The sequence below is a fragment of the Oncorhynchus masou genome, unplaced genomic scaffold, assembly GCF_036934945.1.
Source record: "Oncorhynchus masou masou isolate Uvic2021 unplaced genomic scaffold, UVic_Omas_1.1 unplaced_scaffold_1715, whole genome shotgun sequence".
Classification (NCBI taxonomy): domain Eukaryota; kingdom Metazoa; phylum Chordata; class Actinopteri; order Salmoniformes; family Salmonidae; genus Oncorhynchus; species Oncorhynchus masou.
Window position 1 is genome coordinate 53,262 of NW_027007315.1, and position 65,230 is coordinate 118,491.

Genomic DNA, 65,230 nt, shown 5'->3' on the forward strand with positions numbered 1-65,230 from the left:
AGGAAGTGTATGGTCAAGCAGAAGCAGAGAGGAAGTGTATGGTCAAGCAGCAGCAGAGAGGAAGTGTATGGTCAAGCAGAAGCAGAGAGGAAGTGTATGGTCAAGCAGAAGCAGAGAGGAAGTGTATGGTCAAGCAGCAGCAGAGAGGAAGTGTATGGTCAAGCAGCAGCAGAGAGGAAGTGTATGGTCAAGCAGCAGCAGACAGGAAGTGTTATGGTCAAGTAGAAGCAGAGAGGAAGTGTTATGGTCAAGCAGCAGCAGAGAGGAAGTGTATGGTCAAGCAGCAGCAGAGAGGAAGTGTTATGGTCAAGCAGCAGCAGAGAGGAAGTGTTATGGTCAAGCAGCAGCAGAGAGGAAGTGTTATGGTCAAGCAGCAGCAGAGAGGAAGTGTTATGGTCAAGCAGCAGCAGAGAGGAAGTGTATGGTCAAGCAGCAGCAGAGAGGAAGTGTATGGTCAAGCAGCAGCAGAGAGGAAGTGTATGGTCAAGCAGCAGCAGAGAGGAAGTGTATGGTCAAGCAGCAGCAGAGAGGAAGTGTATTATGGTCAAGCAGCAGCAGAGGAAGTGTATGGTCAAGCAGCAGCAGAGAGGAAGTGTATGGTCAAGCAGCAGCAGAGAGGAAGTGTATGGTCAAGCAGCAGCAGAGAGGAAGTGTATGGTCAAGCAGCAGCAGAGAGGAAGTGTATGGTCAAGCAGCAGCAGAGAGGAAGTGTATGGTCAAGCAGCAGCAGAGAGGAAGTGTATGGTCAAGCAGCAGCAGAGAGGAAGTGTATGGTCAAGCAGCAGCAGAGAGGAAGTGTATGGTCAAGTAGAAGCAGAGAGGAAGTGTATGGTCAAGCAGAAGCAGAGAGGAAGTGTATGGTCAAGTAGAAGCAGAGAGGAAGTGTATGGTCAAGCAGCAGAGAGGAAGTGTATGGTCAAGCAGCAGAGAGGAAGTGTATGGTCAAGCAGCAGAGAGGAAGTGTATGGTCAAGCAGCAGAGAGGAAGTGTATGGTCAAGCAGCAGAGAGGAGGTGCTCTTAAATGCCTCAGGAATCCTTTTTCATTGTGTCCAAAGGTTCTAAGAAGAGGAAGTGGAGTGAGCAGGAGAAAAAGGCCGTGGGAAAAACATGGATTAAATTCATCCAGTCTGGAGCCACTCCAGGGAAAGCAGACTTCTGCATGTACCAAGGCAGCGATACAAACCCTCGGAGAGCACGGGATTTAGCATTGAACTGACAAAAATGCTGTTATAGAAACCATTTCCTTCGTAGGTGACGTCAGAGGTCACCATCTGATAGACGAGTTTCCCACTAGTAATACCAGCTGGAGGGCCATTCAAGTGGATTTTTCCCAGTCTTATGTAGTAAATTCCCACTTGGTAACAAATACACCATGACACTGCTTCCTTCATGATGTGTACTTGTGACTGTCATAAAGGAGGCTTGTCCGCAGCACGGTACATCTCCCTGGGTAATATGAAAGCCTTGCCCCCACTAAGCCATTCCTTCTAAATCATTTCCCAGTGTGCCTTGCCTTTTCTAGTGAATGACAACATAACCACTCATGACTATTTGTTAGTGACAGAGACATGGTTGTTGAATTTAGTCCTGTGGCCTTAAGGGGCTACGGGTTCCAAACTAGGAACACCGCTTGGTTGCTGTTGGTGTGTCTTTGTATTAGCAAACGCTAAAATCTTCAGGTGAATTACCCCAAAAAGGACTTCTGATCACGAAAATTGCGCATCAAAACTTCAAATTTACATATTATATGTCGACTAAACTGGTCAAACTAAGTGCAGAATCAAGCTTTAGGATGTTTTTAACGTACAAAACAATTGGCGATTAAATCAAACATAACGAACTCTCTTCAGGCAGGCTGGGAAAAAAAGACCCTTTTCACAGAGCGCGCACCTGAAAACTCGTGACACCTCAGTATTTTGCCCGCCAAGCAGTCAAAGCTCGTGCTATTTTCTCCGTTCCACATCTCATTGAAAGACGAGAGCGCGCTGAAGAAATAGAAACTGTTCCGAGATCCATAGCTGGTTGGGAAGGGTGGGGGCGATGACGTCAAAGTTCGAGCAACTTTCTTAGGAGAGAGAGAGAGAGTTTGGGAGAATGGCTGCCCTGTGAGTTCTGCTTTACATACAGACATAATTCGAACGGTTTTAGAAGCTTTAGAGTGTTTTCTATTCAATAATAATTATTATATGCATATATTAGCAATTTTTGACAGTTTTTTTTAAGTTTACTTTGTGCAAACAATTCATCTAAAGGGGGCTGTATTTCCCTTAGCCCCATCAGGTTTTAACCAAGTTCATTCCTAGGTGAATATTATCATCATAAAGCCTATCATCGTAAAGTCTTTGACAATGCATTACATCTCTGAAGGTACATTGTGTATTTTTATATTTGTGTACTCCAGGGAACTATACGAGCTTCAATGCCATACAACTCTCCTTCCGTGGCCTCCAATTGCTCTTAAATACAAGTAAAACTAAATGCCTGCACCTGCCCACCCGTCCAGCATCATTACTCTGGACGGTTCTGACGTAGAATACGTGGACAACTACAAATATCTAGGTGTCTGATTAGACTGTAAACTCTCCTTCCAGACCCACATCAAACATCTCCAATCCAAAATTAAATCTAGAATCGGCTTCCTATTTCGCAACAAAGCATCCTTCACTCATGCTGCCAAACATACCCTTGTAAAACTGACCATCCTACCAATCCTTGACTTCGGCGATGTCATTTACAAAATAGCCTCCAACACTCTACTCATCAAATTGGATGCAGTCTATCACAGTGCAATCCGTTTCAAATCAAATCAATCTCAAATCAAATCAATTTTTATTTGTCACATACACATGGTTAGCAGATGTTAATGCGAGTGTAGCAAAATGCTTGTGCTTCTAGTTCCGACAATGCAGTAATAACCAACAAGTAATCTAACTAACAATTCCTAAACTACTGTCTTATACACAGTGTAAGGGGATAAAGAATATGTACATAAGGATATACGAATGAGTGATGGTGCAGAGCAGCATAGGCAAGATACAGTAGATGGTATCGAGTACAGTATATACATGTGAGATGAGTATGTAAACAAAGTGGCATAGTTTAAAGTGGCTAGTGATACATGTATTACATAAGGATGCAGTCGATGATATAGAGTACAGTATATACGTATGCATATGAGATGAATAATGTAGGGTAAGTAACATTATATAAGGTAGCATTGTTTAAAGTGGCTAGTGATATATTTACATCATTTCCCATCAATTCCCATTATTAAAGTGGCTGGAGTTGAGTCAGTGTCAGTGTGTTGGCAGCAGCCACTCAATGTTAGTGGTGGCTGTTTAACAGTCTGATGGCCTTGAGATAGAAGCTGTTTTTCAGTCTCTCGGTCCCAGCTTTGATGCACCTGTACTGACCTCGCCTTCTGGATGATAGCGGGGTGAACAGGCAGTGGCTCGGGTGGTTGATGTCCTTGATGATCTTTATGGCCTTCCTGTAACATCGGGTGTTGTAGGTGTCCTGGAGGGCAGGTAGTTTGCCCCGGTGATGCGTTGTGCAGACCTCACTACCCTCTGGAGAGCCTTACGGTTGAGGGCGGAGCAGTTGCCGTACCAGGCGGTGATACAGCCCGCCAGGATGCTCTCGATTGTGCATCTGTAGAAGTTTGTGAGTGCTTTTGGTGACAAGCAGAATTTCTTCAGCCTCCTGAGGTTGAAGAGGCGCTGCTGCGCCTTCTTCACGATGCTGTCTGTGTGAGTGGACCAATTAATTTTGTCTGTGATGTGTATGCCGAGGAACTTAAAACTTGCTACTCTCTCCACTACTGTTCCATCGATGTGGATAGGGGGTGTTCCCTCTGCTGTTTCCTGAAGTCCACAATCATCTCCTTAGTTTTGTTGACGTTGAGTGTGAGGTTATTTTCCTGACACCACACTCTGAGGGCCCTCACCTCCTCCCTGTAGGCCGTCTCGTCGTTGTTGGTAATCAAGCCTACCACTGTTGTGTCGTCCGCAAACTTGATGATTGAGTTGGAGGCGTGCGTGGCCACGCAGTCGTGGGTGAACAGGGAGTACAGGAGAGGGCTCAGAACGCACCCTTGTGGGGCCCCAGTGTTGAGGATCAGCGGGGAGGAGATGTTGTTACCTACCCTCACCACCTGGGGGCGGCCGTCAGGAAGTCCAGTACCCAGTTGCACAGGGCGGGGTCGAGACCCAGGGTCTCGAGCTTGATGACGAGCTTGGAGGGTACTATGGTGTTGAATGCTGAGCTGTAGTCGATGAACAGCATTCTCACATAGGTATTCCTCTTGTCCAGATGGGTTAGGGCAGTGTGCAGTGTGGTTGAGATTGCATCGTCTGTGGACCTATTTGAGCGGTAAGCAAATTGGAGTGGGTCTAGGGTGTCAGGTAGGGTGGAGGTGATATGGTCCTTGACTAGTCTCTCAAAGCACTTCATGATGACGGAAGTGAGTGCTACGGGGCGGTAGTCGTTTAGCTCAGTTACCTTAGCTTTCTTGGGAACAGGAACAATGATGGCCCTCTTGAAGCATGTGGGAACAGCAGACTGGTATAGGTTTTGATTGAATATGTCCGTAAACACACCAGCCAGCTGGTCTGCGCATGCTCTGAGGGCGCGGCTGGGGATGCCGTCTGGGCCTGCAGCCTTGCGAGGGTTAACACGTTTAAATGTTTTACTCACATCGGCTGCAGTGAAGGAGAGACCGCATTTTTCCGTTGCAGGCAGTGTCAGTGGCACTGTATTGTCCTCAAAGCGGGCAAAAAAGTTATTTAGTCTGCCTGGGAGCAAGACATCCTGGTCCGTGACTGGGCTGGATTTCTTCCTGTAGTCCGTGATTGACTGTAGACCCTGCCACATGTCTCTTGTGTCTGAGCCGTTGAATTCGGATTCTACATTGTCTCTGTACTGACGCTTAGCTTGTTTGATAGCCTTACGGAGGGAATAGCTGCATTGTTTGTTTTCAGTCATGTTACCAGACACCTTGCCCTGATTGAAAGCAGTGGTTTGCGCTTTCAGTTTCACGCGAATGCTGCCATCAATCCACGGTTTCTGGTTAGGGAATGTTTTAATCGTTGCTATGGGAACGACATCTTCAACGCACGTTCTAATGAACTCGCACAACGAATCAGCGTATTCGTCAATGTTGTTATCTGACGCAATACGAAACATGTCCCAGTCCACGTGATGGAAGCAGTCTTGGAGTGTGGAGTCAGCTTGGTCGGACCAGCGTTGGACAGACCTCAGCGTGGGAGCTTCTTTTTTAGCTTTTGTCTGTAGGCAGGTATCAGCAAAATGGAGTCGTGGTCAGCTTTTCCGAAAGGGGGCGTGGCAGGGCCTTATATGCGTCGCGGAAGTTAGAGTAACAGTGATCCAAGGTTTTTCCGCCCCTGGTTGCGCAATCGATATGCTGATAAAATTTAGGGAGTCTTGTTTTCAGATTAGCCTTGTTAAAATCCCCAGCAACAATGAATGCAGCCTCCGGATAAATGGTTTCCAGTTTGCAAAGAGTTAAATAAAGTTCGTTCAGAGCCATCGATGTGTCTGCTTGGGGGGATATATACGGCTGTGATTATAATCGAAGAGAATTCTCTTGGTAGATAATGCGGTCTACATTTGATTGTGAGGAATTCTAAATCAGGTGAACAGAAGGATTTGAGTTCCTGTATGTTTCTTTCATCGCACCATGCCTCGTTAGCCATAAGGCATACACCCCCACACCTCTTCTTACCAGAAAGGTGTTTGTTTCTGTCGGTGCGATGCGTGGAGAAACCCGTTGGCTGCACCGCTTCGGATAGCGTCTCTCCAGTGAGCCATGTTTCCGTGAAGCACAGAACGTTACAGTCTCTGATGTCCCTCTGGAATGCTACCCTCGCTCGGATTTCATCGACCTTGTTGTCAAGAGACTGGACATTGGCAAGAAGAATGCTAGGAAGTGGGGCACGATGTGCCCGTCTCCGTAGTCTGACCAGAAGACCGCCACGTTTCCCTCTTTTTCGGAGTCGTTTTTTTTGGGTCGCTGCATGCGATCCATTCCGTTGTCCTGTTTGTAAGGCAGAACACAGGATCTGCGTCGCGAAAAACATATTCTTGGTCGTACTGATGGTGAGTTGACGCTGATCTTATATACAGTAGTTCTTCTCGACTGTATGTAATGAAACCTAAGATGACCTGGGGTACTAATGTAAGAAATAACACGTAAAAAAACACAAAACTGCATAGTTTCCTAGGAACGAAGCAAGGCGGCCATCTCTGTTGGCGCCGGAAGCCCCATATACTACCCACCACTGCGACCTGCACGCTCCGTGGGCCGGCCCTCGCTTCATACTCGTCGCCAAACCCACTGGCTCCATGTCATCTACAAGACCCTGCTAGGTAAAGTCCCCCCTTATTTCAGCTCGCTGGTCACCATAGCAGCACCCACCTGTAGCACGCGCTCCAGCAGGTATATCTCTCTGGTCACCCCTAAAACCAATTCTTTCTTTGACCGCTTCTCCTTCCAGTTCTCTGCTGCCAATGACTGGAACGAACTACAAAAATCTCTGAAACTGGAAACACTTATCTCCCTCACTAGCTTTAAGCACCAGCTGTCGGAGCAGCTCACAGATTACTGCACCTGTACATAGCCAATCTATAATTTAGCCCAAACAAATACCTCTCCCCTATTGTATGTATTTATTTAGCTCCTTTGCACCCCATTATTTTTATTTCTACTTCCACTGCAAATCTACCATTCCAGTGTTTTACTTGCTATATTGTATTTACTTTGCCACCATGGCCTTTTTTTGCCTTTACCTCCCTTATCTCACCTCATTTGCTCACATTGTATATAGACATATTTTTCTACTGTATTATTGACTGTATGTTTGTTTTACTCCATGTGTAACTCTGTGTTGTTATGTGTCGAACTGCTTTGCTTTATCTTGGCCAGGTCGCAGTTGATAATGAGAACTTGTTCTCAACCTGTCTACCAGTGTTTTCTCCACCTATTCCCAGATTAACCTGCCAAGACAACGTGCTGTAGGACGTTGGTACCCAGCCAGGCGCTAATGCATCTCTCTCCTCACTCAATGAATGATAAATGAATGAATGGGTGATAATTGCTCATCTTACTTCACAATGTAATTTAAATGAGGCCTAACTGAATGATAAGGAGGGGGAAGAGGTTGATTTCATTTAGAAAGACAATAGTGTATTGAGTTTGTTATGCCTATTTATCAGTAGCAAATCATTTGACAGCATGACTTGTGGGTTGATACCATTACTTTTACATTTTACTTTGTCATAATGCTAAACATATCCTTGACTCTATCGAAGTTGATGAGCGGGAAACATGCCAGTCAGCCTGCACAGCCGGCCCATTGAAACTACACCTAAACAATTTCACACATAAAAATATGTGTTTGCATTCTCAGCACCATGCACCCCACTGGATCTGGCATGAGAACCACATAAACGTCAATAAACAACTCCAGCCGCCAAGCATGCAGCAGGTCCTGCTCTCACTCTTCCCTAAGCACCACAGCTCCAAGCAGGCAGCAGGTCCTGCTCTCCCTCTTCCCCTAAGCACCACAGCTCCAAGCAGGCAGCAGGTCCTGCTCTCCCTCTTCCCCAAGCACCACAGCTCCAAGCAGGCAGCAGGTCCTGCTCTCCCTCTTCCCTAAGCACCACAGCTCCAAGCAGGCAGCAGGTCCTGCTCTCCCTCTTCCCTAAGCACCACAGCTCCAAGCAGGCAGCAGGTCCTGCTCTCCCTCTTCCCTAAGCACCACAGCTCCAAGCAGGCAGCAGGTCCTGCTCTCCCTCTTCCCTAAGCACCACAGCTCCAAGCAGGCAGCAGGTCCTGCTCTTCCTCTTCCCCAAGCACCACAGCTCCAAGCAGGCAGCAGGTCCTGCTCTCCCTCTTCCCCAAGCACCACAGCTCCAAGCAGGCAGCAGGTCCTGCTCTCCCTCTTCCCCAAGCACCACAGCTCCAAGCAGGCAGCAGGTCCTGCTCTCCCTCTTCTCTAAGCACCACAGCTCCAAGCAGGCAGCAGGCCCTGCTCTCCCAATGGCCCATGAAAACTGTGTGCAGGACACCCGATTTGTTTGTGGGGCCTGCTCGCACAAACCCCGAACCAAAGCATAAAGAGTAGACAGACTGATTCATGTGTAAAGGCACAGGTATAATTGGAGTCTCTCCACGGCCTCTTAGAGGATCTAGATACTTTTGCTCTTCTCTGTGGATTAAAACCAAATTATGATAAATGTAACATATTACATATTGGATCACTAAAAAATGCAAATTTTACATTACCATGTAGTTTACCAATAAAATGGTATGACGGAGATGTGGACATACTCGGTATACAAATCCCAAAAGAAAGAAATGATCTCACTCCATTACATTTTTATAGAAAGTTAGCAAAAATAGATAAGATCTTGCTCCCATGGAAAGAAAAATACCTGTCTATTTGTGGTGAAATCACCCTGATTAACTCTTTAGTCACATCACAGTTGACCTATTTGCTTATGGTTTAGCCTATACCTAGTGACCTGCTTTGTAAATTATATGAACATAAAATATTCAAAGCAGATCAAATTAAAGGGCCTATTTCTATAACGAATATGAATTCGTAGGGCAGAAATGATTAAATATTAAAGCATTAGACCTCTCACTAAAGGCATCAGTCATACAAAAGTCCAAACTGGTTCTCTAGTAGATTGGTAAGAACGTCTCATCCTATATTCAGGATGGGCCTTTCCCTTTATTCAGATGACACCTGCTCCCTTTATTCAGATGCACCTGCTCCCTTTATTCAGATGACACCTGCTCCCTTTATTCAGATGACACCTGCTCCCTTTATTCAGATGACACCTGCTCCCTTTATTCAGATGACACCTGCTCCCTTTATTCAGATGCACCTGCTCCTTTATTCAGATGCACCTGCTCCCTTTATTCAGATGCACCTGCTCCCTTTATTCAGATGACACCTGCTCCCTTTATTCAGATGCACCTGCTCCCTTTATTCAGATGCACCTGCTCCCTTTATTCAGATGCACCTGCTCCCTTTATTCAGATGCACCTGCTCCCTTTATTCAGATGACACCTGCTCCCTTTATTCAGATGCACCTGCTCCCTTTATTCAGATGACACCTGCTCCCTTTATTCAGATGACACCTGCTCCCTTTATTCAGATGCACCTGCTCCCTTTATTCAGATGACACCTGCTCCCTTTATTCAGATGCACCTGCTCCCTTTATTCAGATGCACCTGCTCCCTTTATTCAGATGACACCTGCTCCCTTTATTCAGATGCACCTGCTCCCTTTATTCAGATGACACCTGCTCCCTTTATTCAGATGACACCTGCTCCCTTTATTCAGATGACACCTGCTCCCTTTATTCAGATGACACCTGCTCCCTTTATTCAGATGACACCTGCTCCCTTTATTCAGATGACACCTGCTCCCTTTATTCAGATGACACCTGCTCCCTTTATTCAGATGACACCTGCTCCCTTTATTCAGATGACACCTGCTCCCTTTATTCAGATGACACCTGCTCCCTTTATTCAGATGACACCTGCTCCCTTTATTCAGATGACACCTGCTCCCTTTATTCAGATGACACCTAATAAAATAAAATATTCAAAGCAGATCAAATTAAAGGGCCTATTTCTATAACGAATATGAATTCGTAGGGCAGAAATGATTAAATATTAAAGCATTAGACCTCTCACTAAAGGCATCAGTCATACAAAAGTGAACCTTAAATCCAAACTGGTTCTCTAGTTAATTGGTAGGAATGTCTCATCCTATATCCAGGAAGGGCCTTTCCCCTTTATTCAGATGACACCTGCTCCCTTTATTCAGATGACACCTGCTCCCTTTCAGTTATTTGAAAAGGAAATCATCTCCAAAATAGCTTTATTTTTTAAACAAACCTTAGAAAGATGGTTGCAATTTCAGTTTAATCCACCTGAAAAGACAGAACAAATAATTCAACAAATATTGTGGTTAAATTCAAATATACTAATTGATTTAAAAAAAAACTGTATTTATCGAAGAAATGTTTAAAAAAGGTATACATTTAGTCAATGATATCATAAATAGGACTGGTGGAGTTATGTCACACATGCAGCTAACACAGACATATGGAAATGTCTGCTCTACCCAGAATTACAACCAATTAATTGCAGCATTACCACAAAAATGGAAGAGGCAAGTAGAAGGGGAAAAAGTAAGGAACTTGTATGTCAGCCCTGTTAAAGAATTGTTAAAGAAAAGTGTGATGAATAAAAACATATACCAATTTCATTTAAGGACGAAAAAACTGACAGCTGTGCCATATAAATAGCAAAATAGTTGGGAAGAGATTTGATGTACCCCATTCGATGTACCCATTCCATGTACCCATTTGCCGGATGCAAAACTTTGAATTTTTTCAATCTAAATTACTATACAAAATTCTTGCAACTAATATAATGTTATATATATGGGGGATACAATCTTCCCAGCTCTGCAGATTCTGCTGTGAGGAGGCAGAGTCATTAGATCATTTATTTTGGTATTGTCCATATGTAGCTCGTTTTTGGTCACAGGTCCAGGAATGGCTGAAGAATTGCAACATTTGCCTAGAACTAACACTACAGACAGCAATACTGGGTGATTTGAAAAGCCATAATCAATCAATAATATAATAATTATTTTAGCAAAAAATGTTGATTTTTAATTTACAATCTGTAGAAGCTATGAGAATAGGAAGGTTCAATTATTTTGTGAAGCATCACAGCACAGATTAAAAATATATGGCAAGTAGAAATCCGAAACGGATGATGTTGGGAGACAGATGGAAGGGGTTGAATGGAGCTGAAGGGTGGGACTAATAACAAGATAACCCATGTAAAGCATACGGGATCTGTAAAATGTAGATAGGTTCGGAACTTTTGTAAAATAGCACAGTTACAAATAGAAATCAAACTAGACATCAGAAATAGAGGAAGGACAAAGAACAAACAAGAGAGAACTATTGTAAAGTAGACTGTGTCTGTAGAGTGTGTATAAGATGTATGGATTGAAGGGAGAAGCAGAAGTGTTTATTAGTTTACTCCAATTGGGGGATCGGTCGTAGGGTTTGCGGGGAATAATAATGAAGGTATATTCTTTAAAAAAGTATGTCTGTCTACATAGGTATGTGTATGTATATATGTGTATATGTATGTCTATATAGGTATGTGTATGTATATATGTGTATATGTCTGTCTACATAGGTATGTGTATGTATATGTGTATATGTATGTCTACATAGGTATGTGTATATGTATGTCTATATAGGTATGTGTATGTATATATGTGTATATGTCTGTCTATATAGGTATGTGTATGTATATGTGTACATGTCTGTCTACATAGGTATGTGTATGTATATATGTGTATATGTCTGTCTATATAGGTATGTGTATGTATATATGTGTATATGTCTGTCTACATAGGTATTTGTATATATATATGTGTATATGTCTGTCTACATAGGTATGTGTATGTATATATGTGTATATGTCTGTCTACATAGGTATGTGTATGTATATATGTGTATATGTCTGTCTATATAGGTATGTGTATGTATATATGTGTATATGTATGTCTATATAGGTAGGTGTATGTATATATGTGTATATGTCTGTCTATATAGGTATGTGTATGTATATATGTGTACATGTCTGTCTATATAGGTATGTGTATATATATATGTGTATATGTCTGTCTACATAGGTATGTGTATGTATATATGTGTATATGTCTGTCTATATAGGTATGTGTATGTATATATGTGTATATGTCTGTCTATATAGGTATGTGTATGTATATATGTGTATATGTCTGTCTACATAGGTATGTGTATGTATATATGTGTATATGTCTGTCTACATAGGTATTTGTATATATATATGTCTATATAGGTATGTGTATGTATATATGTGTATATGTCTGTCTACATAGGTATGTGTATGTATATATGTGTATATGTCTGTCTATATAGGTATTTGTATATATATATATGTGTATATGTCTGTCTACATAGGTATGTGTATGTATATATGTGTATATGTCTGTCTACATAGGTATTTGTATATATATATGTCTATATAGGTATGTGTATGTATATATGTGTATATGTCTGTCTACATAGGTATGTGTATGTATATATGTGTATATGTCTGTCTACATAGGTATGTGTATGTATATATGTGTATATGTCTGTCTACATAGGTATTTGTATATATATATGTGTATATGTCTGTCTATATAGGTATGTGTATGTATATATGTGTATATGTCTGTCTACATAGGTATGTGTATGTATATATGTGTATATGTCTGTCTACATAGGTATGTGTATGTATATATGTGTATATGTCTGTCTATATAGGTATTTGTATATATATGTGTATATGTCTGTCTATATAGGTATGTGTATGTATATATGTGTATATGTCTGTCTATATAGGTATGTGTGTATATATATATATGTGTATATGTATGCATGCGTGTATGGGTATGTATATATGTGTATATGTATGCATGCGTGTATGGGTATGTATATATGTGTATATGTATGCATACGTGTATGGGTATGTATATATGTGTATATGTATGCATACGTGTATGGGTATGTATATATGTGTATATGTATGCATGCGTGTATGGGTATGTATATATGTGTATATGTATGCATGCGTGTATGGGTATGTATATATGTGTATATGTATGCATGCGTGTATGGGTATGTATATATGTGTATATGTATGCATGCGTGTATGGGTATGTATATATGTGTATATGTATGCATGCGTGTATGGGTATGTATATATGTGTATATGTATGCATGCGTGTATGGGTATGTATATATGTGTATATGTATGCATGCGTGTATGGGTATGTATATTTACCCCAAAGATATATGGGGGATTGGAAATGATGCAGACAATTACATTGATGGAAGCAACATTCTTTCCACAGTTTTATGCTGATCTACACCTTTAAAAAAAACGTTTAAAAAGAACAAAAAGTCACAGGTATAAGGACACTACAGCGTCTGACACAATCAACAAATGACTGTTTTTAGATCTTGTCTTGTCATGAATATATATATATATATATATATATATATATATATATATATATATATATATATATATATATATATATATATATATATATATATATATATATATATATATATATATATATATATATATATATATAATGCAGTTCATCCTTTACAACTGTTCATGCACTGGTGCTTTTGGAATACAGCAAATCATTTCACCTGGCTGGTTATATTATTATTATCTTATTATTATGGTTTTTTGTTTCAGTGTGAAGCTGGAACTGAACTTTATTCATTACTATAACACTATTACAAATCTAATCTACAAACATTCAGAAGAACAGGACACTATAATAGGACAGTTTCACAAGGTTAGTCACATACTCAGTTATGGGCACATTCAATTAACATTTTCACTTACAGTGTGTGTGTGTGTGTGTGTGTGTGTGTGTGTGTGTGTGTGTGTGTGTGTGTGTGTGTGTGTGTGTGTCCAGTGTGTGTGTGTGTGTGTGTGTGTGTGTGTGGGTGTGTGTGTGTGTGTCCAGTTTGTCCAGCGTGTGTTATTGTGTGTCCAGTGTGCGAGTGTGTGTGTCCATTGACACAGAGTTACCATGGTTATTATTTCCAGGAATAAACTGGTCCAAACTGGTGTGTGTGTGTTACTCCATGCATTTAAATTGTATTTACATGATCATATTGTGATCAAACATAAAACACATGATTAGAGTGAAACATCATGTCTTTTTTGGCCCCATGAACACCTGACACAGCGACACTGAGGAGTCAACATCATTAACCTTAAACCCTGGATAGAGGGGCTCAGTGAATGGGGTGTAGAATGTGTACAGGTGGGTCAGTGTGGCAGAGGAGACTCTGTAGAAGGACAGAGTGCCGGCAGGCCAGTCCAGATACACTCCTACTCTGTGGGAGCTGGAGGGGGGGACGGCTATGGTAGTGGGATTATTATTGTGCCTGGCAGTGTAACTGTTGTCAGAGCAGAACAGACTCCAGGACTTGTCATTGGATCCAATAACACAGTCATTACCCTCTCCTCTCCTGCTGATTCCTTTATATGTCACTCCAATGTCAGCCAATCCCCCACTCCTCTCTACCTCCCAGTAACAGCGCCCAGTCAGACTGTCTCTACACAGCACTTGCTGCCAGACCTCAAATCTCTCTGGGTGATCAGGATACGGTTGTGTCTCTCTGCTACGTGTCACCTTTCTGTTCTCCTCAGTCAGAGGGAGGAGTCTGTGTGCTGTGTTTGGGTCCAGTTTGAGATCACAGGCATCTGATGGATGAAACCAGACACAATATTAGAAATCATCATCATTCACATTAGAATGTTAACTCACCTTTCACTAATTCATTTAACGTAGATGTTTCTAGGTATCAAAAGGAGAAGTTAAGGTAACTTGAGACTTTTGATTGATCAAATGTTATACTGTATGGTAATATAAAACACACTTATTCCCATTAATTACACACACACACACACACACACACACACACACACACACACACACACACACACACACACACACACACACACACACACATGTCTAGCGTTACACGAACACACCACACACATACACAGACACACACATTGTCAAAGCAACTCTTTCTAAACTTTAGTGTCCCTGATTTCTGCTTCTGTAGAACTACAACTTATATTTAATACGACCAAGTAATGACGGTGGTCTTTGACTTTGACTTATTCTTAGTCAAATTCTTCACAGCAGTCAACACTCACATTTTCTAAGTCCAGGTTTCATTCTGTTCTCTCCACCATGTTCCACACTGTAGCGGAAAGCAGAAGAACAGACAGTCAATAACTGATACACGTGAACGCAAAGCACACACACACACACACACACACACACACACACACACACACACACACACACACACACACACACACACACACACACACACACACACACACACACACACACACACACACACACACTCACAACTATGCCAAAGTGGTGGTAATAATGTTTGTCTTAACTAGCCTGATAACTCAAACATGTCTGATATGAACATTGACATAAACCCTCTACACACTTGAGTTTCTCCAGTCTGCAGTTTGGATCCTCCAGTCCAGCAGAGAGCAGTCTGACTCCTGAGTCTCCTGGGTGATTGTAGCTCAGATCCAGCTCTCTCAGGTGTGAGGGGTTTGATTTCAGAGCTGAGACCAGAGAACAACAGCCTTCCTCTGTGACTAGACAGCCTGACAGCCTGCAAAGAGTCAAATCATATTAAAATCACAGTGCTATTCTTTGGTGGGGAAAATAGTGGCAGTAAATTTCTTCAACATAATAAGATATATCAGAGTCCAGATGGCTTAATTAATTAATGTATCATTTTTAGAAATTACAAAATGATCAAAGCATGGTTTGTAGAGAGAAAATATAAACTCCAAATATTTGAGTAGACTGACCAGACCAGTTTAAACACAGCATCAGTCAAAAGACAGACAGTGAGGTATCAGATTTAGATTGTACTGAGTATACAGTTCACACCATATCTAGTTTGACAGTGAGGTGTCAGATTTAGATTGTACTGAGTATACAGTCCATATCATATCTAGTTTAACAGAGAGGTGTCAGATTTAGATTGTACTGAGTATACAGTCCACATCATATCTAGTTTGACAGTGAGGTGTCAGATTTAGATTGTACTGAGTATACAGTTCACACCATATCTAGTTTGACAGTGAGGTGTCAGATTTAGATTGTACTGAGTATACAGTCCACATCATATCTAATTTGACAGTGAGGTGTCAGATTTAGATTGTACTGAGTATACAGTTCACACCATATCTAGTTTGACAGTGAGGTGTCAGATTTAGATTGTACTGAGTATACAGTTCACACCATATCTAGTTTGACAGTGAGGTGTCAGATTTAGATTGAATTGAGTATACAGTCCACACCATATATAAATTGACAGTGAAGATAACATTTTATATGTGGCTCTATACTCCGGCATTTTGGATTTGAGATCAAATGTTTTATTTGAAGTGACAGTATATAATGTCCTATTAATTTATATAATGTCACCTTTAATTTGAGGGCATTCTTTTATAAATGTCTGTTTCACGTTTAGAAAACTAAAAGCAATTCATCTATCTAGTCCCCCTATCTGAAGAGGTCATAAGTATTCTGACCAATTCACTTATAGTCTATTAAAATAGTCAAAAGATTTGTATTTGGTCTGATATTTTGTCGCAACAATGACCACAACAAGCTTGTGACTCTGCCATGATTAAGAAAGATCATGAATGAATCATTAATAATAAAGAGTGAGAGAGTTACAGAGGCAACAACCAAACATACTAACCTCTCACCATTAACCTCTAATTAAAGGTGACATTCTGTACAGTCACCTAATATTAAACTGTTTTCTCAAATCCAAAATACTGGAGGATAGCAGCAAATTTAAACCTGTAAGCTTCACTGTCCAAACACATGTGATGTGGACTATGTGTGTCTGTGTGATGAGGAATATGCGTGTCTGTGTGATGTGGACTATGTGTGTCTGTATGATGTGGAATATGTGTGTCTGTGTGATGAGGAATATGTGTGTCTGTATGATGTGGAATATGTGTGTCTGTATGATGTGGACTATGTGTGTCTGTATGATGTGGACTATGTGTCTGGTAAACACATGTGATGTGGACTATGTGTCTGGTAAACATCTATGAATTGGACTCTGTGTCTGGTAAACACATGTGATGTGGACTATGTGTCTGGTAAACACATGTGATGTGGACTATGTGTGTCTGTATGATGTGGACTATGTGTGTCTGTATGATGTGGACTATGTGTCTGGTAAACACATGTGATGTGGACTATGTGTTCCTGGTAAACACATGTGGATCTGGTGAACAGTTATCACTTGTTGACCAACTACAGGAATACTGACCTCAGAGTCTCCAGTTTACAGTGGGGATTCCCCAGTCCAGTAGAGAGCAGCTTCACTCCTGAATCCTTCAGGTCATTGTTACTCAGATCCAGCTCTCTCAGGTGTGAGGGGTTTGAGATGAGAGCTGAGACCAGAGAAGCACAGCCTTTGTCCGTGACTCCACAGCCTGACAGCCTGCAAAGAGTCAAATCATATTAAAATCACACTGATATTCTTTGGTGGTGAAAATAGTGTCAGGAAATTTCTTCAACATAATAAGATATATCAGAGTCCAGATGGCTTTCATATCTATTCATAAATGAATGTATCATTTTTAGAAATTACAAAATGATCAAAGTATGGCTTGTAGAGAGAAAAATCTGAAGTCCAAATATTTGAGTAGACTGACCAGACCAGTTTAAAAACAGCATCAGTCAGAAGACAGACAGTGAGGTGTCAGATTTAGATTGTACTGAGTATACAGTCCACACCATATATATATTGACAGTGTAATATATATATATATATATATATATATATTGACAGTCAAATGTGTTATTTAAAGTGGCAGTATTTATTTTTATTGTATCTTTATTTAACCAGGCAAGTCAGTTAAGCACAAATTCTTATTTTCAATGACGGCCTAGGAACAGTGGGTTAACTGCCTGTTCAGGGGCAGAACGACAGATTTGTACCTTGTCAGCTCGGGGATTTGAACTTGCAACCTTCCGGTTACTAGTCAAGCGTTAATGTCCTATTTATTTATATAACGTCACACAGTGGTGGGCCGTCAGGGCCAGCAAGACCTTCTCTGCTGGCCTAAACATCATCAGAATATATATATTTTTTAAATATATTTTCCCACAAATATGTATTAAATTATTCCCCAGAGTAAGAGTTACACTCTTCATTTCATAGCGTTCTTCTTGGTTGCACTGCTTCCAGCCCCAGGTTGAGATTTGGAGGGCTGGTCTTTATGTTAGATATTTTATCCAATCATATTCAGCCATCATGTGTTGCCAGGGGTCTAAAATCTGCCCTCAGGCCTTCAGAATCAACAGTGTGGGCGCTTGTAGCTTAAAGTGAATGGAAATTAAAATTTAGTGTCAACCAATCAGCTTTAGAGTTGGCTATTGTACGCCTGCTGGCTGGCTCCAGTGTTACACAGGAGCCAGCTAGCAGGCGTAGTGCTGCACCTCTTTTGATTGGATTACCAATATTGAGAGGCAGGTCCTATATGGGCAGGTCTCAGAACTAGGAAACTGAAATTGATAAACTAATTAATTTGCGTACTACTAAGCTGTTTTTTCAACCCACAATGGCGGAAGGAGAAGATATCGATTTGGTTGAGGATATAATTATAACGCCATTCTCAAGACAAACTTTTCAAGAAAAGTTAGACATTGTCAGGAGAGGTAGACGCCGACGCTACAAAGCCGACGCTACAAAGACAGGCTCTGAGAAGCACTGCAAACTGTACTGCTGGGAATGTCTATTATTTGCAAGTGATCGATTTGGTGTTTGGAGCCACACTGGCTTTGCAAACCTGAGTTGTCTAACCAAGGCAGCAACGAGACACCAAAGTACGGCTGGGACTTACAAACAATGGTGCTTTTGAAAACTTTTGGGGACACCGAGTGGATCTACAGCTCAACGAACAAGCGCGCAGGGCAACGAAGCTGCACAATGAAAATGTATTGTACTCTTCCCCTGCAATTCTCTGAATAAAAATGTACATTTCAAGGTGACGCAACGCCTGGTTATACTGCGTTTCTGTCTAAATGTATAGTGTCTAGAGCCATGGCATCATAATGATAGTAATAAGAGGTGGATTAATTTGGGTGGGACTGTGTAGGACTTCACTGAAGGCCCGGGCCCCAGAACCACGGCACGCTACTGATGTCACCTTTAATTTGAGGGCATTCTTTTATAAATGTCTGTTTCACGTTTAGAAAACTAAAAGCAAGTCATCTATCTAGTCCCCCTATCTGAAGAGGTCATAAGTATTCTGACCAATTCACTTATAGTCTATTAAAATAGTCAAAAGATTTGTATTTGGTCTGATATTCTGTCACAACAATGACCACAACAAGCTTGTGACTGCCATGATTAAGAAAGATCATGAATGAATCATTAATAATAAAGAGTGAGAGAGTTACAGAGGCAACAACCAAACATACTAACCTCTCACCATTAACCTCTAATTAAAGGTGACGTTCTGTACAGTCACCTAATATTAAACTGTTTTCTCAAATCCAAAATACTGGAGCATAGCAGCAAATTTAAACCTGTAAGCTTCACTGTCCAAACACATATGATGTGGACTATGTGTGTCTGTGTGATGAGGAATATGTGTGTCTGTGTGATGTGGACTATGTGTGTCTGTGTGATGTGGAATATGTGTGTCTGTATGATGTGGACTATGTGTCTGGTAAACACATGTGATGTGGACTATGTGTGTCTGTATGATGTGGACTATGTGTGTCTGTATGATGTGGACTATGTGTGTCTGTATGATGTGGACTATGTGTGTCTGTATGATGTGGACTATGTGTGTCTGTGTGATGTGGACTATGTGCCTGGTAAACACATGTGATGTGGACTATGTGTGTCTGTATGATGTGGAATATGTGTGTCTGTATGATGTGGACTATGTGTGTCTGTATGATGTGGACTATGTGTCTGGTAAACACATGTGATGTGGACTATGTGTCTGGTAAACATCTCTGAATTGGACTCTGTGTCTGGTAAACACATGTGATGTGGACTATGTGTCTGGTAAACACATGTGATGTGGACTATGTGTGTCTGTATGATGTGGACTATGTGTGTCTGTATGATGTGGACTATGTGTCTGGTAAACACATGTGATGTGGACTATGTGCCTGGTAAACACATGTGATGTGGACTATGTGTCTGGTAAACATATATGATGTGGACTATGTGTCTGGTAAACACATGTGATGTGGACTATGTGTTCCTGGTAAACACATGTGGATCTGGTGAACAGTTATCACTTGTTGACCAACTACAGGAATACTGACCTCAGAGTCTCCAGTTTACAGTGGGGATTCCCCAGTCCAGTAGAGAGCAGCTTCACTCCTGAATCCTTCAGGTCATTGTTACTCAGATCCAGCTCTCTCAGGTGTGAGGGGTTTGACTTCAGAGCTGAGACCAGAGAAGCACAGCCTTTGTCCGTGACTCCACAGCCTGACAGCCTGCAAAGAGTCAAATCATATTAAAATCACACTGATATTCTTTGGTGGTGAAAATAGTGTCAGGAAATTTCTTCAACATAATAAGATATATCAGAGTCCAGATGGCTTTCATATCTATTCATAAATGAATGTATCATTTTTAGAAATTACAAAATGATCAAAGTATGGCTTGTAGAGAGAAAAATCTGAAGTCCAAATATTTGAGTAGACTGACCAGACCAGTTTAAAAACAGCATCAGTCAAAAGACAGACAGTGAGGTGTCAGATTTAGATTGTACTGAGTATACAGTCCACACCATATATATATTGACAGTGTAATATATATATATATATATATATATATTGACAGTCAAATGTGTTATTTAAAGTGGCAGTATTTATTTTTATTGTATCTTTATTTATCTAGGCAAGTCAGTTAAGCACAAATTCTTATTTTCAATGACGGCCTAGGAACAGTGGGTTAACTGCCTGTTCAGGGGCAGAACGACAGATTTGTACCTTGTCAGCTCGGGGATTTGAACTTGCAACCTTCCGGTTACTAGTCAAGCGTTAATGTCCTATTTATTTATATAACGTCACACAGTGGTGGGCCGTCAGGGCCAGCAAGACCTTCTCTGCTGGCCTAAACATCATCAGAATATATATATTTTTTAAATATATTTTCCCACAAATATGTATTAAATTATTCCCCAGAGTAAGAGTTACACTCTTCATTTCATAGCGTTCCTCTTGGTTGCACTGCTTCCAGCCCCAGGTTGAGACTTGGAGGGCTGGTCTTTATGTTAGATATTTTATCCAATCATATTCAGCCATCATGTGTTGCCAGGGGTCTAAAATCTGCCCTCAGGCCTTCAGAATCAACAGTGCGGGCGCTTGTAGCTTAAAGTGAATGGAAATTAAAATTTAGTGTCAACCAATCAGCTTTAGAGTTGGCTATTGTACGCCTGCTGGCTGGCTCCAGTGTTACACAGGAGCCAGCTAGCAGGCGTAGTGCCTGCACGTCTTTTGATTGGATTACCAATATTGAGAGGCAGGTCCTATATGGGCAGGTCTCAGAACTAGGAAACTGAAATTGATAAACTAATTAATTTGCGTACTACTAAGCTGTTTTTTCAACCCACAATGGCAGAAGGAGAAGATATCGATTTGGTTGAGGATATAATTATAACGCCATTCTCAAGACAAACTTTTCAAGAAAAGTTAGACATTGTCAGGAGAGGTAGACGCCGACGCTACAAACCCGACGCTACAAAGACAGGCTCCGAGAAGCACTGCAAACTGTACTGCTGGGAATGTCTATTATTTGCAAGTGATCGATTTGGTGTTTGGAGCCACACTGGCTTTGCAAACCTGAGTTGTCTAACCAAGGCAGCAACGAGACACCAAAGTACGGCTGGGCACTTACAAACAATGGTGCTTTTGAAAACTTTTGGGGACACCCGAGTGGATCTACAGCTCAACGAACAAGCGCGCAGGGCAACGAAGCTGCACAATGAAAATGTATTGTACTCTTCCCCTGCAATTCTCTGAATAAAAATGTCAATTTCAAGGTGACACAACGCCTGGTTACACTGCGTTTCTGTCTAAATGTATAGTGTCTAGAGCCATGGCATCATAATGATGGTAATAAGAGGTGGATTAATTTGTATGGGACTGTGTAGGACTTCACTGAACGCCCAGGCCCCAGAACCACGGCACGCTACTGATGTCACCTTTAATTTGAGGGCATTCTTTTATACATGTCTGTTTCATGTTTAGAAAACTAAAAGCAATTCATCTATCTAGTCCCCCTATCTGAAGAGGTCATAAGTATTCTGACCAATTCACTTATAGTCTATTAAAATAGTCAAAAGATTTGTATTTGGTCTGATATTCTGTCGCAACAATGACCACAACAAGCTTGTGACTGCCATGATTAAGAAAGATCATGAATGAATCATTAATAATAAAGAGTGAGAGAGTTACAGAGGCAACAACCAAACATACTAACCTCTCACCATTAACCTCTAATTAAAGGTGACGTTCTGTACTGTCACCTAATATTAAACTGTTTTCTCAAATCCAAAATACTGGAGCATAGCAGCAAATTTAAACCTGTAAGCTTCACTGTCCAAACATGTGATGTGGACTATGTGTCTGGTAAACACATGTGATGTGGACTATGTGTCTGGTAAACACATGTGATGTGGACCATGTGTCTGGTAAACACATGTGGATCTGGTGAACAGTTATCACTTGTTGACCAACTACAGGAATTCTGACCTCAGAGTCTCCAGTTTACAGTGGGGATTTCCCAGTCCAGCAGAGAGGAGCTTCACTCCTGAATCCTTCAGGTCATTGTTACTCAAATCCAGCTCTCTCAGGTGTGAGGGTTTGACTTCAGAGCTGAGACCAGAGAAGCACAGCCTTTGTCCATGACTCCACAGCCCGACAGTCTGACAGAGAGATCATCATGATTTCACAAACACACTGTTCATTTAACACCAGCAGTGTAGAAGGACAATGGCATATGCATTTAGTTTATTCTCTCAAACAACATATAGATTCATCTTTAATCTCCTAGAAATATATGGTCACGTTGTTGTAATATTTGTGTTGTGGAGAAATGACCAGGCAGGAGACGGGAGTACAGTTAGTTTTCGTTTAGTCAAAACCCCTCGCGCTCTACAGTTCCCTCGTGCTCTACAGTTCCCTCGTGCTCTACAATTACCTCGCGCTCTCGCGCTCTACAGTTCCCTCGCGCTCTACAGTTCCCTCGCGCTCTACAGTTCCCTCGCGCTCTACAGTTCCCTCGCGCTCTACAGTTCCTCGCGCTCTACAGTTACCTCGCGCTCTACAGTTACCTCGCGCTCTACAGTTCCCTCGTGCTCTACAGTTACCTCGCGCTCTCGCGCTCTACAGTTCCCTCGCGCTCTACAGTTCCCTCGCGCTCTACAGTTCCCTCGCGCTCTACAGTTCCCTCACGCTCTACAGTTCCCTCACGCTCTACAGTTACCTCGCGCTCTACAGTTACCTCGCGCTCTACAGTTACCTCGCGCTCTACAGTTACCTCGCGCTCTACAGTTCCCTCGTGCTCTACAGTTACCTCGCGCTCGCGCTCTACAGTTCCCTCGCGCTCTACAGTTCCCTCGTGCTCTACAGTTCCCTCGCGCTCTACAGTTCCCTCACGCTCTACAGTTCCCTCACGCTCTACAGTTCCCTCGCGCTCTACAGTTCCCTCGCGCTCTACAGTTACCTCGCGCTCTACAGTTCCCTCGTGCTCTACAGTTACCTCGCGCTCTACAGTTACCTCGCGCTCTACAGTTCCCTCGTGCTCTACAGTTACCTCGCTCTACAGTTACCTCGCGCTCTACAGTTCCCTCGTGCTCTACAGTTACCTCGCTCTACAGTTACCTCGCGCTCTACAGTTCCCTCGCGCTCTACAGTTCCCTCGCGCTCTACAGTTCCCTCGCGCTCTACAGTTCCCTCGCGCTCTACAGTTCCCTCGCGCTCTACAGTTCCCTCGCGCTCTACAGTTCCCTCGTGCTCTACAGTTCCCTCGTGCTCTACAGTTCCCGGCACCCTGGGCGCATGTGCATTTCCTATTAGGTGTAGTAACGTAACACTGCCATAATGCATTACAGCTTAGTAACAGCACAGTAACTAATATAAACAGATGTAGATCCCAGATACTACAATTGTTATACTAATGTGAACAGCAATGCACTGAGTATATCTGTTTTTCAAAAATTCATATTTTTCTCTAAAGTGAATATTTCTTCCTGATGATTAGCACTTAAATGTATTTGTATTTACTCACAGAGCAGCTCTGGAGGCTTTGACCACTGGCAGCAGCCTCAGAAGACCTTCCTCTGATCTGGAGTATTTCTTCAGGTCAAACACATCCAGCTCCTTTTCTGAAGTCAGCAACACAAAGACCAGAGCTGACCACTGTGCAGGTGACAGTTTGGCTTCTGACAGACTTCCTGATCTCAGGTAGCTTTGGATCTCCTCCACTAGAGAATGGTCATTCAGTTCATTCAGACAGTGGAACAGATTGATGCACCTCTCTGGAGAAGGATTCTCCCTGATCTTCTCCTTGATGTACTTGACTGTTTCTTCATGACTCTGTGAGCTGCTTCTTGTCATTGTCAGTAGACCTCGTAAGTGCTTCTGATTGGACTCCAGTGAGAGGCCCAGGAGGAAGCGGAGGAAAAGGTCCAGGTTTCCTGTCTCACTTTGTAAGGCTTCATCCACAGCACTCTTGTAGAAAGTAACTCCAGGCTTATTTCTGAACAGCGCAAAAAGGTTCCTGGATGTTGATTGAGGTTTGGTCATAAGATTCTCATTGTTGTTGCTGAATGAAAGGAACACATATACAGCCGCCAAAAACTCCTGAATGCTCAGATGCACGAAGCAGTACACCTTGTCCTGGTACAGCCCACATTCCTCTTTAAAGAGCTGTGTGCACAATCCTGAGTACAATGAGGCTTCATTAACATCAATGCCAGACTCTTTCAGGTCTTCTTCATAGAAAATCAGATTGCCGTTCACAAGCTGTTGAAAAGCCAGTTTTCCCAGTGACAGAATGCTCTCTTTATTCCAGTCGGGACCTGTCTCTTCTTTCCCAAGATACTTTTCATTCTGATGTTTGGTATGAAACACCACAAGGTGTGTGTACATCTCAGTCAGAGTCTTTGGCACCTCTTCTCTCTTATGTTTCAGTATGTCTTCAAGGACTGTTGCAGAAATCCAACAGAAGACTGGAATGTGGCACATGATGTGGAGGCTCCTTGATGTCTTTATGTGTGAGATGATTCTGCTGGCCAGGTCCTCATCACTGAATCTCTTCCTGAAGTACTCCTCCTTCTGTGGGTCATTGAACCCTCGTACCTCTGTCACCTGGTCAACACACTCTGAAGGAATCTTATTGGCTGCTGCAGGTCGGGTAGTTATCCAGAGGCGAGCAGAGGGAAGCAGATTTCCCTTGATGAGATTTGTCAGCAAAACATCCACTGAGGTTGACTCTGTGACGTCACAACAGATCTTGTTCTTCTGGAAGTCTAGGGGCAGTCGGCACTCATCCAGACCATCAAAGATGAACAGAACTTTGTACTTGTCATAGTTGGAAATTCGTGATTCTTTGGTTTCCATTGAGAAGTGATTGAGAAGTTCAATCAAAGTGTGTTTTTCCCCTTTCATCAAATTCAGCTCCCGAAAAGGGAATGAAAATACAAATTGGACATCCTGATTTGCTTTTCCTTCAGCCCAGTCCAGAATGAACTTCTGCACAGAGACTGTTTTTCCAATGCCAGCGACTCCCTTTGTCAGCACAGTTCTGATAAGTTTGTCTTGTCCAGTTAAGGGTTTGAAGATGTCGTTACATTTGATTGCAGTCTCTGGTCTTGCTTGTTTCCTGGTTGTTGTCTCAATCTGTCTCAGCTCATGTTCATTATTGACCTCTCCTGTTCCACCCTCTGTGATGTAGAGCTCTGTGTAGATCTTATTGAGAAGTGTTGGGTTTCCTTGTTTAGCGATCCCCTCAAATACACATTGAAACTTCTTCTTTAGATTAGATTTGAGTTCACGTTGGCAAATCACAGCAAGTTCATCTGAATGAAGAAATAACACAGATGATATTAATATTACATCTGTTTTAATGCATACAGTGTTGTTGGACTGTTATAAAGTTCTACATTATAATCATGTTGTTTTCCCTTAAACGCCCGTATAAATGTGTACATGATTTCATAATGCATTACACACTAGAGTGACTGATTATATTATTATTATTATTATTATTTTTGATGGTATCATTAATGTTGTGTAACGTCTTCCTTCCTTCCTCTTCTGAGGAGGAGTAGCAAGGATCGGACCAATACGCAGCGTGGTAAGTGTTCATCTTGGTTTTTAATAAGAACACTGAACAAAACAATAAACGACAACGTGAAAAAAAAAAAACCTAAACAGTTCCGTGTGGAAACAAACAATGGCACGGAAAATAAACACCCACGAAACACAAAAGGAAAGGTATGATTCTCAATCAGAGACAACTAACGACACCTGCCTCTGATTGAGAACCATACCAGGCCAAACACATAAATACTACATAGAAAACGGAACATAGACAACGCACCCAACTCACGCCCTGACCATACTAAAACAAAGACATAACAAAAGAACTAAGGTCAGAATCTCTCTCTCGCTGCTGCTGCTGCTACTTGATGAGGTCACTAAGTGTTGTATTAAGGCATCTACAATATCATTGAATTCAAAGCTATTTTAGCTGTACTTGAGCTACAACTTTTAAATGTTTGTTATAAAACAGCATTCAACATGAGGCAGACAGCTCTTACTTTTCTCCAGTGTGTCAGCAAGCTCCTTCTGGTTCATTTTCCTCAGGACGTGCAGTGTAATCTTCAGAGCCCCTCTCTGGCACTGCTCTCATGCTTCTCATCTTCAGCATCCACTTCCTTATCCTGCTTATGTCTCTCAAAGCCTTCTGGGAGTTCTGGACGAAGAATCTTCTTGAACATCTTCAGCTCGTTCTTTACAAATGTCATAATATTATCTTCAAGCAACTGAAATAAATAAAGTAAATAATTTAAGCAAGAGAAGAAACACTTTCTCATCAACACATTAATGAATGATTGACAGATCAACCTTACTTGAGGTAAACAAAAACAAATGTACATAACAGGACAACATACACTGAATATAGAGGCCAGGTCTGTTTGAAGACTCTGGGAAGACTGACCACTGACAATCTTTGACTCTGATCTCTCTTGTTGGTTTCTGTGGACAAAACATGATACACATGATACATGTTTAATATTGTTTTAGGACTGTGAAAATTGAAAAAAAGCATTAGCCTATGGATTATGAAAACAACAAAAATAAATGGTAAAATGGGAGAGGAGAAATGACTAGAGACAGTGTTGTTTAACTCACTGACCATGATCCTTGAGTTCTTCTTACCTTTGTTCAGTAGAAAAGTCTCCCTCTCTAAACCGTATAGGTGTACCCATAGACCGGTCACTCTTCATGGACAGACCGCTGGGTACAGGGGAGGCTGGTCTCTCCTGCTTGATTGGACTTCAACACAACAGAGACAAATATTATGTCTCTCATCTACTCTGAGCTCAGATGGGGAAACATAAGAAAAGTTTCATTCCAAAATGCTATATCCACTTTCAGAAATGTTGGTAAATTAGCTTTTATTGTTTAAGAAATTATGAAAGAATTGGGTGTGTTTTTTAACGATCAAATTATGGCATGGGGCTGTTCAATGACAGACATGTGTTTGTTTAAAATCTATCACTTGGTTTCATTTCAGAAAGACAAATAATCATGTTTTTTTATGCTAAATACTATGTATCTGCATCAGTCTCAGAGAAATCAGTAGTACTGCTAGGTTTTACACAGTAATAATATATATCTGCCTCACTCTCAGAGAAATCAGTAGTACTGCCAGGTTCTACACAGTAATAATATATATCTGCCTCTGTCAGAGTCGTGTGTATAGGTGGCAGGGAAGTCAGGCGCAGGAGAGTCAAAATGAAGTGTAAATGGAGTATTTTAATAAATGTCAACGGAACATGCTCCATAACACTAAAACGTACAGACATGAAAGACATGGGTACGAGGACCCGTCGCGCACCAACACAACAAAATAACAACACTGACAATTAAACAATCTCTGACAAAGACATGAGGGGAAACAGAGGGTTAAATACACAACAGGTAATGAATGGGATTGAAAACAGGTGTGTGGGAAGACAAGACAAAACCAATGGAAAATGAAAAAAGGATCAATGATGGCGAAAAGACTGGTGACGTCGAACACCGAGCACCGCCCGAACAAGGAGAGGCAACGACTTCGGCAGAAGTCGTGACAGCCTCAGTCTCAGAGAAATCAGTAGTACTGCCAGGTTTTACACAGTAATAATATATATCTGCCTCAGTCTCAGAGAAATCAGTAGTACTGCCAGGTTTTACACAGTAATAATATATATCTGCCTCAGTCTCAGAGAAATCAGTAGTACTGCCAGGTTTTACACAGTAATAATATATATCTGCCTCAGTCTCAGAGAAATCAGTAGTACTGCCAGGTTTTACACAGTAATAATATATATCTGCCTCAGTCTCAGAGAAATCAGTAGTACTGCCAGGTTTTAGTCTCAGAGAAATCAGTAATAATATATATCTGCCTCAGTCTCAGAGAAATCAGTAGTACTGCCAGGTTTTACACAGTAATAATATATATCTGCCTCAGTCTCAGAGAAATCAGTAGTACTGCCAGGTTTTACACAGTAATAATATATATCTGCCTCAGTCTCAGAGAAATCAGTAGTACTGCCAGGTTTTACACAGTAATAATATATATCTGCCTCAGTCTCAGAGAAATCAGTAGTACTGCCAGGTTTTACACAGTAATAATATATATCTGCCTCAGTCTCAGAGAAATCAGTAGTACTGCCAGGTTTTACACAGTAATAATATATATCTGCCTCAGTCTCAGAGAAATCAGTAGTACTGCCAGGTTTTACACAGTAATAATATATATCTGCCTCAGTCTCAGAGAAATCAGTAGTACTGCCAGGTTTTACACAGTAATAATATATATCTGCCTCAGTCTCAGAGAAATCAGTAGTACTGCCAGGTTTTACACAGTAATAATATATATCTGCCTCAGTCTCAGAGAAATCAGTAGTACTGCCAGGTTTTACACAGTAATAATATATATCTGCCTCAGTCTCAGAGAAATCAGTAGTACTGCCAGGTTTTACACAGTAATAATATATATCTGCCTCAGTCTCAGAGAAATCAGTAGTACTGCCAGGTTTTACACAGTAATAATATATATCTGCCTCAGTCTCAGAGAAATCAGTAGTACTGCCAGGTTTTACACAGTAATAATATATATCTGCCTCAGTCTCAGAGAAATCAGTAGTACTGCCAGGTTTTACACAGTAATAATATATATCTGCCTCAGTCTCAGAGAAATCAGTAGTACTGCCAGGTTTTACACAGTAATAATATATATCTGCCTCAGTCTCAGAGAAATCAGTAGTACTGCCAGGTTTTACACAGTAATAATATATATCTGCCTCAGTCTCAGAGAAATCAGTAGTACTGCCAGGTTTTTTTATCTGCCTCAGTCTCAGAGAAACAGTAGTAATAATATATATCTGCCTCAGTCTCAGAGAAATCAGTAGTACTGCCAGGTTTTACACAGTAATAATATATATCTGCCTCAGTCTCAGAGAAATCAGTAGTACTGCCAGGTTTTACACAGTAATAATATATATCTGCCTCAGTCTCAGAGAAATCAGTAGTACTGCCAGGTTTTACACAGTAATAATATATATCTGCCTCAGTCTCAGAGAAATCAGTAGTACTGCCAGGTTTTACACAGTAATAATATATATCTGCCTCAGTCTCAGAGAAATCAGTAGTACTGCCAGGTTTTACACAGTAATAATATATATCTGCCTCAGTCTCAGAGAAATCAGTAGTACTGCCAGGTTTTACACAGTAATAATATATATCTGCCTCAGTCTCAGAGAAATCAGTAGTACTGCTAGGTTTTACACAGTAATAATATATATCTGCTTCAGTCTCAGAGAAATCAGTAGTACTGCCAGGTTTTACACAGTAATAATATATATCTGCCTCAGTCTCAGAGAAATCAGTAGTACTGCTAGGTTTTACACATACCAATTGGATACCATGAAATTGGGAGAATAAATATATATATATATATTTGTAAATGTCTTGCGGGGCGGATATGGCCCACATGCAGTAATTTGCTCCCCCTTGCCCTAGACGTAGCCCTAGACGTAGCCCTAGACGTAACCCTAGACGTAACCCTAGACGTAACCCTAGACGTAGCCCTAGACGTAACCCTAGACGTAGCCCTAGACGCAGCCCTAGTAGACGTAGCCCTAGACGTAGCCCTAGACGTAGCCCTAGACGTAGCCCTAGACGTATCCCTAGACGTAGCCCTAGACGTAGCCCTAGACGTAGCCCTAGACGTAGCCCTAGACGTAGCCCTAGACGTAGCCCTAGACGTAGCCCTAGACGTAACCCTAGACGTAACCCTAGACGTAGCCCTAGACGCAGCCATAGACGTAGCCCTAGACGTAACCCTAGACGTAGCCCTAGACGTAACCCTAGACGTAGCCCTAGACGTGGCCCTAGACGTAACCCTAGACGTAGCCCTAGACGTGGCCCTAGACGTAACCCTAGACGTAGCCCTAGACGTAGCCCTAGACGTGCCCTAGACGTGGCTCTAGACGTAGCCCTAGACGTAGCCCTAGACGTAGCCCCAGACGCAGCCCTAGACGTAACCCTAGACGTAACCCTAGACGTAGCCCTAGACGTAGCTCTAGACGTAGCTCTAGACGTAACCCTAGACGCAGCCCTAGTAGACGTAGCCCTAGACGTAGCCCTAGACGTAGCCCTAGACGTAGCCCTAGACGTAACCCTAGACGTAGCTCTAGACGCAGCCCTAGACGTAACCCTAGACGTAGCCCTAGACGTAACCCTAGACGTAGCCCTAGACGTAGCCCTAGACGTAGCCCTAGACGTAACCCTAGACGTAGCCCTAGACGTAGCCCTAGACGTAGCCCTAGACGTAACCCCAGACGTAGCCCTAGACGAGCCCTAGACGTAGCCCCAGACGTAACCCTAGACGTAACCCTAGACGTAGCCCTAGACGTAACCCTAGACGTAGCCCTAGACGTAACCCTAGACGTAACCCTAGACGTAACCCTAGACGTAGCCCTAGACGTAGCCCTAGACGTAACCCTAGACGTAACCCTAGACGTAGCCCTAGACGTAGTCCCAGCGTAACCCCAGACGTACCCCTAGACGCAGCCCCAGACGTAACCCTAGACGTAGCCCTAGACGTAGCCCTAGACGTAACCCTAGACGTAACCCTAGACGTAGCCCTAGACGTAGCCCTAGACGTAGCCCTAGACGTAACCCTAGACGTGGCCCTAGACGTAACCCTAGATGTAACCCTAGACGTAGCCCTAGACGTAACCCTAGACGTAACCCTATACGTAGCCCTATACGTAGCCCTAGACGTAGCCCTAGACGTGGGCCCTAGACGTAGCCCTAGACGTAACCCTAGACGTAACCCCAGACGCAGCCCTAGACGTAGCCCTAGACGTAGCCCTAGACGTAACCCTAGACGTAACCCTAGACGTAGCCCTAGACGTAGCCCTAGATGTAGCCCTAGACGTAACCCTAGACGTAACCCTAGACGTAGCCCTAGACGTAACCCTAGACGTAGCCCTAGACGTAGCCCTAGACGTAGCCCTAGACGTAGCCCTAGACGTAGCCCTAGACGTAACCCCAGACGTAGCCCTAGACGTAGCCCAGACGTAACCCTATACGTAACCCTAGACGTAACCCTAGACGTAGCCCCAGACGTAGCCCCAGACGTAACCCTATACGTAACCCTAGACGTAGCCCTAGACGTAGCCCTAGACGTAGCCCCAGACGTAACCCTAGACGTAACCCTAGACGCGTGGCCCTAGACGTAGCCCCAGACGTAACCCTAGACGTAGCCCTAGACGTAGCCCTAGACGTAGCCCTAGACGTAACCCTAGACGTAACCCTAGACGTAGCCCTAGACGTAGCCCTAGACGTAGCCCTAGACGTAGCCCTAGACGTAACCCTAGACGTAGCCCTAGACGTAGCCCTAGACGTAACCCCTAGACGTAGCCCTAGACGTAACCCTAGACGTAACCCTAGACGTAGCCCTAGACGTAACCCTAGGCGTAGCCCAGACGTAACCCTAGACGTAGCCCCAGACGTAGCCCTAGACGTAACCCTAGACGTAACCCTAGACGTAGCCCCAGACGTAGCCATAGACGTAGCCCTAGACGTAACCCTAGACGTAGCCCTAGACGTAACCCTAGACGTAGCCCTAGACGTAACCCTAGACGCAACCCTAGACGTGGCCCTAGACGTAGCCCTAGACGTAGCCCCAGACGTAGCCCTAGACGTAGCCCTAGACGTGGCCCTAGACGTGGCCCCAGACGTAGCCCCAGACGCAGCCCTAGACGTAGCCCTAGACGTAACCCCAGACGCAACCCTAGACGTAACCCTAGACGTAGCCCTAGACGTAGCCCCAGACGTAGCCCTAGACGTAACCCAGACGCAGCCCTAGTAGACGTGGCCCTAGACGTAGCCCTAGACGTAGCCCTAGACGTAGCCCCAGACGTAACCCTAGACGTAGCCCTAGACGCAGGCCCTAGACGTGGCCCTAGACGTAGCCCCAGACGTAACCCCAGACGTAGCCCTAGACGTAGCCCTAGACGTAGCCCTAGACGTAACCCTAGACGTAGCCCTAGACGTAGCCCTAGACGTAGCCCTAGACGTAACCCTAGACGTAGCCCTAGACGCAGCCCTAGACGTAGCCCAGACGTAGCCCTAGACGTAACCCCAGACGTAACCCTAGACGTAGCCCCAGACGTAACCCTAGACGTAGCCCTAGACGTAGCCCTAGACGTAACCCTAGACGTAACCCTAGACGTAGCCCTAGACGTAACCCTAGACGTAACCCCAGACGTAACCCTAGACGTAGCCCTAGACGTAGTCCTAGACGTAACCCTAGACGTAACCCTAGACGTAGCCCTAGACGTAACCCTAGACGTAGCCCTAGACGTAGCCCTAGACGTAACCCTAGACGTAACCCTAGACGTAGCCCTAGACGTAGCCCTAGGCGTAGCCCTAGACGTAACCCTAGACGAGCCCCAGACGTAACCCTAGATGTAACCCTAGACGTAGCCCTAGACGTAACCCCAGACGTAACCCTAGACGTGGCCCTATACGTAGCCCCAGACGTAGCCCTAGACGTAGCCCTAGACGTAGCCCTAGACGTAACCCTAGACGTAACCCTAGACGTAGCCCTAGACGTAGCCCTAGACGTAGCCCTAGACGTAACCCTAGACGTAACCCTAGACGTAGCCCTAGACGTAAGCCCTAGATGTAGCCCTAGACGTAACCCTAGACGTAACCCTAGACGTAGCCCTAGACGTAACCCTAGACGTAGCCCAGACGTAGCCCCAGACGTAGCCCTATACGTAGCCCTAGACGTAGCCCTAGACGTAACCCTAGACGTAGGCCCTAGACGTAGCCCTAGACGTAACCCTATACGTAACCCCTAGACGTAACCCTAGACGCAGCCCCAGACGTAGCCCCTAGACGTAACCCTATACGTAACCCTAGACGTAGCCCTAGACGTAGCCCTAGACGTAGCCCTAGACGTAACCCTAGACGTAACCCTAGACGTAGCCCTAGACGTAGCCCCAGACGTAACCCTAGACGAGCCCTAGACGTAGCCCTAGACGTAGCCCTAGACGTAACCCTAGACGTAACCCTAGACGTAGCCCTAGACGTAGCCCCAGACGTAGCCCTAGACGTAGCCCCAGACGTAACCCTAGACGTAGCCCCAGACGTAGCCCTAGACGTAACCCTAGACGTAGCCCTAGACGTAGCCCTAGACGTAGCCCTAGACGTAGACCTAGACGTAGACCTAGACGTAGCCCTAGACGTAACCCTAGACGTAACCCTAGACGTAGCCCTAGACGTAGCCCTAGACGTAGCCCTAGACGTAGCCCTAGACGTAACCCTAGACGCAGCCCCTAGCAGACGTAGCCCTAGACGTAACCCTAGACGTAGCCCTAGACGTGGCCCTAGACGTAGCCCTAGACGTAACCCTAGACGTAACCCTAGACGTAGCCCTAGACGTAGCCCTAGACGTAGCCCTAGACGTAACCCTAGACGTAGCCCTAGACGTAACCCTAGACGTAACCCTAGACGTAGCCCTAGACGTAACCCTAGACGTAACCCTATACGTAGCCCTATACGTAGCCCCAGACGTAGCCCTAGACGTAACCCTAGACGTAGCCCTAGACGTAGACCCAGACGTAACCCTAGACGTAACCCTAGACGTAACCCTAGACGTAGCCCTAGACGTAGCCCTAGACGTAACCCTAGACGTAACCCTAGACGTAGCCCTAGACGTAGCCCCAGACGTAACCCTAGACGTAGCCCCAGACGTAGCCCTTGACGTAACCCTATACGTAACCCTAGACGTAACCCTAGACGTAGCCCTAGACGTAGCCCTAGACGTAACCCTATACGTAACCCTAGACGTAGCCCTAGACGTAGCCCTAGACGTAACCCTAGACGTAACCCTAGACGTAGCCCTAGACGTAGCCCTAGACGTAGCCCTAGACGTAACCCTAGACGTAGCCCTAGACGTGGCCCTAGACGTAGCCCTAGACGTAGCCCTATACGTAGCCCTATACGTAGCCCTAGACGTAGCCCTAGACGTGGCCCTAGACGTAACCCTATACGTAACCCTAGACGTAACCCTAGACGTGGCCCTAGACGTAGCCCCAGACGTAACCCTATACGTAACCCTAGACGTAGCCCTAGACGTAGCCCTAGACGTAACCCTAGACGTAACCCTAGACGTAACCCTAGACGTAGCCCTAGACGTAGCCCTAGACGTAACCCTAGACGTAGCCCTAGACGTAGCCCTAGACGTAGCCCTAGACGTAACCCTAGACGTAGCCCTAGACGTAGCCCTAGACGTAGCCCTAGACGTAGCCCTAGACGTAACCCTAGACGTAACCCTAGACGTAGCCCTAGACGTAGCCCTAGACGTAGCCCTAGACGTAGCCCTAGACGTAACCCTAGACGTAACCCTAGACGTAGCCCTAGACGTAGCCCTAGACGTAGACCTAGACGTAGCCCTAGACGTAGCCCTAGACGTAACCCTAGACGCAGCCCTAGTAGACGTAGCCCTAGACGTAACCCTAGACGTAGCCCTAGACGTAGCCCTAGACGTAGCCCTAGACGTAACTCTAGACGTAACCCTAGACGTAACCCTAGACGTAGCCCTAGACGTAGCCCAGACGTAACCCTAGACGTAGCCCTAGACATAGCCCTAGACGTAACCCTAGACGCAGCCCTAGTAGACGTAACCCTAGACGTAGCCCTAGACGTAGCCCTAGACGTAGCCCTAGACGTAACTCTAGACGTAACCCTAGACGTAACCCTAGACGTAGCCCTAGACGTAGCCCTAGACGTAACCCTAGACGTAACCCTAGACGTAGCCCTAGACGTAGCCCTAGACGCAGCCCTAGACGTAGCCCTAGACTCTCATGCTCCAGATGGGGAGGGGAGTGGAGTGGAGATTGCAGCTTGGGGTTGTGAGGTGCTGTTAACAATCACCTGCAGGGAATTCGTAACAGAGCTGTTTCCCAAAACCATTGTTATTAACTTTGAACAGGAAATGCTCGTAATCGAACTCCTGCCTCAGACCACCATTAGAACAGCTAAGTGTTAGATGCTTTTTGCCCTTCTGAGTTACTGTATACACAGAAGATCTCTGCTAAACATAGAATCACATGGTTTATCCTTCTCTCTGAGACCACCGATAACTTCAGAACAAAGCTGACTACAAATACAAAGTTGCTAAAGTTGTCTTTGCAATTGATACAAACAAGCGACATGTAAAGTATTAAATGAAAACTGAGATGATTAATTAAACAGTGGCTATAAGACTATTTCAATCATATTGAATAATGACTGTGTTAAACAGTAGCTTTAAGCCTATCAATCATATTGAATAATGACTGTGTTAAACAGTAGCTTTAAGCCTATCAATCATATTGAATAATGACTGTGTTAAACAGTAGCTTTAAGCCTATCAATCATATTGAATAATGACTGTGTTAAACAGTAGCTTTAAGCCTATCAATCATATTGAATAATGACTGTGTTAAACAGTAGCTTTAAGCCTATCAATCATATTGAATAATGACTGTGTTAAACAGTAGCTTTAAGCCTATCAATCATATTGAATAATGACTGCGTTAAACAGTAGCTTTAAGCCTATCAATCATATTGAATAATGACTGCGTTAAACAGTAGCTTTAAGCCTATCAATCATATTGAATAATGACTGTGTTAAACAGTAGCTTTAAGCCTATCAATCATATTGAATAATGACTGTGTTAAACAGTAGCTTTAAGCCTATCAATCATATTGAATAAGGACTGTGTTAAACAGTAGCTTTAAGCCTATCAATCATATTGAATAATGACTGCATTAAACAGTAGCTTTAAGCCTATCAATCATATTGAATAATGACTGTGTTAAACAGTAGCTTTAAGCCTATCAATCATATTGAAGTACATTTTATGTTCAATCATTTGAGTTTTATTTTGCAACTTGTAGGCTACTGTCTGTAACTTGTCTCAATATATTTTATGATGTGTAGCCTGGAATGAAGTGTAGGACGCTCAACCAACGTGAGTCGAGAGTTCATCTCAGCCTATGCCTCCCTCCAGTCCCTCGACTTCTTGGCACTGACGGAAACATGGATCACCACAGATAACACTGCTACTCCTACTGCTCTCTCTTCGTCCGCCCACGTGTTCTCGCACACCCCGAGAGCTTCTGGTCAGCGGGGTGGTGGCACCGGGATCCTCATCTCTCCCAAGTGGTCATTCTCTCTTTCTCCCCTTACCCATCTGTCTATCGCCTCCTTTGAATTCCATGCTGTCACAGTTACCAGCCCTTTCAAGCTTAACATCCTTATCATTTATCGCCCTCCAGGTTCCCTCGGAGAGTTCATCAATGAGCTTGATGCCTTGATAAGCTCCTTTCCTGAGGACGGCTCACCTCTCACAGTCCTGGGCGACTTTAACCTCCCCACGTCTACCTTTGACTCATTCCTCTCTGCCTCCTTCTTTCCACTCCTCTCCTCTTTTGACCTCACCCTCTCACCTTCCCCCTACTCACAAGGCAGGCAATACGCTCGACCTCATCTTTACTAGATGCTGTTCTTCCACTAACCTCATTGCAACTCCCCTCCAAGTCTCCGACCCCTACCTTGTATCCTTTTCCCTCTCGCTCTCATCCAACACTTCCCACACTGCCCCTACTCGGATGGTATCGCGCCGTCCCAACCTTCGCTCTCTCTCCCCAGCTACTCTCTCCTCTTCCATCCTATCATCTCTTCCCTCTGCTCATACCTTCTCCAACCTATCTCCTGATTCTGCCTCCTCAACCCTCCTCTCTTTCTTTCTCCCTTTCTGCATCCTTTGACTCTCTATGTCCCCTATCCTCCAGGCCGGCTCGGTCCTCCCCTCCCGCTCCGTGGCTCGACGACTCATTGCGAGCTCACAGAACAGGGCTCCGAGCGGAAATGGAGGAAAACTCGCCTCCCTGCGGACCTGGCATCCTTTCACTCCCTCCTCTCTACATTTTCCTCCTCTGTCTCTGCTGCTAAAGCCACTTTCTACCACTCTAAATTCCAAGCATCTGCCTCTAACCCTAGGAAGCTCTTTGCCACCTTCTCCTCCCTCCTGAATCCTCCTCCCCCTCCCCCCCCTCCTCCCTCTCTGCAGATGACTTCGTCAACCATTTTGAAAAGAAGGTCGACGACATCCGATCCTCGTTTGCTAAGTCAAACGACACCGCTGGTTCTGCTCACACTGCCCTACCCTGTGCTCTGACCTCTTTCTCCCCTCTCTCTCCAGATGAAATCTCGCTTCTTGTGACGGCCGGCCGCCCAACAACCTGCCCGCTTGACCCTATCCCCTCCTCTCTTCTCCAGACCATTTCCGGAGACCTTCTCCCTTACCTCACCTCGCTCATCAACTCATCCCTGACCGCTGGCTACGTCCCTTCCGTCTTCAAGAGAGCGAGAGTTGCACCCCTTCTGAAAAAACCTACACTCGATCCCTCCGATGTCAACAACTACAGACCAGTATCCCTTCTTTCTTTTCTCTCCAAAACTCTTGAACGTGCCGTCCTTGGCCAGCTCTCCCGCTATCTCTCTCAGAATGACCTTCTTGATCCAAATCAGTCAGGTTTCAAGACTAGTCATTCAACTGAGACTGCTCTTCTCTGTATCACGGAGGCGCTCCGCACTGCTAAAGCTAACTCTCTCTCCTCTGCTCTCATCCTTCTAGACCTATCGGCTGCCTTCGATACTGTGAACCATCAGATCCTCCTCTCCACCCTCTCCGAGTTGGGCATCTCCGGCGCGGCCCACGCTTGATTGCGTCCTACCTGACAGGTCGCTCCTACCAGGTGGCGTGGCGAGAATCTGTCTCCTCGCCACGCGCTCTCACCACTGGTGTCCCCCAGGGCTCTGTTCTAGGCCCTCTCCTATTCTCGCTATACACCAAGTCACTTGGCTCTGTCATAACCTCACATGGTCTCTCCTATCATTGCTATGCAGACGACACACAATTAATCTTCTCCTTTCCCCCTTCTGATGACCAGGTGGCGAATCGCATCTCTGCATGTCTGGCAGACATATCAGTGTGGATAACGGATCACCACCTCAAGCTGAACCTCGGCAAGACGGAGCTGCTCTTCCTCCCAGGGAAGGACTGCCCGTTCCATGATCTCGCCATCACGGTTGACAACTCCATTGTGTCCTCCTCCCAGAGCGCTAAGAACCTTGGCGTGATCCTGGACAACACCCTGTCGTTCTCAACCAACATCATGGCGGTGGCCCGTTCCTGTAGGTTCATGCTCTACAACATATTGAGTACGACCCTGCCTCACACAGGAAGCGGCGCAGGTCCTAATCCAGGCACTTGTCATCTCCCGTCTGGATTACTGCAACTCGCTGTTGGCTGGGCTCCCTGCCTGTGCCATTAAACCCCTACAACTCATCCAGAACGCCGCAGCCCGTCTGGTGTTCAACCTTCCCAAGTTCTCTCACGTCACCCCGCTCCTCCGCTCTCTCCACTGGCTTCCAGTTGAAGTTCGCATCCGCTACAAGACCATGGTGCTTGCCTACGGAGCTGTGAGGGGAACGGCACCGCAGTACCTCCAGGCTCTGATCAGGCCCTACACCCAAGCAAGGGCACTGCGTTCATCCACCTCTGGCCTGCTCGCCTCCCTACCACTGAGGAAGTACAGTTCCCGCTCAGCCCAGTCAAAACTGTTCGCTGCTCTGGCCCCCAATGGTGGAACAAACTCCCTCACGTACGCCAGGACAGCGGAGTCAATCACCACCTTCCGGAGACACCTGAAACCCCACCTCTTCAAGGAATACCTAGGATAGGATAAGTAATCCTTCTCACCCCCCCCCCCCTTAATGATTTAGATGCACTATTGTAAAGTGGCTGTTCCACTGGATGTCAGAAGGTGAATTCACCAATTTGTAAGTCGCTCTGGATAAGAGCGTCTGCTAAATGACTTAAATGTAATGTAATGTCGAGGTCCAACCAACATGTTTTATTGTCATTGAAAAGGGAGAGGTGCCAACGCTCCTCACCATAAATATCAGTTTAAAAAGCTTAATGCTCCGGCCTTCATCAGAATAATAATCACATAAAGGGAATGGACAAGCTCATGTAGGGGACACAAGGAGAAAACTCTCTTCAGCTGGTGGTTTAAATGAGAGGTGTGGTAGACTATACAGGTTGGGCTTCAGGGTGAGGGCTACTGTTGTCAATGTCTCCACCTAGTGGTCAAATACAGTAATGGAACCTGAACAACAGTTAGGGAGACAGCAGTAGATATAATTAATTGACTTAAAACCAATAATATATCATAAACAACAGGTCTAAGACAACTGGTTTGGACAATAGTGAGCTAGTGAACGTTTTTCATCAATGAACAAGAAGTACAAATGCCTCCAATAGCCAAACTATGTCCCTTCACAAAAACACATTACAGTCATTCTGTAGGTTAAGACCTCTGGGGACTAAACATACTACAGTCCCTCTGCAGGTTAAGACCTCTGGGAACTAAACACACTATAGTCCCTCTGTAGGTTAAGACCTCTGGGAACTAAACACACTACAGTCCTTCTGTAGGTTAAGACCTCTGGGAACTAAACACACTACAGTCCCTCTGTAGGTTAAGACCTCTGGGAACTAAACACACTACAGTCCCTCTGCAGGTTAAGACCTCTGGGAACTAAACACACTATAGTCCTTCTGTAGGTTAAGACCTCTGGGAACTAAACACACTACAGTCCTTCTGTAGGTTAAGACCTCTGGGGACTAAACATACTACAGTCCTTCTGTAGGTTAAGACCTCTGGGGACTAAACATACTACAGTCCTTCTGTAGGTTAAGACCTGAGGGGACTAAACATACTACAGTCCTTCTGTAGGTTAAGACCTGAAGGGACTAAAGTATCTACAACATACATAGTCCTTCTGTAGGTTAAGACCTCTGGGAACTAAACATACTACAGTCCTTCTGTAGGTTAAGACCAGGGGACTAAACATACTACAGTCCTTCTGTAGGTTAAGACCTGAAGGGACTAAATTATCTACAACATACTATAGTCCTTCTGTAGGTTAAGACCTGAGGGGACTAAAGTAAACCAAATAAAATGATAGTACATATATATAGTACCAGTCCAAAGTTTGTATACTTCCACTCATTCCAGTTTATTTTGTGGTCCAACTCATCCCGAACCATCTCAATCGGTGATAGTGGAGTCTAGGTCAGCTGATGCAGCACTATATCACTTTTCGTCTCCGTCAAATAGCCCTTACGCAGCCTGGAGGTGTGTTGGGTCATTGTCCTGTTGAAAAACACACGGCGGTTGGAACCAAAAACCTAATACTTGGCCTCATCAGACCAAAGCACAGATTTCCATCGGTCTAATATCCATTGCTCGTGTTTGTGTGCCCAAGCAAGTCGCTTCTTCTTATTGGTGTAACTCTGGGTCTTGCTTTCCTGTAGCGGTCCTCATGAGAGCCAGTTTCATCATAGCGCTTGATGGTTGTTGCAACTGCACTTGAAGAAATGTTCAATAGCCTAGTTAATCATTAGATGACTTTTAAAACAGTATCTATGTTTTGCTCAGTCTGGCAGTGACCCAGAACTATCAGAGGCTCTCTCTTGTGGCTGCTGTTTATGACAACTACATGTAAGTTTTTGTTCTACATCATAATAATCATGTCTGCATAGCACTTTGGCTTCATTTTGGCAGATTAACTTGCTTATTTCTGAAGATTAACTCAGGTTGTTGCCCAGCAGCAAATCAGATGGAGCTTTGGCAGGCGTTGGACCTGCGGCCGAAAAGTGTTTGGTTTGAATCCTGGGCCAGTGGTTGGAAAATACGGGCAGAATTGATCTGACCACTGGAGTGCTGCTGTGGTCACATCCTCAAAACAATCCCCTTTCGTTGGGCCATTGAGCAAGGCCCTTAACCCCACAACATGCTCTCCATCCAGGGGAGCTACACTGTATGTGTGAGGTCTGCTGTTTGGGGGTTGAGAACAGAGCAGAAGACACATTGCTGTTGTTTCCTGTTACTAATGAACAAGGTTGTACTGTATTGTATTGTACTGTACTGTATTGTATTGTACTGTACTGTACTGTATTGTACTGTCCTGTATTATATTGTACTGTACTGTACTGTATTGTATTGTATTGTATTGTACTGTATTGTACTGTATTGTACTGTACTGTATTATATTATATTATACTGTACTGTATTGTATTGTATTGTACTGTATTGTACTGTATTGTACTGTACTGTATTATATTATATTATACTGTACTGTATTGTATTGTACTGTATTGTACTGCATTGTACTGTACTGTATTATATTGTACTGTACTGTACTGTATTGTATTTACTGTACTGTATTGTATTGTATTGTACTGTACTGTATTATATTGTACTGTATTGTATTGTATTGTACTGTATTTATATTGTACTGTACTGTACTGTATTATATTGTACTGTACTGTATTGTATTGTACTGTATTGTATTGTACTGTACTGTATTATATTGTACTGTATTGTATTATATTGTACTGTACTGTACTGTACTGTATTGTACTGTACTGTATTGTACTGTACTGTATTATATTATACTGTACTGTATTGTATTGTACTGTACTGTACTGTATTATATTGTACTGTATTGTATTATATTGTACTGTACTGTATTGTACTGTATTGTATTGTATTGTATTGTATTGTATTGTATTGTACTGTATTATATTGTACTGTACTGTATTGTATTGTACTGTATTATACTGTACTGTATTGTATTATATTGTACTGTACTGTACTGTATTGTATTGTACTGTATTGTACTGTATTGTACTGTACTGTACTGTACTGTATTATATTATACTGTACTGTATTGTATTGTACTGTACTGTATTATATTTTACTGTATTGTATTATATTGTATTGTACTGTACTGTATTATACTGTATTGTATTGTATTATATTGTACTGTATTGTATTGTATTGTATTGTATTGTATTGTATTGTACTGTACTGTATTATATTGTATGTACTGTATTGTATTGTACTGTATTGTACTGTATTGTATTCTACTGTACTATATTGTATTGTATTGTATTGTATTGTACTGTACTGTATTATATTGTACTGTACTGTATTGTATTGTATTGTACTGTATTGTACTGTACTGTATTATACTGTACTGTATTGTATTATATTGTACTGTATTGTATTGTACTGTATTGTATTGTATTGTATTGTACTGTATTGTATTATATTGTACTGTACTGTATTGTATTGTACTGTATTGTATTGTACTGTACTATATTGTATTGTACTGTACTGTATTATATTGTACTGTACTGTATTGTATTGTACTGTATTGTACTGTATTGTATTGTACTGTATTGTATTGCATTGTACTGTATTGTATTGTACTGTATTGTATTGTACTGTACTGTATTGTATTGTATTGTATTGTATTGTATTGTATTGTATTGTATTGTATTGTATTGTACTGTAAAGAAGTCAGCCAGAGTTGACATGGGCCATCATTCAAACAAAGAGATGTCTCCCTGGACAACAGTGTGTTTGCATATAATGAAGATCAATTCTACCCCCCCCCAATACACCGTCATTATTTATATAATAAATAAAAGTTTTATTAACTAGGCAAGTCAGTTAAGAACAAATTCTTATTTTCAATGACAGCCTAGGAACAGTGGGTTAACTGCCTTGTTCAGGGGCAAAATGGATATTTGTACCATGTCATAATGTTTGATCATGCAACATTTTGGTTATCGTCTAGCTCTAATCACTAGTGTTTACAGTACATTACATTTGGATAGATAGTTTACTCTGACATCTATAATGTTTACAGTAATGACATCTATAGTGTTTACAGTAATGACATCTATAGTGTTTACAGTAATGACATCTATAGTGTTTACAGTAGTGACATCTATAGTGTTTACAGTAATGACATCTATAGTGCTTACAGTAATGACATCTATAATGTTTACAGTAATGACATCTATAATGTTTACAGTAATGACATCTATAGTGTTTACAGTTGTGATATCTATAGTGTTTACAGTAATGACATCTATAATGTTTACAGTAATGACATCTATAATGTTTACAGTAATGACATCTATAATGTTTACAGTAATGACATCTATAGTGTTTACAGTAATGACATCTATAGTGTTTACAGTTGTGACATCTATAGTGTTTACAGTAATGACATCTATAATGTTTACAGTAATGACATCTATAGTGTTTACAGTAATGACATCTATAGTGTTTACAGTAATGACATCTATAGTGTTTACAGTAATGACATCTATTATGTTTACAGTAATGACATCTATAATGTTTACAGTAATGACATCTATAGTGTTTACAGTAATGACATCTATAGTGTTTACAGTAATGACATCTATAGTGTTTACAGTAATGACATCTATTATGTTTACAGTAATGACATCTATAATGTTTACAGTAATGACATCTATAATGTTTACAGTAATGACATCTATAATGTTTACAGTAATGACATCTATAGTGTTTACAGTAATGACATCTATAGTGTTTACAGTAATGACATCTATAGTGTTTACAGTAATGACATCTATAGTGTTTACAGTAATGACTATTACCCATCATGAGCTATTTTAATCCCGCCCTCTGCTCCTCTCAGCCCAGTCCACCTGTCTCTGTAGAACATCCTCTTGATTTCCACCTGACATATATTTTTCAACTGTGTTGTGAGTCTTACATGGATTTGAACCTTTCTAGTCTCATAGTATCCACAGACTGTCAGTTAAAGATACAGATTTTTCATAAGACTATTATTCTATTGTTGATTGACTGACTATGTCTTTCCAAATCCCCCAGCACTTTCTAAAAATTATTTGAAACTAATATTGTGACTTCTCAACCGTTCCTATTTCCCTGTAAATTCTATTCTTAGCTAACAATGTTACTGGCACATGAAGGTACCTATAAGCAAATCATTTCTGGGGGGATTTAATGATTTAGAAATAAAGTTCTTAAATGACACTGTCATCTCACCTCTTGGCTTTGGTGTCATGTTCCCCAGAGAGACTCATTTTAGAGGCAGGGCCCCCCTCCTCTCTCTCCCCATAGAGGAGGCCCCCCTCCCTCTCTCTCCCCATAGAGACTCATTTTAGAGACATTCTCCCTAGAGAGACTCATTTTAGAGACAGGGCCCCCTCCTCTCTCTTCCCAGAGAGACTCATTTCAAAGCACTGACCCCTAAACAGAGATCCAACATGTTGGTTGTGGTTAACACAGTGACAAATAATTATTGAAGTTAAACTATTCTCTTTTATTCATTATCTCTTAGAAATAAAACATTTACTGACAGACACATCCAAACAGTCAGGTGATTTAATGCATCACATGAACATGTAGTGGTGACTGATATGTTTCACCTCTTCTCCATGTAGTGGAACTATTGATTATAACAATATAATAATAATAATAATAATAATAATAATAATAAATTCTCACTTTGTCTTTTAATAATTTCACTCATTCTAGTGTGCTGCTTTGTTCAACAGCTATGCTATTCTTATGATATTATTGAATTTAATTCATAATAGCAATGTTAAGAAAGGTATTTGTGGTTTCATACCAAATTACACAAGAAGCAGGAGCTCATTCTAATTTTAAAAAATAACAAATGTTTTGATATTCTGAAAGAGGATTTAGAACTATGATAATTAACATTTTTACAAATTGTAAAATAACCACAATATACGCATCCTATAATACGATATACAAACAATATGTTTTTTAAATTTGATTTGCCTACGCCCAGTTAGCACCATTTTGTATGATTCAACTGTCACGTAGCTGTCCCAGTTGAAATGGACTGTCAGATCTGAGTGTTTAACTGTCATTCACTATACTAAAATAACACCATACATTTAATGTCTCTACACATTTTATAATAATCCCTGGGAAGAGTCTTACCTTGTAGCTGAATTCACAACCAGAACATGTCAAGTCATTGAGATATTTTCCGTTGTGCTGAGAGAGCACCTTCCTGATGTCAAGTGTCTCTGTATCTATGTTCTATGTACAGTTGATCTTTGGTTGCAATAATATCTGGTCAAAGTCTAGTGACACAACACCATAGTATATCATAACCATAACAGTAGTTTAACCTTTGGCCAGTAAACACCATGGCATACTATAACATGTAGAATCATTATGATGATCCAGGTTCATACTATAACATGTAGAATCATTATGATGGATCCAGGTTCATACTATAACATGTAGAATCATTATGATGATCCAGGTTCATACTATAACATGTAGAATCATTATGATGATCCAGGTTCATACTATAACATGTAGAATCATTATGATGATCCAGGTTCATACTATAACATGTAGAATCATTATGATGATCCAGGTTCACCATATCTCCAACTTTGAAGTATACAGTGGGGTCCCAAATTATTGACACTCTTGACATCAAGACACCCTCAAGATCTGTTTAAACCAACTCTTAGTTTCCTGATTCAGATCTGTCTAAATCAATTAGTGTCCTGATTCAGATCTGTTCAAACCAACTCTTAGTTTCCTGATTCAGATCTGTCTAAACCAACTCTTAGTGTCCTGATTCAGATCTGTTCAAACCAACTCTTAGTTTCCTGATTCAGATCTGTCTAAACCAACTCTTAGTGTCCTGATTCAGATCTGTTTAAACCAACTCTTAGTGTCCTGATTCAGATCTGTTTAAAACAACTCTTAGTTTCCTGATTCAGATCTGTTTAAACCAACTCTTAGTGTCCTGATTCAGATCTGTTTAAACCAACTCTTAGTGTCCTGATTCAGATCTGTTTAAACCAACTCTTAGTGTCCTGATTCAGATCTGTTCAAACCAACTCTTAGTTTCCTGATTCAGATCTGTTCAAACCAACTCTTAGTTTCCTGATTCAGATCTGTTCAAACCAACTCTTAGTTTCCTGATTCAGACCCTGATTCAGATCTGTCTAAACCAACTCTTAGTTCCTGATTCAGATCTGTTTAAACCAACTCTTAGTTTCCTGATTCAGATCTGTTCAAACCAACTCTTAGTTTCCTTATTCAGATCTGTCTAAACCAACTCTTAGTGTCCTGATTCAGATCTGTTCAAACCAACTCTTAGTTTCCTGATTCAGATCTGTTTAAACCAACTCTTAGTGTCCTGATTCAGATCTGTTCAAAACAACTCTTAGTTTCCTGATTCAGATCTGTTCAAACCAAACCTGATTCAGATCTGTTTAAACCAACTCTTAGTTTCCTGATTCAGATTGTTCAAACCAACTTTTAGTGTCCTGATTCAGATCTGTTCAAACCAACTCTTAGTTTCCTGATTCAGATCTGTTCAAACCAACTCTTAGTTTCCTGATTCAGATCTGTTTAAACCAACTCTTAGTTTCCTGATTCAGATCTGTTTAAACCAACTCTTAGTGTCTGTTCAAACCAACTCTTAGTGTCCTGATTCAGATCTGTTTAAACCAACTCTTAGTCCTGTCAGATCTGATTCAAACCAACTCTTAGTTTCCTGATTCAGATCTGTTTAAACCAACTCTTAGTTTCCTGATTCAGATCTGTTCAAACCAACTCTTAGTTTCCTGATTCAGATCTGTTCAAACCAACTCTTAGTTTCCTGATTCAGATCTGTTAAACCAACTCTTAGTTTCCTGATTCAGATCTGTTTAAACCAACTCTTAGTTTCCTGATTCAGATCTGTTAAACAAACTCCTAGTGTCCTGATTCAGATCTGTTCAAACCAACTCTTAGTGTCCTGGTTCAGATCTGTTCTAAACCAACTCTTAGTGTCCTGATTCAGATCTGTTTAAACCAACTCTTAGTTTCCTGATTCAGATCTGTTTAAACCAACTCTTAGTTTCCTGATTCAGATCTGTCTAAACCAACTCTTAGTGTCCTGATTCAGATCTGTTCAACTCCTCTGACTGTCATTGTCATGCCATGTATATCTAAAGGAGTTCTCTAAAGCAAACACAGATCTGGGACCAGACTATCTGTGGGTGTCCAGTTAGACTGTCTGGTTTCTGGTCTGTGGTCAGCAGTGGTGGCTGGTGGCATGGAGGACAGGCTCATAATAATGGCTGGAATAAAATGAACAGAATGGTATCAAACACATACATACAATTCCATTCACTTCATTCTAGCCCTTATTGTGATCCGTTCACCCTCCCCTTAGCAGGCGTCTCTGGTGGTCAGTGGGCACAACATGGTTGTGGTCAATTCCATTTCAATTTCAATCAATTCAGAAGGTAAACCTCATTAAGAAGCATTGAAGACAACTGGAATGTCAGTGTACTTCCTGACATGTTTATTTAAATTGTATTTAACCAGGCAATTCAGTTAAGAACAAATTCTTATTTACAATGACGGCCTACCAAAAGGCAAAAGGCCTCCTGGGTTTAAAAATATAAATAAATAAAAAATATAGGACAAAACACACATCACGACAAGAGAGACAACACAACACTACATGAAGAGAGAACTAAGACAACAACATAACAAGGCAGCACCACATGACAACGCAGCATGGTAGCAACACAACATGACAACAACATGGTAGCAACACAACAGGTTACAAACATTATTGGGCACAGACAACAGCACAAAGGGCAAGAAGGTAGAGACAACAATATATCACACAAAGCAGCCACAACTGTCAGTAAGAGTGTCCATGACTGAGTCTTTGAATGAAGAGATGGAGATAAAACTGTCCAGTTTGAGTGTTTGTTGCAGCTCGTTCCAGTCGTTAGCTGCAGCGAACTGAAAAGCCGAGCGACCCAGGGATGTGTGTGCTTTGGGGACCTTTAGCAGAATGTGACTGGCAGAACAGGTGTTGTATGTGGAGGATGAGGGCTCCAGTAGATATCTCAGACTGGGGGGAGTGAGGCCTAAGAGGGTTTTATAAATAAGCATCAACCAGTGGGTCTTGCGACGTGTATACAGAGATGACCAGTTTACAGAGGAGTATAGAGTGCAGTGATGTGTCCTATATGGAGCATTGGTGGCAAATCTGATGGCAGAATGGTAAAGAACATCTAGTCGCTCGAGAGCACCCTTACCTGCCGATCTATAAATTATGTCTCTGTAATCTAGCATGGGTAGGGTGGTCATCTGAATCAGGGTTAGTTTGGCAGCTGGGGTGAAAGAGGAGCGATTACGATAGAGGAAACCAAGTCTAGATTTAACTTTAGCCTACAGCTTTGATATGTGCTGAGAGGACAGTTTACTGTCTATCAATACGCCCAAGTACTAGTATGAGGTGACTACCTCAAGCTCTAAACCCTCAGAGGTAGTAATCACACCTGTGGGGAGAGGGGCATTCTTCTTACCAAACCACAAGACCTTTGTTTTGAAGGTGTTCAGAACAAGGTTAAGGGCAGAGAAAAGCTTGTTGGACAATTGACTGGGGCACAGCGCTGTGTTCTGCTGGTGGTGGTGGTGTGAGGTCTTAACCTCAGCCTCCCTCCCTCTCTCATTCCCTCTTCCTGGTGGTGGTGTGAGGTCTTAACCTCAGCCTCCCTCCCTCTCTCATTCCCTCTTCCTGGTGGTGGTGTGAGGTCTTAACCTCAGCCTCCCTCCTCTCTCATTCCCTCTTCCTGGTGGTGGTGTGAGGTCTTAACCTCAGCCTCCCTCCCTCTCTCATTCCCTCTTCCTGGTGGTGGTGTGAGGTCTTAACCTCAGCCTCCCTCCCTCTCTCATTCCCTCTTCCTGGTGGTGGTGTGAGGTCTTAACCTCAGCCTCCTCCCCTCTCTCATTCCCTCTTCCTGGTGGTGGTGTGAGGTCTTAACCTCAGCCTCCCTCCTCTCTCTCATTCAGCCTCCCCTCCATTCCCTCTTCCTGGTGGTGGTGTGAGGTCTTAACCTCAGCCTCCCTCCCTCTCTCATTCCCTCTTCCTGGTGGTGGTGTGAGGTCTTAACCTCAGCCTCCCTCCCTCTCTCATTCCCTCTTCCTGGTGGTGGTGTGAGGTCTTAACCTCAGCCTCCTCTTCAAGGTCTTAACCTCAGCCTCCCTCCCCTCTCATTCCCTCTTCCTGGTGGTGGTGTGAGGTCTTAACCTCAGCCTCCCCTCATTCCCTCTTCCTCTTAACCTCAGCCTCCTCCCTCTCTCATTCCCTCTTCCTGGTGGTGGTGTGAGGTCTTAACCTCAGCCTCCTCCCTCTCTCATTCCCTCTTCCTGGTGGTGGTGTGAGGTCTTAACCTCAGCCTCCTCCTCTCTCATTCCCTCTTCCTGGTGGTGGTGTGAGGTCTAACCTCAGCCTTCCTCCCTCTCTCATTCCCTCTTCCTGGTGGTGGTGTGAGGTCTCACCTCAGCCTCCCTCCCTCTCTCATTCCCTCTTCCTGGTGGTGGTGTGAGGTCTTAACCTCAGCCTCCTCCCTCTCTCATTCCCTCTTCCTGGTGGTGGTGTGAGGTCTTAACCTCAGCCTTCCCTCCCTCTTCTCATTCTCTCTCATTCCTCTTCCTGGTGGTGGTGTGAGGTCCTCAGCCTTCCTCCCTCTCTCATTCCTCTTCCTCAGTACGATGTAGATGAGACCACTGACCAGACACAGAGGGAAGGACACCCAGGCCAGGATGTAGACAAAGCCAAACGCAGCATCCTCTTCCCCATCCGGACTCATTACCGTGTAGATATATATATATATATAGAGAGAGAGAGAGAGAGAGAGAGAGAGAGAGAGACACACACGGTTAGTTTTAGACAGCTGTTGAGTATCATTCATGTTTTCCAAGTTGACTCTCCTAATATTTTGTGACAGACTTGGTTATGTTCTGTATATTGGGACAGGGCTGAATCTGCTAGCTTCCACTAGTTAACATCCTGAGCCAGAGACCCACGGCCATATGCAGATTCTTTATTTTTATCCAGCCAACTCTGCCCACAGGATCACATTGAGTTCGCTAGCTAAAACACATAGGTATCTAGCATGAGATTTGGTTGGGTTCCAACTCAGAGATTATGACACACCTAACATAGAGACATGAAACCAAACCTTGTATTAAGGGACCTAACATTGAGGCAGTAAACCAACCGTCGTATCCGGCCCTGTTGTGACCATTCTGAGAAATCATATGAAACCTCTTTGAATCACACCTTCATAATGCAGAATATATTACTTGTTTGCTGATAAGTACAACTTTAACTTCTCTAGAGCCTGTAAAGTATCAACTGTTTTTCTCTCACTATTGTGACTGGTGTGATTAAATGTGTTCAGGCTGCTACAATATCATTGAGTTACACGGCTACTTTAGCCACAGCTTTTAAACGTTATAAAACAGCATTCAACATTAGACAGACAGCTCTTACTTTTCTCCAGTGTGTCAGCAAGCTCCTTCTGGTTCATTTTCCTCAGGATGTGCAGTGTGATCTTCAGAGCCCCCTCTCTGGCACTGCTCTCCTGCTTCTCATCTTCTTCAGCATCCATGCTTCTCATATTTCAGAGCCCCCTTATCCTGCTTCTGACTCTCAAAGCCTTGTGGGATTTCTGATCTCAGAATCCTCTTGAACCTCTTCAGCATCCACCACTTCCTGCTTCTGACTCTCAAAGAGAACAGAGCTGCATATTCTATAAACTAAACTGGAGAGAGAACAGAGCTGGAGAGAGGACAGACCAGGATATTCTATAAACTACACTGGAGAGAGAACAGAGCAGGATATTCTATAAACTAAACTGGAGAGGACAGACCAGGATATTCTATAAACTAAACTGGAGAGAGAACAGAGCAGGATATTGTATTAACTAAACTGGAGAGAGGACAGACCAGGATATTCTATAAACTAAACTGGAGAGAGAACAGAGCAGGATATTGTATTAACTAAACTGGAGAGGACAGACCAGGATATTCTATAAACTAAACTGAGAGAGCAGGATATTCTATTAACTAAACTGGAGAGAGCAGGATATTGTATTAACTAAACTGGAGAGAGGACAGACCAGGATATTCTATAAACTAAACTGGAGAGAGAACAGAGCAGGATATTCTATAAACTAAACTGGAGAGGACAGTAAAAGATGTTAAATGTTAGTCCGAAACTGAAAGTCACCCCAATAGAACTCCACTAGGTGGAGTCAGTGTCACGGTCACATCATGATTTATTCTTATCACAACTGCAAGTTATTTTTGAAATGGACAGTACAGTATTGTATTTCAGAACAGTAATGTAAAAGACAGAACAGAGGCTGAATACTGAAGTAAGGGGCAACTTGTGTTATTATTAGATGGGTGTTTGATGGAGTTATCATGTGTCACTCATGTGTCAAAACTGTAGATCTTTATGAGCCTGTTACAAACTAGTAAGTATATGTTTGATCAAGGAAGTGTGGGTCTCCCATGGTGTGTGTGACTCTTTATAGTAGGTGCTGAGGGATCCAGTCTCTATCTCCTGTGGACACAGGTTCTGCAGACAGTGCATCAACAGATACTGGGAGAGACCTGCTCCTTCAGGAGACTATGACTGTCCTCAGTGTAGAAAGACATCCAGAACACTTCCTGTACTACGGCACCTGATTAAACCCAATGATGACAGATCTGGGATACCACATCATGATTTATTACCACAACTTCAAGTTGTTGTTGAAATGGAATGGAATAGTCCCAAAGGTGTAACGATCAGTGGAAATCAAGTTCACCTCAAATACTTACAATGCTGTGACCTTTACCCAAGTCTGGTATGAGGCTATGATTTCAGGGCCTTCAGAACATTCCATGTGATTTTCACAGAGAAAGGTAGAGCTCACCTGAAACAGGATACTTGTATCCTCATTAAAATGGGCCTTGTGTTTTTCCCCTTTTGTGTCAAATGTTAAATCCCTACTGTAACTATGGCAACTAGGACCAGGCATAATGAATTACTGTGTTGTTGTGTCTCTACAGCTGAACAACATGATGGAGGACCAGGCATAATGAATTACTGTGTTGTTGTGTCTCTACAGCTGAACAACATGATGGAGGACCAGGCATAATGAATTACTGTGTTGTTGTGTCTCTACAGCTGAACAACATGATGGAGGACCAGGCATAATGAATTACTGTGTTGTTGTGTCTCTACAGCTGAACAACATGATGGAGGACCAGGCATAATGAATTACTGTGTTGTTGTGTCTCTACAGCTGAACAACATGATGGAGGACCAGGCATAATGAATTACTGTGTTGTTGTGTCTCTACAGCTGAACAACATGATGGAGGACCAGGCATAATGAATTACTGTGTTGTTGTGTCTCTACAGCTGAACAACATGATGGAGGACCAGGCATAATGAATTACTGTGTTGTTGTGTCTCTACAGCTGAACAACATGATGGAGGACCAGGCATAATGAATTACTGTGTTGTTGTGTCTCTACAGCTGAACAACATGATGGAGGACCAGGCATAATGAATTACTGTGTTGTTGTGTCTCTACAGCTGAACAACATGATGGAGGACCAGACATAATGAATTACTGTGTTGTTGTGTCTCTACAGCTGAACAACTCTTTCCATGATGGTCTTGTCATCGAACCATCCCAGGAGGCCAAGGCCTCTTCTGCACACAACATGATGCACAATAGTGTCAAGTCAATAAAGCCCTGCAATAAAACCCACTAAATATGATTCTAGTGAATCCCTTGTCCTTCCAGGTGTTACACTATTAACAGCGAGTCATAGGTGTTCTCTGAAACTGGTCCTGGAGAGAGTTACTGTGCTGTGCCTTCTGATGCATGCTAACATGCTCCCTTTGCCCTGATCTTGTCCACATTCTGATTGTGCCCACATTTTTAGACAGGTGTAGACGATTAAAAAAACACATTGTGATCTGATCTGCGTGACCACATGTAGGTAGCCAGGCACGCTTTATGTCTTGATATTAATAAAGTGTAACCACACATAATTTAAATCTTCATTATTCTGGCCTCGAAAATCATTGAGAGATCGCATACTATTTATGGTGCTTTCAAGACAACTGGGAACTCTATATAAAAAAAATAGGTCAAATGATGACGTCAGTGGTCTTCAGGTAGTAAAATCAGAGTTCTAGAAAGGTGCCAGGGTATCCGACACGGAATTCTGAGTTGGACGACTGTTCAAAACGATTTTCACAGTCAGAGCTCGTTTTATTTTTTGTCATGAACGCACTGAAGTCGGAAGACAGACATTTCTGAGTTCCCAGTTGTCTTGAAAGTGGCATTAGTAGACTGTTATGGGTATTCGGACAGTAGGGGAGGGTTGGTTAGTCTGGTGACAGGCAGGCTCTCGCTGCTCTCTCCCTCCCCTCAGACTGACAATCAGATGCAGGCCATCAGTCCAGTCAAATAAAAATAAAACACATGATTATGCTCATTCAGCTGTGCCTCACAATACAACAAACGATTTATTACCCGTGTGATCATATACTTAAAATGTTGAAATGTAATTTCAAAATGGTCTGAGAAGAACAACATTAACAGGGCAATTCAAGCATAGCCAATATGCAGTGATAATGTATTGAGCCTAAAGCCTAAAGCCTACTGTGTTGGGCCTAAAGCCTACTGCATTGGGCCTAAAGCCTACTGTATTGGGCCTAAAGCCTACTGTGTTGGGCCTAAAGCCTACTGCATTGGGCCTAAAGCCTACTGTATTGGGCCTAAAGCCTACTGTGTTGGGCCTAAAGCCTACTGCATTGGGCCTAAAGCCTACTGTATTGGGCCTAAAGCCTACTGCATTGGCCCTAAAGCCTACTGTATTGGGCCTAAAGTCTACTGCATTGGGCCTAAAGTCTACTGCATTGGGCCTAAAGCCTACTGTATTGGGCCTAAAGTCTACTGCATTGGGCCTAAAGTCTACTGCATTGGGCCTAAAGTCTACTGTATTGGGCCTAAAGTCTACTGTATTGGGCCTAAAGTCTACTGTATTGGGCCTAAAGCCTACTGTATTGGGCCTAAAGCCTACTGTGTTGGGCCTAAAGCCTACTGTATTGGGCTTAAAGCCTACTGTATTGGGCCTAAAGCCTACTGTGTTGGGCCTAAAGCCTACTGCATTGGGCCTAAAGCCTACTGTGTTGGGCCTAAAGCTCACTGCGTTGGGCCTAAAGCTCACTGTGTTGGGCCTAAAGCTCACTGCGTTGGGCCTAAAGCCTACTGTGTTGGGCCTAAAGCCTACTGCATTGGGCCTAAAGCCTACTGTGTTGGGCCCAAAGCCTACTGCATTGGGCCTAAAGCCTACTGCATTGGGCTTAAAGCCTACTGCATTGGGCCTAAAGCCTACTGTGTTGGGCCTAAAGCCTACTGTATTGGGCCTAAAGTCTACTGCATTGGCCCTAAAGCCTACTGTATTGGGCTTAAAGCCTACTGTATTGGGCCTAAAGTCTACTGTATTGGGCCTAAAGTCTACTGTATTGGGCCTAAAGCCTACTGTATTGGGCCTAAAGCCTACTGTGTTGGGCCTAAAGCCTACTGTATTGGGCTTAAAGCCTACTGTATTGGGCCTAAAGCTCTACTGTGTTGGGCCTAAAGCCTACTGCATTGGGCCTAAAGCCTACTGTGTTGGGCCTAAAGCTACTGCGTTGGGCCTAAAGCCTACTGTGTTGGGCCTAAAGCTCACTGCGTTGGGCCTAAAGCCTACTGTGTTGGGCCTAAAGCCTACTGCATTGGGCCTAAAGCCTACTGTGTTGGGCCTAAAGCCTACTGCATTGGGCCTAAAGCCTACTGCATTGGGCTTAAAGCCTACTGCATTGGGCCTAAAGCCTACTGTGTTGGGCCTAAAGCCTACTGTATTGGGCCTAAAGCCTACTGCATTGGGCCTAAAGCCTACTGTATTGGGCCTAAAGCCTACTGCATTGGGCCTAAAGCCTACTGCATTGGGCCTAAAGCCTACTGCATTGGGCCTAAAGCCTACTGCACAAACCTCGTTGCTACCAGAACTGTTTTGAATAGGTTAATGTTGCAGAAACTTGATTTTTTTTTGTCTTGTTTTTTTTTTTTTTTTTATCTGAGTGTTAGATCTCAGCTTGCATTTTGACTCAAAGTGATCTTGATTCCAGAAAAGGTTGGTGACCCCTGATCTAAATGATCTGAGGGTTGTGATTCTCTTGATTCCTGTGTTTGTTTCAAATCAAAAAAAAAGTATTTATGGTGAAGACAATAAGAAGAGGAAACACCCAGAAGAGTCAAAAGGTGATGTTCAACTATAGTAGTTTTCCTTCACTACTGCCAGTAATGCGGAGGCCAGGGTGGGACCCCACAGACTGTATCCTGAATCCTGAACAGATCAGCCAAGACAATAAGTGGTAGCTGAGTAGCTCAAGGTCTGCCAAAGGTAGACTAGACAAAACACCCCCTCTCAGAGTCCACATGGGCCTGATGGGATGTGGTCAACGGGTTTGGGCTGATTACTTCAGATTTGTAATCAGATTAAATGACAAAGTAATTAGTAACTCAGTTATTAGTAAATTAGTAACGTAAACAGATTACTTGGGTTACTTCTTTGGTTAGCCAGCATCTGCCTCAGTTTACACAGACCTGTCTGCAAAGACAAAACATGTACCTGACGGACAGGTAGACTTGAATGTAAACCCACTCATTTCCACGGAAATGTAGCTGAGTAGCTGATGTCATCCCTGTGCTTGATGGGAAGTGAACAGGGTGGAGCTGTGTTGACTAATAAAAAACAGTCCCCTTGTCAAAAATATCCTGGTGAAATGTTTGATTCTCTGGTCCTCAGTATGTGGGGTGAGCCTATGAAGAGGTTTTACAATAACATGGTAGGCCTATTTTATTTTTTACCTTTATTTAACTAGGCAAGTCAGTTAAGAACCAACTCTTATTTTCAATGACAGCCTAGGAACAGTGGGTTAACTGCCTGTTCAGGGGCAGAACGACAGATTTGTACCTTGTCAGCTTGGGGATTTGAACATGAAACATTTTGGTTACTGGTCCAATGCTCTAACCACTAGGCTACCCTGCCGCCCCCATATCACTGGCCTAGAAAGAAAAACAAGGATTTCATCAACTCTTGAAATGAACTACCGCTCCTTTATATTATAGGTCTATGCAGAGACTACTGGATTACACATGACGTTGTGTGAGTGGTTGCCATGACACTACAGTCACCTGAGTGTATACTGCTCTCAGCAACAAGTGAGACTACTGGATTACACATGACGTTGTGTGAGTGGTTGCCATGACACTACAGTCACCTGAGAGTATACTGCTCTCAGCAACAAGTGAGACTACTGGATTACACATGACGTTGTGTGAGTGGTTGCCATGACACTACAGTCACCTGAGTGTATACTGCTCTCAGCAACAAGTGAGACTACTGGATTACACATGACGTTGTGCGAGTCGTTGCCATGACACTACAGTCACCTGAGTGTAGACTGCTCTCAGCAACAAGTGAGACTACTGGATTACACATGACGTTGTGTGAGTGGTTGCCATGACACTACAGTCACCTGAGTGTAGACTGCTCTCAGCAACAAGTGAGACTACTGGATTACACATGACGTTGTGTGAGTGGTTGCCATGACACTACAGTCACCTGAGTGTATACTGCTCTCAGCAACAAGTGAGACTACTGGATTACACATGACGTTGTGTGAGTGGTTGCCATGACACTACAGTCACCTGAGTGTATACTGCTCTCAGCAACAAGTGAGACTACTGGATTACACATGACGTTGTGTGAGTGGTTGCCATGACACTACAGTCACCTGAGTGTATACTGCTCTCAGCAACAAGTGAGACTACTGGATTAGACATGACGTTGTGTGAGTGGTTGCCATGACACTACAGTCACCTGAGTGTATACTGCTCTCAGCAACAAGTGAGACTACTGGATTACACATGACGTTGTGTGAGTGGTTGCCATGACACTACAGTCACCTGAGTGTATACTGCTCTCAGCAACAAGTGAGACTACTGGATTACACATGACGTTGTGTGAGTGGTTGCCATGACACTACAGTCACCTGAGTGTATACTGCTCTCAGCAACAAGTGAGACTACTGGATTACACATGACGTTGTGTGAGTGGTTGCCATGACACTACAGTCACCTGAGGGTAGACTGCTCTCAGCAACAAGTGAGACTACTGGATTACACATGACGTTGTGTGAGTGGTTGCCATGACACTACAGTCACCTGAGTGTATACTGCTCTCAGCAACAAGTGAGACTACTGGATTACACATGACGTTGTGTGAGTGGTTGCCATGACACTACAGTCACCTGAGTGTATACTGCTCTCAGCAACAAGTGAGACTACTGGATTACACATGACGTTGTGTGAGTGGTTGCCATGACACTACAGTCACCTGAGGGTAGACTGCTCTCAGCAACAAGTGAGACTACTGGATTACACATGACGTTGTGTGAGTGGTTGCCATGACACTACAGTCACCTGAGTGTATACTGCTCTCAGCAACAAGTGAGACTACTGGATCACACATGATAAATAAAGACGTGTTAATTATTAAATTGTGAAAAACAATCAAATTCCACCCATGAGGCCACTAGAGGGCGATTTGGTCATTCGACTGCAGGAAAGCGATACCTCAAGGCGTCTCCATTGTTTCAGAGTGGAACCGTGTGGAAGGTTTACTCTCTGCTTCCTGCCCACTTGAACCCCCAAGGTCGCAAGGACAGATTGAATAGGCATCAGAACAATGGGAAATGATACCTACTGTCAACTAAAGCTGTGAATTCCTCTGAGATGTGTCACAACACGGAGTCTGATGGAAAGTTCAGGACGTCTGTTCTTTCTGGCAGCAGCGCAGGAAAAGTCAGCTGGTAGCTGTTTTATTCTACACTGAACTAAAACATAAACGTAACATGTAAAGTGTTGGTTCCCATGTTTCAAGAGCTGAAATAAAATATCCCAGAATTTTTCCATAAACTCAAAAAAAAGCTTATTTCTCTAAAATGTTGTGCACACATTTATTTTCAAATCCCTGTTGGTGAGAATTTGTCCTTTGCCAAGATAATCCATCCACCTGTCAGGTGTGGCATATCAAGAAGCTGATTAAAACAGCATGATCATTACACAGGTGCTGGGGACAATAAAAGGCCTCTAAAATGAATCAGGTCTCTGCACATAAACACTTAGGGATATGATTGGATGATGAACTGTCTATTAAAATGCATATTGATGAACTTTGTAAACGGCTAAAAATCAAGCTGGGCTTCCTCTATAGAAACAGGACATGCTTGTCCTCTGCAAATAGAAGACTAATTGTGCAAGCTACTTGTATGTCTGTTATAGATGATGGGGATATTATCTACATGCTACGGCATCAACACTTAAATCGCTGGATGCTACTTATCGTTGCGCACTTAGGTTTATTAGGGGTTTGTTACGGGTGCTGGCTACAGAACTCACCGCTGTGTTTTATATCAAAATGTGGGTTGGACTTCGCTGTCCGTGAGACGAGAACAACGTGCTCTTGTGTTTGTCTATAAAGCACTTCTGAATAAACTACCTTCTTATTTATCATCACTCATCAATATTAGAATTAGAATTCCTAACACCAGGTCTCAAGCATTGGATTACACTTGAGGCTCATGTGATTTCCACAGAGTTGGGTATGGCTGCCTTTTCCTGTTACTCTCCTTGCCTGTGGAAGAGCCTGCAGACTAAACTTCAACCTGGGACTCTTGGCTGCCATTTCCTGTTACTCTCCTTGCCTGTGGAATAGCCTGCAGACTAAACTTCAACCTGAGACTCTTGGCTGCCATTTCCTGTTACTCTCCTTGCCTGTGGAATAGACTGCAGACTAAACTTCAACCTGAGACTCTTGGCTGCCATTTCCTGTTACTCTCCTTGCCTGTGGAATAGCCTGCAGACTAAACTTCAACCTGAGACTCTTGGCTGCCTTGTCCTGTTACTCTCCTTGCCTGTGGAATAGACTGCAGACTAAACTTCAACCTGAGACTCTTGGCTGCCATTTCCTGTTACTCTCCTTGCCTGTGGAATAGCCTGCAGACTAAACTTCAACCTGAGACTCTTGGCTGCCTTTTCCTGTTGCTCTCCTTGCCTGTGGAATAGCCTGCAGACTAAACTTCAACCTGAGACTCTTGGCTGCCTTTTCCTGTTACTCTCCTTGCCTATGGAATAGCCTGCAGACTAAACTTCAACCTGAGACTCTTGGCTGCCTTTTCCTGTTGCTCTCCTTGCCTGTGGAATAGCCTGCAGACTAAACTTCAACCTGAGACTCTTGGCTGCCTTCTCCTGTTACTCTCCTTGCCTGTGGAATAGCCTGCAGACTAAACTTCAACCTGAGACTCTTGTCCCCCTGTTTCATGTTACTCTCCTTGCCTGTGGAATAGCCTGCAGACTAAACTTCAACCTGAGACTCTTGTCCCCCTGTTTCCCATTTTAAATATTTATTGGAGCATTTTTATTTTTGTGTTGCTTGTAACTGTCCTTGTGCTGTAGAATAACCTGTGTGGAAATGAAATCTGTTGTTGTATATATATATATATATATATATATATATATATATATATATTGTATTATCTGTGATGGTTTTGTTTGTCTTGTGTAGTTTATTAATCATTGTACCTAAACTGTATGTGTAAACATGTATACGCAGGGCCCAGCTGTAAAAGAGGTCTGTCTGTGTTCCTTGTTGAAATAAAGGAATAATAATCATAAAATGTGCAGTTTTGCCACACAACACAATGCCACAGAGTTTTGAGGAGAGTACAATTGGCATGTTGACTTCTGGGATGTCCACCAGAGCTGTTGTTAATTACTCCACCAGAGCTGTTGTTAATTACTCCACCAGAGCTGTTGTTAATTACTCCACCAGAGCTGTTGTTAATTACTCCACCAGAGCTGTTGTTAATTACTCCACCAGAGCTGTTGTTAATTACTCCACCAGAGCTGTTGTTAATTACTCCACCAGAGCTGTTGTTAATTACTCCACCAGAGCTGTTGTTAATTACTCCACCAGAGCTGTTGTTAATTACTCCACCAGAGCTGTTGTTAATTACTCCACCAGAGCTGTTGTTAATTACTCCACCAGAGCTGTTGTTAATTACTCCACCAGAGCTGTTGTTAATTACTCCACCAGAGCTGTTGTTAATTACTCCACCAGAGCTGTTGTTAATTACTCCACCATAAGCTGTTGTTAATTACTCCACCAGAGCTGTTGTTAATTACTCCACCAGAGCTGTTGTTAATTACTCCACCAGAGCTGTTGTTAATTACTCCACCAGAGCTGTTGTTAATTACTCCACCATAAGCTGTTGTTAATTACTCCACCAGAGCTGTTGTTAATTACTCCACCAGAGCTGTTGTTAATTACTCCACCATAAGCTGCCTCCAACATAGTTTTAGAGAATTTGGCAGTGCGTCCAACCAGCCTCACAACCGCAGACCACGTGAATGGCATCGTGTGGGTGAGTGGTTTGCTGATGTCAACGTTGTGAATAGAGGTCCCGTGGTGGTGGGGTTATGGTATGGGCAGACATAAGCTACGGATAACGAACACGATTGCATTTTATCGATGGCACGTTGAATGCACAGAGATACCGTGACCACATCCTGAGGCCCATTGTCGTGCCAGTCAGCCTCCGCCATCACCTCGTGTTTCAGCATGATAATGCACGGCCTCATGTCGCAAGGATCTGTACACAATTCCTGGAAGGGTAAACTGTCCCAGTTGTTCCATTGCCTGCTTACTCACCAGGGTGACATACCCATTGAGCATGTTTGGGATGTTCGGGATAGGCATGTAGGACAGGATGTTCCAGTTCCAACCAATAACCAACATATTCTCACAACCATCGAAGAGGAGTGGGACAACATTTCACAGGCCACAATCAACAGCCTGATCAACTCTATTCAAATGAGATGTGTTGTGCTGCATGAGGCCAATGGTCTCACCAGATACTGACTGGTTCTCTGATCCACGCCCGACCTTTTGTTCTGTGACCAACAGATGAGATGTGTTGTGCTGCATGAGGCCAATGGTCTCACCAGATACGGACTGGTTTTCTGATCCACGCCCGACCTTTTGTTCTGTGACCAACAGATGAGATGTGTTGTGCTGCATGAGGCCAATGGTCTCACCAGATACTGACTGGTTTTCTGATCCCCGACCTTTGTTCTGTGACCAACAGATGAGATGTGTTGTGCTGCATGAGGCCAATGGTCTCACCAGATACTGACTGGTTTTCTGATCCATGCCCCGACCTTTTGTTCTGTGACCAACAGATGAGATGTGTTGTGCTGCATGAGGCCAATGGTCTCACCAGATACTGACTGGTTTTCTGATCCACGCCCCGACCTTTTGTTCTGTGACCAACAGATGAGATGTGTTAGGCTGCATGAGGCCAATGGTCTCACCAGATACTGACTGGTTTTCTGATCCACGCCCGACCTTTTGTTCTGTGACCAACAGATGAGATGTGTTGGGCTGCATGAGGCCAATGGTCTCACCAGATACTGACTGGTTTTCTGATCCACGCCCCGACCTTTTGTTCTGTGACCAACAGATGAGATGTGTTGTGCTGCATGAGGCCAATGGTCTCACCAGATACTGACTGGTTTTCTGATCCACGCCCCGACCTTTTGTTCTGTGACCAACAGATGAGATGTGTTGTGCTGCATGAGGCCAATGGTCTCACCAGATACTGACTGGTTTTCTGATCCACGCCCGACCTTTTGTTCTGTGACCAACAGATGCGATGTGTTGTGCTGCATGAGGCCAATGGTCTCACCAGATACTGACTGGTTTTCTGATCCACGCCTTTTTGTTCTGAAACCAACAGATGAGATGTGTTGTGCTGCATGAGGCCAATGGTCTCACCAGATACTGACTGGTTTTCTGATCCACGCCCGACCTTTTGTTCTGTGACCAACAGATGAGATGTGTTGTGCTGCATGAGGCCAATGGTCTCATCAGATACTGACTGGTTTTCTGAGCCCCGACCTTTTGTTCTGTGACCAACAGATGCGTATCTGTCTGTATTTCCAGTCATGTAAAATCCACAGATTAAGGCCTAATTTATTTATTTAAATTGACTGATTTCCTTATATGAACAGTAACTCAGTAAAATCTTTGAAATTGTTGCATTTTGCATCACTCGGTTAATATATTTTTTGGTATGGCTTATTGAGGCCTAATTATTGTAAACGGTAGCGGACTTGGGTATGGGTGACACGGGCAGCCGCCCAGGGTGGCATCTTGCAGAAAATGAGGAATGGTGACATTTGCAAACGGTTTTCTATCGCTCATTTGCATGTCAAGTCAATGATATCATGTCACCGTGTGGGACTGTGGGTCAGTCTTGACACTAACCTTGTCGGAGTGGGAGCCCTGATTCTAGTTTGTGAGCTCGGCAGGCTACTGCCTGGGAAGGTCTCCCACTCAGAAGATGAGGAGATGGGAGGGGCGGAGGTAGGTTGACCTCTGGTCTCTCACTGGAAGCCAGAGGTAGAGGGGAGCCAGGGAATCTATCAAATAGCGCACCTCTAACTTTGTACAGTACTAATGCAATTATTAAAATCAGTCACACTACGAAATGCTACCAAATAAACCACAATTCATTCATAATATTGTGAATGTATAGTTTCACAGACATATTGTTGCATTTTTTCCCTAGTTTGTGCGGTAAAATCGTTAAGAATAATATAAACTAGTCTGCACACCACCAATGTGAATTGGTTTAGTCTTGACTCTTGGTTGACAGTGTTGGGGGATGGGTAATGTAGTCTTTACTTGTTGACAGTGTTGGGGATGGGTAATGTAGTCTTGACTCTTGTTGACAGTGTTGGGGGATGGGTAATGTAGTCTTGACTCTTGGTTGACAGCGTTGGAGGATGGGTAATGTAGTCTTGACTCTTGGTTGACAGCGTTGGAGGATGGGTAATGTAGTCTTGACTCTTGGTTGACAGTGTTGGAGGATGGGTAATGTAGTCTTGACTCTTGGTTGACAGTGTTGGAGGATGGGTAATGTAGTCTTGACTCTTGGTTGACAGTGTTGGGGGATGGGTAATGTAGTCTTGACTCTTGGTTGACAGTGTTGGGGATTGGTAATGTAGTCTTGACTCTTGGTTGACAGTGTTGGAGGATGGCAATGTAGTCTTGACTCTTGGTTGACAGTGTTGGAGGATGGGTAATATATTGATGCTCGAGTGCCAATTCAACATAAATGGACAAGAAAGTTCTAAGCCATCAGTTCAGGGAAAAGAGGAAAGAGGGAGACAGTGCTAAAGATGTATGGCTCCTATAAAAACATCTATAGTATGCTGATAAGAGTAGGCTCGTGGTTGGGCCAGTATGAATCGAATAGTCCCAAGGCAGACAAGGTAAAATATATCACTATCCACTTTAAACAATGCTATCTAATATAATGTTTACATACCCTACATTATTCATCTCATATGTATATGTATATACTGTACTCTATATCATCTACTGCATCCTTATGTAATACATGTATCACTAGCCACTTTAACTATGCCACTTTGTTTACATGCTCATCTCATATGTATATACTGTACTCGATACCATCTACTGTACCTTGCCTATTCCTGCTCTGTGCCATCACTCATTCATATATCTTTATGTACATATTCTTCATCCCCTTACACTGTGTATAAGACAGTAGTTTTGAATTGTTAGTTAGATTACTTGTTGGTTATTACTGAAAGTTTGGAACTTGAAGCACAAGCATTTCGCTACACTCGCATTAACATCTGCTAACCATGTGTATGTGACAAATCAAATTTGATTTGAGGTAGTAAATGAATAGTGTAATAATTTGATTATATATATTTGTTTCTATTTGACTTTGTTACTTATTTTTTGTACATTTATGGGGCGTATTTTGTATATATTTTTATATTTATATAGTTTTAAATGTTATGATTATTTTTATTTGTGTTGTTCCAAATGTCGGGGTTTCCAGCCCAGGAACAAAACAAGCTAGAACCGCAACTGATTGTACATTGCATCATCGAGGATAGGCTATGACAAATGTCATCCAGCAATGTTAATATCATTATTTAGCCTAGACCCATTGCAACATATTTTGTAATAGGTTATGTTAGTTTCAAAAAATGGCCAATGATTGTTACATTATTCTTAGATGTATTGCGGTCTGAAATCCTGTAGCGCTACATGTTCAAACCAGAAACCCGGCCCGTTCTGTTCCCATGGAGACAAATTGCAAAGGGATCTCTGACGAGAAACTATACGATAAACAGGCAACCGGGCTTTATATGGTAAACCTAATCCTGGATAATTTCTGTATTTATTATGCAAGTAGTTTAGATTAAGTGAACACGAGTCCTGGGGATTACAATAATGACAAAGAGGGGATTTTTTTGACGGCTTGTCTGTAGGCAAACTGATTGGATAATATTGGTGCCGGGAGATTTGTCCTATCCAGTGCTGTGACTGAGCATGATGGCTTTCTGCCAGGCAGACCGGCAAATGAAAGTTGAGAACAAGAGAGGCGATTGGAATCCTCCGGTGTTCTCCAGGATTTGATTTGACAGCGTTGTTGAAAGAACTGCGAGTTTACGCCACGCCACCTGATTGAGAGAAATATGTTTCTGTCTGCACATCCTGCTGTACCGCGGGCGACGTAACGCGTTCTGTGTTGACGCCCGGACATGGACACCGGGAAACATTGGTGAAGCCGCGCGATTTAGGGTCATTGTGAAAAGTGATAATCAGCAATACGTAACGAATGAAGC

At 43.1% G+C, this 65,230-nt stretch overlaps 1 pseudogene; it reads right to left on the reverse strand.

The window, feature by feature from the left end:
* Positions 1–13,499: 13,499 nt before the first annotated feature.
* On the reverse strand, positions 13,500–44,639 carry LOC135532086 (NACHT, LRR and PYD domains-containing protein 12-like; annotated as a pseudogene).
* Positions 44,640–65,230: the final 20,591 nt, after the last annotated feature.